Below are 62,413 nucleotides of genomic sequence, written 5' to 3' on the forward strand. Positions count from 1 at the left end.
TGGAAGAACAGTTAGAACTGAAGGGTGTGCGAGATGTAACTTGCACAATATTCTAAATTATGTAACAGGGAGGCAAAGGACAACAAATGTACCATTCACAAGATAGAAGGGTAGAAAAGTTGAGAAAATAACCAACAAGGAAAAAAAGGTCATCTCACCCTTTACAGAAAATAACATCTTCAAAAAGATCTCTCTTGCTGTGACTTTCTTTAATAGGCTCGAAACACTCATGCATTACAGCTAGTGCCACATTGAGCTTGCTGTGACACTCTATCATTGCCTCCTCATCGGATGCATTAAGACTACAACTATCATCCTTAGTGGCTTTCAGAAGTGTCCAAGTTAAGTTATCCATGCCCAAAGAAACTGATTTTCCTAACAGCTTATGAAGACCCACAAATATCTGCAAAACCAAACTGCAATATTAGAACTTCCATCTTCAGTAACTACCATAAGAAAATGACAATAATGTATAGAACTGAATGTGTTCCAGGATCTCACAATGTACTATACAAACAAGACTTAGTACCAATAAGCTACAGAAGCACATGAGTTGCGCTTCAGCCTAGCATTTGCTAAATTTTGAACAGGCCAGCTAAAGGCCTGCTCTGATATTGTTCAGATTCACCTGAACTACATCAGAGGCCAGCCTATGAACAGCTGCAACAAAGTATAAATTGATATTATCCACTGTACAGCCATAATAAGTGGAATGGAAAAACAGGATTACAAAGGCCAACCACAATCAATAGGGATGAATAAGTCCGGTTGTGTTGAGTTGAGACACAGCCACATTTTGCATGCTTTAAAAAATTTTGCATTCAATTATTCAATAATATTGCTGGTATGGTACTGGATATACCCTACTATAATAAACTACAACAGAGCCAAATAATGAAATTTGTAAGCTGCCCATGGAACCATTTCATTTTCTTAGCTCTCATATTTAATATAGATATTACCCACGATAGAGCTCTTGGTAGAAACTCAATAAACGTAGTTACACCTAAAGCGGAGTAAAACAAGAAGTTTTTTGCAATTGTTACAGCAGTCTCTTTTGGGGTTTTGACCTATGTGACACACATAAGGTGTCTTTCAGGATTGAAGTTTATGTCACTGGATAGATTTTAAGAAGTGTACATGTGGGATGTGGCTAAAACAATATACTGCAATTAGCCAGAACAGGCTCTTAGCAACTCAATAAGGTTATCACAAACCTTACATGGAGCAAAACACCTAGGAGTTTTGATACTGTTACGGCAGGTTCTTCTGGGATTTTGATCTGTTGGGACCATGTACAGTGTTCCTTTGGGTTAAATTTTAATTCACTATATGGAGTTCAATGTCTATATGCGGTCAAAAACACTTCATTACAGATCCAGCACACCGGGAGATATGTTCAAAGTGGTTGTGTTGCAGTGGCAGCATTGTAATTACTCCCTCTGTTCCTTAAAGACTGTCCACTGGGCTGTTCCAATATGTTAGACCATTTCAAGAAACCCATCATCACACTGATGCAAGCTTGGAGTCCATATTGAAAATGAGGACAAATTTAGAAAATAATTTAGTGTGTGGAAGTTGGAGTATCAATAATGATTGATTCCTTCATTTTATTAAATTATTTTTTTCTAATTGGAAAATATTTGGGGAATAGAAAAGTATAACTGGGTTTATGGATCTGATGCAGAATTAAGGCTGAACCGGGTTGACCTGTCTGGTAATCTCGACCGAGACGAACTGGGTCCGGTTGGATTTTTGGGAACGGTAGCATATTTTAGGATTTAATTTATTTAGGAAATATTGAGTTATTCTAATTGGGAAGATATGTAATCTTTCATTTTGGGTTATCTTGTGGTAGCTATTAGACAAGTAGAAATTTCCAGTTTTAGTTTTATTGTGTTTCTATTCTAATAGTCTAAGATTTAGGAATTAATTAGGAGTTGCTATTCCAGTTTTAGATTTTAGTAGGAAGTTTCAATTTCAGAGTTTATTATATAAGGGCATGTAACCCAACTTGTTAAGGATGTTTTGAAAATAGATTTCATGAACTGTTTTGGTGCCCCGGTAGGTGCAAAATAAGGACGTGTGACCTTCTTCTTCCCCCCCTTGTGCGATTTTCTCTCTCTCTCTCCCCTTCTTCTTAAACTTCTTTTCTCTTCTTCTTCTTCTTCTTTTTCTTCTTCTTCTTCCTCTTTCTCTCACATGCTCCATTCCTGAGTGCCCTAACAGTAAGAACGCATTGGCTTGTACAGCCACATGAATTCAACAAAGAAAGAAGATTTCAGTGTGAATTCACAGGCTCTATATGAAAGTGGATCGTCAAACCTTAGGCAGACTTCTATGTATTTTCTTCTCTTCTACCACCTATTTTCCCCCCATAGTATTACAGCAGCTTCTCCAAACTCACGATCAGCTCTTTCAACTGTTAAATCTCCACCAAATCATCATCAGTTTGATAGCATAGCTTGCTACCAACAACCTTAACCTTCATCCACCCATCAAATGACCCTCAGACTGTTTTCCAATACTTTCTATTTTCAATCACCTAAAAGAACCCATTCCATCAAACGTCATCATAGTCCTACTTTCCACGAACCTTTGACCCATCAAAAGCCTGACAAACCTTACTAAGAAGCCAACTTAAGAGTATAGTTGTCAAACCTCATCAAAATCCTACTGTCCACCAGCATCTGACCCATCAAAAGCCAAGATGTCCACATGCTCAAAGGTTCTATTTTGATGGATATTAAAATCATTTTCTAATATACCGCATATCAAATTTCCCAAATCACCATCAAAACAGGTGATGCAAAATTTTGGCAATTCCAGCAGAATAAATAGTAGGAAACATATCAGAATAGCATGTGGTTCCATCTGGTCCAATTTTGAACCAGTTTTCTGGTTCTTTCTGTCTTGCAAAATTTGGAGTTCTGGTTCTCCTTAAACAACAGAATAGTGGTGTTGTTTTTAGAGTTTTATCTTCTTTATTTTAATGTTATTTAACGTTTGGTGTTATGCTGGATTAGGTATCCATGCAACCAGCCCTGTTTTAAGTTGATTTCCCTTTTTAAGTCAGTTTTCGTTGCATTAGGTCACCTCCAATACTATTGAATATTGATTGGAGGAAATTTTTTTTATTATTATTTTAACTTTTACTTGAATTTTGAATCAGGACAGAACTCGCCATTACAGCCCACAATTGGAGAGTTTTTAGACAATTTAGACTTATGCTTCTCTTCCCTTTCCTGGTCAGTTTTTATACAAATCATGTAAAGGGGCTATTCCCCCAACCATAATTTTTAATGAAGAAGCAGCTTTGCTGCTACTTGGTCCGTGGATTTCAGACTTGTTTTTCTGTGGATTCAGGAGGAGCATCTGTGGATTCAGGTGTGGTGCTTCTGTGGATTCAGTAATATAGTTCTACTGTGGATTCAGTAGGTAAATCAGGTAGATTCCTGATTGGCTATCATTCTCCTGTCTTTCTATCTTCTATTCCTTCAAATTGCATATCAGGTCAGAACTTCTAGTTTCTTGCCCTGCACTTTGAGCAATTTCTAGTTTCAAATTTAGCTTTCACTTGATCTCAGTTTAGCGATTTGATTACTGAAGATCAGACAAAACATCAATTTATAAAATTGTTTATTGAATTCAGAATCTGTTCTATTCTGAGTTTTACAATCGAATTTCAGTGATGCTGATCAAAGCCTGAGAAGAAGAGGACTAAGAATCAACTTCAGGAGGGGGGGGGGAAGTTTTTTTACTGTTCATGTGAACAGTAACCAATATGGGTCCCACTGGCAGCTTGTTATGTGGAGATTGGAGAATAATCAGGGAATATTATGGCCAGTTAATTGGGGAAGTTATTAGTCATCGACCAGCTTTATATGGAGGTGGGACATTTTGAAGATCTCATGGGTCCCATGGCCAAAACGTGGAGAAGAATAAAGAAGATTTGACAGCTTGTATTACTGCTCTTTTTTCGGAAGTTTTCTTCCTTGCGAGGGGGATTTTATTAACTAGAGATTAGTTTCCAATTTTAATCAGATTTGTTTTATGTAATAGGAAGTTTCTAATTTTAGGACTCTCTATATCTTAGTTAATTAGTTTCTAAATTAGGACAAGAGGGACTTTCTTTCCACACAAGAAAAAAGCCCCAGTTGATGTAACCGATTGGCATTATAAATAAAGGAAAGGGCCGATATACAGCCGATGAATTGAGTTTGATAGTAAATTAAAAAATATATATATATGGCTGATGTTGTATTATGTTGTTGTGCTGTGGAATGCAGTTGGGTGAGAGGCCCTAGGTGAGATGCCTAGGAGTGGGTGAGAGGCCTGGGAGAGAGTGAGAGGCTCAATCCAAACCTATCCTTCTATTCCCCTTCTTCTTCTTCTTTCCTCCTCTATTTTTCTGTTTTATTCTTCTGATTTGTTCTTGAATCTGAAATTTATTAAATGTACCAAAGATCATACCTAGGATTGGGTCACTTGTGATTCAATCTTACATAATTGGTATTAGAGTCTACCATGGCTAGCAAAAACAATCTCTACAAGGAAGTAATGAAATTATCAGGCGGCGTGACTGCTCTTGAGAAAAAATTTCAAGCCAATTTCGGTCTCCTCTACCGTCCACCTCTGAAGGATGCTACCATGACAAAAGAACTTTTGAAAAGGGTAGAGCAGGAAATAAATAGTCTTCTGATGGGGACATCAAGGTGTACAGGCGCAAGAAGAAGAAGAAGAAGCAGCCATCTTTGTGGCCGGAAGAATAGAAGGAAGAAGAAGAAAAAAGGAGAAAGAAGGAAGAAGAAGAAAAAAGGAGAAAGAAGGAAAGCTCGATCCAGCCATTCCAACGCTGGATCGAGTCCCTTTCTCTTTCCAGATTTTAGAAGATCTTGTGGGCCCCATTAGTTATTAGTTTAGTAGTTTATTTGTAGTATATTCTTTTCCTTGTTAATCTTTTAATTAATTAGGAAACTACTTTATTAGTTGATTAGTTTTTAGGAAGTCTTTATTTACTAGTCAATTGACTCTTTTTATTTTTAGTAACTAAATTGATATTTATGTAATGGCTTAGGCCACGGTTGAATAATGAATGTTAATTGAAAAAAATCCAAGAACAAACCCCCACCCCTCTCACGGTTCTCTCTCTCTCTCGTTTTTCTCACTTTTCTCTCTCGCCTCTTTCTTCTCTCAGCCTCTCGGCTCTCTCTTCTCTCTTCTCTCTTCTCTCTTCTCTCGCCTCCCTCTCTTTTCTTTTCATTCTTATTTTTCTGCTGCTGTTTTTGTTGCTGCTGATCTCCCCTTTCGATGTTCACTGTTGCTGCTACACACTGCTGCCCTTACCTCACTGCTGCTGCTACACACTGCTGCCCTTACCTCACTGCTGCTGCTCCACACTGCTGCCATTACATCACTACTGCTGCTATACACTGCTGCCGCCACACATTGCTGCCATTACATCACTGCTGCTGCTACCCTCGGCTGCTGCTACTCTCGGTTGTTGTTTACTCTCCATTGGTGCTGATCTCTCTACAATCGGCTGGACTTGTCTTCATCAACTAAAGGTGGACTGCATCTCTTTATTTTGGAGGACCTTGAACTCTTCTTTTCTCCTCAGATCTGAACAGCAGTATGGTAAAACACTAAACTAAACCCTCCCCACTTCCATTAATCCCTATTATATATTGCAGCCCATTGACATTGAAGCCAGCCTTTGCCCTTTGTTTATACCTATTTTTACCGGTTGTTTTAAGTTGTTTCGTCACTGCTATATCTCCAAAGAACCCTTGCTGATTTTCTATTTTAGTTGGTTGCTAGAGGACATTGATTGTTTGCATATCTAATTTGGGTGTCTAGATTGATTTGTGCTGAACCTAACATTCGTATGTCGTTTGTTCCCTTCCCCATGTCCCCACTTGAAACTTAAGTAAGAATTTATGTGTTTTTCCGTCTAGATTATTATTGCTTTTGGCTACTTTGTTTATTAGTCTCGTTTTATCTTGCATGCTTAATCTTGTTTGCTGAGTTTCTTTGGTCCTATCTACCTAAGCCCCTTGAGTTAACCCTACCTAGTTAGTTGATCTTGTAGGAGACCTAGTCACCTAGGAACCCCCTACATCATCTTCCCAAAGAGGTCTATGTTGAAAGTATCAAAGAAGCAACAGTCACATTGACTGTAGACGACCACCAAGAAGAACCCGACGAGATCGACATTGCACCAGAGTCTGAAGAGGAGATCAATAATGTGACCAACGAAATTCCCGTGGATACAATGGTCAATGACAAATCTGATTTTAAACTTGATCACCTCAAGTTCATTATGCCGCCTGAATTTTTTGAAGAACGAGAACCACAACTCCAAGATTTTGTTCCAAACACCTGCGACCAACCAGAGTATTGTTTAGGGCTAAAACTGGATGTGCAACATGCCAAGATTGTCCTTAAGTTATACAAAACTCAAGGTCGAGTATTTTTTAAGATGAGACGAGTTGATGCAAATCAAAGCCTGAGAAGGAGACTGAGAATAAACTTCAGGAAAGGAAAAAAAAAGTTTTTTTACTGTTCATGTGAACAGCACCCCAAGTGAGTAGTAACCAATGTGGAGAGATTGGAGAATAACCAGGGAAGATTATTGCCAGTTAATTGGGGAAGTTATTAGTATTGACCAGCTTTATATGGAGGGGATATTTTGAAGATCTTAGGAAGTTTCCTTCCTTAGGTGGGGGATTTTATTAAGAAGATTTGTTTCCAATTTTAATTAGATTTGCTTTATGTAATAAGAAGTTTCTAATTTTAGGACTCTTTAATTCTTAGTTAATTAGTTTCTAAATTAGGACAAGAGGGACTTTCTTTCTACACGAGAAAGAAGCCACAATTGATGTAACCGATTGGCATTATAAATAAAGAGAAGGGCTTATATACAGCCGATAAATTGAGTTTGAATAAAAAGAAAAAAGAAAAGACAGAGAGAGAGAAGAAGATGTCTATGTTGTTGTGCTGTGGGATGCAGTTGGGTGAGAGGTAATAAGTGGGATGCCTACGGATATGCTTATTATACATGCAAACTAATTGTTTTAATCATTATACACCATAAGAAAGGTATAAATAATTATACCCAACCACTGTAAAAATCTGTCTTGACAACATCTATTTGATTCAGCTCTTCATTGGCAAGTGCAATATCAAACCTACTAATAAGTAATAAGATTAAGCAAGAAGAATTGAAAAGGAAAAATTTATTTGCATATTACATTATTAAAGTAACCCCTAAAGGTCCAAACCAAGCAAGCAATATGTGAGTATAACCAAACTACTAAGTATTAAATCACATATGAAACATATACACATTAACCACACTACTACTCTACTAGTCAAATATTAAACAAACCTAAAGTATATAACCTTTAATAATAAGTACCAAGGATTAAAGTATCGGCATCGGTCGCTGTATCGGTCAACCAAAATTAAGATACATATCGGAGGGTATCGTATCGTATCAGAGATACGCTAAAGATACGCACATAAATGGATAGGAAACACTTTTTTTATACACTTTTGCATAAAAAAATAGTTAAAAAAAAAAGCTATATATAACATGTATTATGTATAAACACTAAATTGAGGGTATCAGACTAAGAATCCAAGGTTTGTAGTTGTCCCATAAATGTAAAATCCTTATTCCCAACCTTGATTTCCACTTTAGCTAGAGAGAAAAAATGGCTGACAGCAGATTTGGAACAAAAACCCCTAAAAAAACCTTCATTATATAACTGTAGCGCACCGTATCGGTATGGTATATATCGGTCGATACATACCAAAACGTACATTTCAACTCAATTTTTTATTTTCCATAGAGTATCGGTATGCATCAGTGCGTATCGTTGTGTATCATATCATATCGGTGTATCAATACGTATCAGTATGTATCGTAGGATACATATCGATACAAAAGGATTTAAAAAATTCCATGTATCATATCAGTAGTATCGTATCGGAAATGGTCAATAAGGTACAATACGTACTAATACTTAAAACCATGATAAGTACTTAGCAACAAACATAATTATATATTATGGATCATTAATCATCCAAAATAATCAAAATCTATGCAGTTTTCCAGTTTAGATGTACTACTTGGCAAAAACAAGCAAGAAAACACCAAAATCCAAAAAGAAATTTTTATTTTTTAAACTTACTTCATCCCATTGCTTTGATGTTTGGTTCCACTTTGACAAGCTTTAGGGCAAATTTTAGTTTGTTTAGTCACTCATCCTAGGCCACTTTTTAGTGTAGATGGGATCTACTTAGGTTTTGGCCAAAAAATCAAAGTAGGAAGAAGTTTTCTTTTTTTAAGAATTGGGATCTTTGGGTTTTAGCAACCTGTGTACCGAGTGCATCTGTGTTGTATCTGTCCGTTCGATACTGTAGCAGTATATATCGGATTGTGTCAGTACCATGTTTCATTGTGTTGAAAATCTTGACCAAAATTTTGGACATTTTGGTGGTTTTGGTGGACCCTGAGACCATAGTTGTCTTGGTGCCAACGCGAACCAAGGCAGTGGAGGGCTATCTAAATGATAAGACGACAAGGTGCCTAAGTCGCCCAAGTGTTATTTTTCATTTTCCCTCTTTACTAACAGTATTTTTATTTTTGAGTATGTTAATATACCTTTATCATCAAAAATCAACATTAAGCCACATCAAGTCATCAAAAATCAACAATAAGCCACATCAAGTCATCAAAAATCTACATTAAATCATCAAAAATTAACATTTAGAGAAATGTTTTTTTATCTCTAATAGGTTTGACTAGTCAAATGATTTTATTTTTAAATGAGAATTTTTGTATTAGGTAAAGCACAAAACCAGCTTTCCAACAAGTCACAGATTACTTAAATCTGAGTCATAATGACAAAATTAAGTTCCGATGAAACTTACTTTAAAATGCGCAAATGCTATTAAAATCGCCTGAATGAAAATAACTTTATGGACATCAAAACAAAAGATTATTTTACTGCACTTTTGATTTTTAGCAATGTTTACCATGATAAGATTTATGAAATTTTCATAATTGAGAAAAAACCCAAGCATTTGAAAGTTGAAAATCGCCCCTATAACAGAAAAAACCAGTTTTCATTCCTAGACTAAAAGGGTCGACTTTTTATCATTTTGGAATTTGATTTTTAAACTATGTTTATTGGATTCAATTAGAGGGTTATTTTCCTATTTATGAATAATATCTTAAGTAAATGAAATAAAAAAATATAAAAACAATTACCTAATGATATTTGACATAAATAAGTGTTGCGTTCCAGTAAGGCGATAGTGCAATAAGGCAACAGTCACCCAGACCCCAACTAAGCCACCTGGACGCCTAGGCAATGCCTTGACAACTACACCTGAGACGAAACCTAGTATTTAGGAAATTTCTGCCCAAATTTCTAGCAATAGCCTCCCCTAAAAAAAAAAAAAACCTGGTCTCGATTAGGTTTCTGAAATTTTGACCTAAATTTTGTTTCCGACCCGAGATTCAAAACCTTGGTCAGTAATGTATCGGTACTATCTAGAATTTTTTTTGTATCAATAATATATCATATCGATATAGACAATCTTGATACGTATTGAACAAATACATCCAGTACATATCAATACATGATGGCATGAGATGAGTCGATAAATTTGGCACGTGGCCTATCAAGAGGATGCCCTATAGATATTCAACCATCTGATAGATCAAATCACCCCTCCACATGGCAGAAACATCTGACTATTAAGGGAAATTTCCATCACGAGCAGTGGACGAAACCTTTTGTCCACTTTATCTTTAGTTGACAGTTAATGATAAAAAAAATTTTAGTATCTTCAAAATTTCAAGGCCACATTGCAAGCTGCAATAACGTCTCTTTTTTTAGGGAAGATGGTAGAAGCAAGTTGTGAAGAAATTGATTTTACAATGATTAAATTAAGTTTCTGGCCTTTGTAGATAAATTTATATCTCCAAAAGGATGATGAAAAGAAACATATAATAGTTAACAGTAAACTGCTCCAGGCAACTATTGAAAAGACTAGCATGGTTGAAAAGAATAAAAATATGATATTTACAACGCTAAGAGGCATAGCATTTTTAAGAGTTTCTATTCAACTATTAGAAAACAAACAAAGGATATAAAGAATCTGTGACCTCAATAAATCTATATATATATATATATATATTATCCGCTCTGCCAACCCAACTCGGGAAGAAGAAATTTTCTTCAACCATGGTGAAGAGAATCAAGGGCCATCATTCTTTCTCTTATCGTATGAAATCCACCTCTGCCCTTAGAGTCCCATCTGATGGCAATAAAATCAAGAAATCTCTTCACATGGATGAAGAAAAAATCTATCCAATCAAAAATGTAGGGTTCGATTTTTACATTTGGTCCTAATTTATGAGTTAAAGGTAATAGCTTAGAGTGTGCTGCCCAAACTTTGGGTAGGTTGGGCAAGGTAGAGTTATGGGGAGTTGGGAAAAGTTGTAAACAGTCAAGAACAACCTGATGAACGAATTAGTCCCAAATATAACCCCCCTACAAACCCATAAAATGAATTTGTCCTAAGCATAACCTAAGTGATGTAGATTCACACCCATGGACTGATCCAAATCCATTTGGGTATCTAGACAGAGTTGAACCGGATCCAATTTGGGTCTTTGACTAGTAGGATCTTTTAGGATTTCATCTCTATTTTCATGCAGTCTTTTTATTTGGTAGCTTAAGTAGGAGATAGTTATTAGGATTTAGTTACCAATGAATTTGAGTTTCCAAATTAGAGTAGGTTTCATTTTAATGTTGGTTTTCTTTTACTATTTAAATGCATGTAATTGTTCAATTAGAAGAGAGGTTGAAGAATAGAAGAATTAGTTAAATTTAGTGTTTGAGTGCCTGCGAGCAGTGTGCGATTCTTCCCCCCCCCCCTTCTTGTGTGAATCTTCTCTCTCTCCTGCAACTACGAGTTCATCTAAGGGATTCTTCTTTACCCCCACCGGCCTTCCATCAACTTGGTATCAGAGTCGAAGGATCCAATTTCTTCTTCCACTCAACCTCCCTTCTTATTCCCCCTGAGTTCTCTAATCGCAATAGAGAGAGCAACTCAACTCCTCCCTACCTTCAACCAAACCCCCTCCACCCTCTTTCTTTCCCTGCTGTAACAACAAAGACCAAAAAGAAAAAAAAAATCACATTCTCCTTGGTTTCCTACCGAAACCCAATCCCACCCTGTAACTATCAATCGAACCCTTCCCCTTCTTCTAGGGTTCCATCAGCAGCAAAAGAGAAAGAAAAAAGAATTCCATTCCCCTTTCGTAACCCCTTCAATAGAACCCTACACTCCCTTCGTCTCTGCCCCACTAAAACCCCTGCTGCCTTTCATTTTTTCCTTCTTTGCCTCATTCAAAACCCCTCCCTGCTAGAGTTCAAGTAACCCAAAAAAAAAAAAAAGGGGGCAGAAGAAGAAGACGAGAAGATGAGATGAGAAGAGATCGAGAGGCAAGGACAAAAGAAAAATGAAGAGGAAGAAAGCATACCTGGTTTCAAAGCTCCCACCATCGAAGTCACAAGGCTCCTTTCCTCCTTGTATCACAGCACCACGATCTCCCAACTTTGCTGGTTTCTCTGGTTTGACTCCAAGTAGGAGACGGTAGTCACAGTACCACCCCACCCCACCCCCGATCCTCCCTTTTGTCCTTTCTTTTAATAACTTTCCTATTTATTTCCAGAACTGCCCCTACCTTTCTCCTTTATTCCATTTAATTTCCTTTTTTACATCTGTTTTCAAGTTTACCCCTTCCTTCATCCGTTATATAACCTTGTGTTTCTGATCAAATTTCTGAAATTACATTACTGCCACTCACTTGGAAATCTCATCTAATTACCATTCTGGCATCCTCCCTTACACTTTCATATAACTACTTTTTGCCATTCACCATTTGTTTCAAGTGTTCTTTTGCCATGGTGGGTCCATAGTGGTTTTGAATAGCAAACCTAGCCGATGGATCTCGACCTTTTATTGGGTATCCATCAACAAATGCAATTGATAAGAGAGAAGCTCGATGAGATACAATGACATTGCACGGACATCAAAGGCCAAGTACGCTCTACCTTCAACTACGTGATCTCAGCCACTAAGCAATAGGTAGACGAGCCAGAAGATAAGTCACCAATGGTGGAAGATGAGATGATAGCATCGGAAGTTAAAAATCAACTTGTGAAAATTTTTAAATCGGTTGATCTCTTCAATGAACCGACCAATTTTATTTTTTCGAGTCACTCTACACCAATGAACTTCGCATCGTGGATTTTATAGCATTTGATCGTGGTTTCCATGGTGACTTCATATAGGCAAGGATGGATACTGATTGATTGGTGTCGATTCTCCCGCTCTACAAAACTCATGAATGAGTTTTTCTCAACACCGGGGGAATTGATGTAGATTCGCACCCATGGACCGATCCAAACCCATCTGGGTATCCAGACAGAGTTGAATCGGATCCAATTTGGGTCTTTGACTAATAGGATCTTTTAGGATTTTATCTCTATTTTCATGCAGTCTTTTATTTGGTAGCTAAAGTAGGAGATAGTTATTAGGATATAGTTACCAATTAATTTTGAGTTTCCAAATTAGAGTAGGTTTCCATTTAATGTTAGTTTTCTTTTACTATTTAAATGCATTTAATTGTTCAATTAGAAAAGAGATTGAAGAATAGAAGAACGAGTTGAATATAGCGTTTGAGTGCCTGCGGGCAGTGTGCGATTCTCTTCCCCCCCCCCCTTCTTGTGTGAATCTTCTCTCCCTCTCCTGCAACTCTGAGTTCATCTCAGGGATTCTTCTTTACCCCTACCGGCCCTCCATCACTAAGTACCAGCAGGCATTGGCTAGTTTTGGAATTGACTACATATTTCTTTCTATTTGGGCTACAGAGAACTTCAAGAACACCAAATATCCAAGGAAAAGCAGAACATAGAAAAATAAACAAAATGAATATATCAGCCGATGGTCAAATACCAAATAGGCAAATACAACTGAAATCATAGAGAAGAGTTGTAAAGTAACGCAGACATATATGAAATACCTTTTCACATTTTTTACTGCAAAACCAATTCCCTTTCGGACAACTTTCCAGTTGAACCCGTCGTCTTTTCTTCAAGCAACCAACGTGATCTACAGAAAATCATGTATACATATAGTTTAAACATTTTAACCGCAGTGTAGACAGCATAAAAAAACTTTACAACAAATAAGAGATAAACCTACATTCACGCTCGCATTGATCACAGTACAAAACAGTCTTCTCCGTAAATTGCTCAACATTTTCATTAAATTCACTCTGCCCACATATGCAACAAGAACAAGATGGGCAGTACCATTTTCCTTCTGGCAAATCCTACATAATCATGAAGAATATTCACTTGAATCTCAAACCCAGCAGATCCTCAATCAAAATTCAGAGTGCTCAGAAAGGCCCAACATTAAAACTTAAACTATCATTAACAAATTTCAAAACAAAAAATCTTGATCATCTGTATGACAATAAAGCAAATTAAGGGACTCACCTCTAAACCAAGACAACCCAAATGGAATGAGGATGGGCATTGATCACACAATATTAATGTACCCCCATAGTGACAGACAGAGCATATAATGTCATTCACATAGCAAGGTCGATTGCTTTTGATTCTTTCACGTGGTTCTGTTAAGAAGCTCTTCATCTTATTATGTTTTAACATTTCTGTCTGGCAATCTAATAGAGACCTTCCATCTTCCAAAAGGATACAGGTGGCTGGATGGCCATAAGTGCTGCCAGCATGAGTTTCAAAGCCACTAAGAGTGAACACCCTTTGGCAACAACTGCATTTGATACCATCACGAGTTATTCGCCCTTCTGCTTTTGGACAGGAATCCTTTCTGCACATATACTGTACCTTTGCCCTTGGCAACACCACATCATTATCTATCAACCAAGAAAGGACAGTACGTGGAGTGTGGGATGGGGGACTCTTTACTAAAACATGCCGTGCCCTTTTACTTGATCGCAGTACACGAGTCGGATAGCCATTGTCCAAGTTATTTCCTCGTCTGATTATAACAGATGTATTTCCTTTCTTCAATTTCTGAGTAAAAAAAGGGCGGCCCCGTTTTCTTTTGCCCAAAACAGAAACCTCCTGTCCATCTTTTCTACACTGTCTATTATGCGAACCAGCTTTTGCTCGACTTTGAAACAAACCAGATTCAAGATGAAATGAGCCATTCTCCCTCATCTTCCAATGATTTCTAATTTCTCTGTCCAGTGTTTCCCCACACTGAACAAAATTTTGTGACTGCAATAAACCAGAGGAATCTAACTGTCCATTAGGTGGCACAATATCCTCAAACTCCATACGTATTACTGGAGATGAGGACTTCTCAAGAGCTAAGGAGCCCATGGGATTCCCAGTTGTACCCATGTTTCTTGTCAACTGCTCAGTTGTAGAAATATTTTCAAAAATCTCACCTTCTTCCACACATGCCATACAGGCTGTTCGAAGAGAGTAATACCACTTTCCATTAGGTGCCTTGTAACGCATCTCACGGTATAATGTCCCATCAATCCTTTTCCGGGTAAAATAATGAAACTTCCACCCGATAGCTGAGAGATGGCTCCTTGCTTTTAAGCGCAAATCATCTTTCGATATGCCAATATTCCGGAGGAATTTTTGCTTCTCCTCTGCCAATGAAATCTCAGAATAACTTTTCACAGCCTGAGGGCAGAATTCGGGTTCAAAAACTACGAAATTGGAATTGAGGTCCATGGGAACGTCCCTTCTAGAGGAAAGATCTAACGTCGAAGTGTGTATTTTAGCTGGCACAGGTAACCGTTGAGCTTTCCTTCTTAATTTCAAAGATGTATGCTTACAGTTTGGCTGACCACATGGACCCTTTTTGCTTCCACAATCTTCTGTAGTACTCAGAACAACTCCCTCTTGAGCCGTGCTTTCTAGACTTGATTCAATAGACAAAGCTCGAGGTTGTATAGTTATTTGTTCCCTATAGAACGACCCATTCATGTCAACAGAAAGATTCACACCAAACCTATCATCCTCCATCTGATGAATAAAATTTCCTGCATCCACGCTACCTTCTTCACTGGGTTCAACCATAGCAAAGTATGGATTGGTAGGCAGAGTCTCAGTAGACAAGCCATATTCACATACAGAAAATGCTGAAGCATTGTTTTTCCTCTTCAAGGTAATAAATTCAGGATGTTCAGGTAAAGATAATGCCGGTTCAGCTTCCCCTTCCAGGGCTTCTGGAACAACTCTGTGCAGAGAAAAGTCAGTATCCCAGGTATTATTTCTTTTACTTGACACCTCAGCCAACTTCAATGTTTCCTCCAGGTTGGTAACATCAAGAACCTTGTCCAAAGTAAGCTCCATGTTTTCGACAATGGTGTCCAACACCAAATGAGCCCATGCTGATTCCTCCCAAAAGGTCCACTCACATATTTCCTTCTGAAATTCCTCCTTGGTCCTCACATCATACCATAGCTGCCTCACTGAAACAAGCAAAGGATATTTCTCTTCGTACCTCTCAATCAATTGAAGAAATAACCAGTCTCCACGACATTTCCACTCTTCTGACATCTCATACCAATCTTGGGTAATCCGCAAATTATTAATTCCCACGCTCATTTCATCACCCAAGTCAGGGAACAAGATCAGCCTCTTACCTGTGCCATCCTCATGATCAAAGACAACACCTTCCCACCAAGCATCATTGTGCAACGCATCAACACAGAGTCCATAATGAAGTGTCCATTTAGTAATTTGAAGTGGAGGAGGTGTTGGCCTTATCCGGCCACGGTTATGGGTGGGGGTACCTCTTATTTTGAGGCAGTTACTTTCCATTTTAGAAGGAAAATCGATATCTTCACTGAGTTTTTCAGAGCAATTGTCCACCAGCATGTTGTCATACTCGACGGAACGCGAATAACCAGAGTTTTTAGTGATAACTCCTGAGTGCCACGACCCTTCGAATCCCGATTCCAGACTCCTTACCTGCATTGTCGCATTGAGAAATCCAACTATTTGAAAAACAAAAAGATTAATAGCTCATGATCAGAACTGACGAACAGAGAAGAATAAACTCACAACCCATTCCATTCACCAAACTAAATCCCCGGAACAAGCATTTTACATGAAAAACCAAATAACTTAATAAAAGTAAGTAACGACGCAGCTTGAATCAAAAGAGCAGAAGATAAAGAAAACAGAAAAACCCAAAGACAGAAACGACACACTAGCAACCATGACGACACGAAACCATACAACTGACCATTAAAAAAGCGAACAAAACAAGGAGAGAGAAACGAAAACAACAAAAAAAATATATAAAGCTTTTTCCCCTTTCTGATATAAAGATCAAAACTAAGAAGTCACGCACAACTACTGAGTCAAAAGGAAGAAAGAAGCAGCACTACCTCAACTCTCTCTCCAGGAAGAAACATCGATTCTGGTCTCCTCTTGCGTTTCTTCTTCTTCTCGGAACCATCTCCAAGTAGAACCGCCATTAATAGACAAGAAGCACAAAGAAATCAGTAACGTAGAAGTAACCAATGCAAGAGCAAACGATAAAACAACTCTCTCTCTCTCTCTCTCTCTCTCACAGTCTGAGAAGCAAAACCTGTTACCCTACCGAACAGAAATCAAAAAGGAAGAAGTCCCTCCTCTGAGCCATATAGGATTCCCCTGCCCCACAATCCCCACAGTTCCTTTCTGAAAATTAAAATAAATTATTTACTTCAGTTTCGGATTAGTTATCGAATTCTAAAAGTACCCTCAAGATTCTAATCGAACCGTTCAGATCTCGACCGCGCTTGTTTACCCTTTTCCGGAAATCCCAATCACAATTTCTATTCTTTTTTTAATTTTTATTTTTATAATATTCTGCCTTTTTGGTCGTACTTTGTTAGGTTTTATTACAGTATCGACCTAGTGTTTCCCAGAAACTATTCGGAAAATGAAATGGCGGCAGCCCATAAGTTGATTCACTATATATTCCAATCCTACGGTTGTGAGACGAGGTCCCACATCAACCACATCATAAATTATTATATTAAATTGCTATAACATTGGAGGAATGTTTGGCTTTTTCCCATAATTTATTAAAAAAATGTGAAACTTGGAGAGGAAGAAACGGAGAGGAGGAAGACCTTCAAAAAGCTGGAAACTTTCCAAAGAAAACTGAAAGAAAGCGAGACTCTTTTAGAATTCTCACACCTGTCATTTTCACTCTTTTAGAAAGGAGATCGTCTAATTAGAGAGTGCCACCTGTGCATATGGTCCAAGTAGCGTTTCCGAGTAGTCGCATTGCACTTATCTCTGTTTGCGGCGTTCACCGTTATATTGGATTGGATCGGATCGGATCGGATCGGATCCAATCGAGCCTAGGCCTTTATGGTAGGAAAATGGATCGGATTCGTTTTTGAATCTGATCAATCACCCATTCTTCTTGACAGTGGTACTGCATAGCGGTCTTGAAGCGCAGTTCCTCTTTTTTTGGATGTTCATAATTTTATGTTTATACCAATCTTCATGATCAAGTCTATGAACGAAGTAGTCCTACTCATGGACTTTTTTCAATCAATAGCACTAACAAACTCTTTCACATAGAATAATTAATATGGACATTGATGTACTCACTTACTTATATACTTAAAAGATAAATAAAAAAAAAAACTCTAGGTCCTTCATGCCACTTCAACCTATTATATGAATTAAACTAATTTTGCAACCGTTCGAGTCACCATGTCCTATTATTGCTCATTGATCTTTGGTCTGGTGAAAATGTTACTTGTCGTGTGGGGTTTCCATGAAGCACTCTTTTTTCTGTTGCTACAAAAATAAAATAAAATAAAACTTTGCAGTGCGAAATTCCAATCAATGAATTTCGTTCTTACTTAACAAAGAAACTTTTACTTTGTAACCAAATATATTGAATTTACAAGGGGAAGTAAAGATTATATCTTAAGAGTATAATTACTAAATATGCTGGCATTGGATGTGTTGCTAGAGACAATGTGAGCCATGTCATCTTCGCTTCATCAGGTTGTTGTCCCTTCAATCGCTACTATTAACCACGAATTGGAAGCTATTTTGATTGGTTTGGATGAATTATACTCTTGAGAGGCATATTTATAGAGAGTCAATCATGTGGCTGATCATTTGTTTGTATTGTAGACCTCTCTTGGTAGGGTAGAATTTTCTTGAGTCTTTGCCTTCATAGGTCTAAGCATGTGTAATTAAGTAGATCTCAAATGATGTAGAAATGCTCATCTCAAGAGTTAATAGGGTGTCTACTTTTATTTGGGATTTTGTGAGGACCTGATCTTTCTAGCCTTCACTTCTCTCTTTATTTTCATATTGTAGTCATTTTTTTAGTTAATCAATAGCTTTGTTCTTCTTAAAAAAAAAACGAAAAAATGCATATAGATATAAGAGTTTTAAGTAATTTTCTCTTTTAGAAATTTTCAAGTAAAGTTACACAAGTATAATTATAAAGGTTTCATTTTCTTTATGAAAAAGAAACAAAAAAAAAAAAAAAAAATGGTAAACATTTTCTTTTTTAAACCAACTTCCCTTTCTTTTACTTACAACGAAGCCTTAATTTTTTATAACTTTCTTTCATCCTCAATTCGTTTTGCCCATGTTGTCCCTTAATTAGTTTCTTTAATATATCATGGTTGTATTTCAATTTACCTCACATGTTGCATTCTTGAGAATAATGATATTGAAAAGGCAAGGATAAAAGAAAACCAAAAGCTCAATGAAATTGACATATATTTAATAGCAAAGGACAAATGCTTGTTTTAGGATTAAGGGAAAGTTCTATCTTTAGATTTAGGAGATTCCCCATAGTATGCATGTCATTGAGGATCATATGGGTGAAATGACTAAATACCCCTAAAGGTTAAACACGGTTAAGAAATGATAAATTGGCCTTAAATTCCACCCCAAATAATACGATTTTCATATATTATTTCAGTGAACTAAAATTTTGCATGAAAATAAGCTTGTTTATCCCTTAACTAAGAGAAGTTTCTATTTCATACACGTGGGACCCACACTGAGACATAAGAATTTATAGTGGTTCAGCAACCTTGCCTAAATATGCACTCATTGTGTTTCAACTAACTCAATTGCTTTACCAGGTAGCAATGAAATCATTATAAGGTAGTTTGTATGATTCACTATGCAAGCAGTAACTGTTTTATGAGCTCACAACTAACCCAATGTTTTTTTCAGGTTCACCATTAAACTTGGTGTTTCTCACCGGTTGACATTGATCGAGAGTGTTTTAAGGATTATACTTAACATTTGGAACTACCTTATAAAAGGATAGTGTTGAGTTATTCAACTTAACCAATACAATACCTCTAGAAGGTAGATATACAAAACAAAGTCCAATACAAAAACCTCTAAGTAGGGAGATATTAAGTGCAAACCAAATATCTCTCTAAAGTAGATATACAAATACAAGCTCAAGATAAATAATTTACCTTTTGCATGCTACTCTTCCATTTAAAGCTCATATGTGACTTGGCTCTTCTATTCATGTTACCAAACATAGCCTAAGTCTTACAATGAGCAAACATGGATCTAGAGGCATATTGGAAAGAGAACATCAATTAATTTTGAACTCCGTGACCATGCCCCAATGCTAAAATATTGGAGGATCATAGAATCTACTTTGAATTTGTACTTTCAAGTAAAATAAACCTAGGTCAAGATATTTTTGCCTGTTTGTATGGCCCCTAAATAAGTGTGGGGCCAAAGAGAACATGAGTAGGGGTATCAATATGTATGAGATTTTTTATTTCACATGGGTGGAGTGAAATCAACAGCGTCCTTCTTTTCATAAACCCGATAATTTCAGATCATTATAGTTGTCATTCAAAAGAATTAATCATTAATCTCCCTTTTCACACCACCCCCCCCCCCAAAAAAAACCCAATCATGGGAATATGTTGAAGTTATAGCATGAAAAAATAAATCTCATCAAGCTAATTCAAAATATTGAAGAGGAAAAAGAAAGCAGAACCCTATAGAACCAAGAACCAAAAACAATTCTAATCGAACAAACTGAAACCCATATCATCATCCTCAGACTCCTCGGCAGCTTCTTCCTTCTTCTCTTCCACCTTGGCAGCACCTTCTGGAGCAGCACTAGACCCTTGAGCTGCAACTGGTGCCATGGCCACTGCGAACTTGCTAGGATCCTGCAAATATAAAGAAAAGAAAATACAAGAATTGAAGAGAAAAACTACATTTTGGGAGAAAGAAAGAAAGGAGTTTCAGTAGAAAAAGCAAACCTTCAAGTATTCTTTCACTTTCTCAGCCTGAGGGAAAGAGTATTCAGTTGCAACTGCAATAGCCAGAACATTCTTGTAGCCATTGATGAACATATGGGGTGCAGCAGCCAAGGATGGATATGAGATTGCCAAGGACAGAGAGGTGACCATGGATACACCATTAGCAAATTTCATAACCAGGTCATCCTCTGTGAGATCAAGTACCTCTGGGCTGAAGACTGAGCCAGTGTCATATACAGACATCACAACTAGACCATAAGAAAATGGTCTTATTCCCAGCTTTGAGAGCAGAGCAGACTCTGAAGAGCCCACCTTATCACCTTTCTTTATAAGCTCTACATGGGTGATGATTTCAACTGTTCCCTTGTTAATCTTGGTTGGAATATTGAGCACCTGTAACATGGAAGGATTAAAACCAGTAAGTGATTTATTCTGTTTACCGAGAGAGAGAGAGAGAGAGAATCAACCTGAAAAAATGAAGTTTGGGAAGGGTCCAATCCTGTGTTGCCAGGTGGCACAATGACATCAACAGGTGCAACAAGTCCTACACGGGCAGGAGCTCCAACCTGTCCACATACAAACAATGCTTGAGCTCAAGTGTTCAGTAATTCCTTTTGCTTTGATAAAAAAAAATATATATCAAAGAACATTCATAACCGATCCAAAATAGGTTATGAGAATCAACATTTATCGAAAGTGGTCTGCCCATTCCATTGATTCTGATCAGAATCTTTAAACCATTCATCCGGATATTTAAACCATTAAGTCTCTAGATATTGGAAGTTAGGTAGTTTTTAAAGAAGAGGAGTTGTAAGTCAGCATTTTACCTTTGTCTTATTCCCAAAAGTTATTTAATGTAACTGTAAAAAGGGGTTTTCAAAAAGTTGAAAGTCATTTAAAATAATTTTTATGTGAAATGTTAGGATTTACCGTCATTCAAAAAAAAAATATATATATATATATATATGTTATACTAAAAAGACAAAAACAAAGGTTACAACCTTATTGTAACAGAAACCTTTATCACAACAAGATTTCCTATTAAAAAGAATTGGGTAAACCTTTTAAATAAAGAAGTTTGAATTAAAGTTAGATGGACTACCAAAGTTGAAGATGTGCCACTTTTATCAAAATGGGATGCCCCAAATCACTTACCATTACCAAACGCAATCGAATATAAACATAGGAAGAAACCCACATTTAAGTGATGGTAGGTTTGATCAGACTTCTACGTAATTGTAAATGAGAAGTGACATTTGCAGATCTCACCAAAAAAAATGTGACATTTACAGAATATAGTATTCATTCATATCTTAAATGTGATAGGTAAAACTATAACATATATTCAGAAGATAATAATAACGGGAGTTTCTGGATGACCCCTCTATAGGTGTATTTAGAAGTTGACCTTTTCTTTTAATTGTCATTTGTCTTTATTTACAAAAGTCATTTAAGATATAGTATAAAAGGGTTTGTAAAAATAATTTGAAAGTGACATATTATCTTGTTATTATAAGGCTAAAATATTTTTTAGTATACATGTGAAATGATGTTATTATCCTCATCAGAATAAAAAAATATATATCAATTCCAATACCCGAAGCTCAAAACCATCACAATCCTTAACCTAACACTTACACAGATGTTAATGGCAAAGCAATTGAAAATTTATGTGCAACTTAAGAGAGAGAGTTATCAATATAACACCACAATCGCATGGACCTAGTTATATCAGGGGTTGAACGAGAATCATTCAACTTTCACTGTGAAAAACATTGAACAACCCGTGTGAGTGGCCCCAATAAGATAAGAGGTGTCGAACTCAGAATCACATACTTCGTGAGACGAAGACCCCTTGTCAACTGACCTATCCATGGGTCAATTGATTGAGCCTACTCACATTGCATCGAAGCATTAATTCAACCTCATCTATCCAAAACCTAACTTCTTATATGCAAAAGACAAAAACTATTAAGGGCTCAAAAATGCACAGGGCTCAAAAATGAAGACACTGAGTTCTATAAAATTACATGACCTTACCTTGTATTTGGCCACCTCTTCCCTTACTTCCTTCAAATCTCCCTTTGTGAAAATCAAACCAACATTCCCCTAAATTCCATCAAAACAAAATGAATCAACAATATCCAAATTCCAAGAACACAACAGCAGAGAAAGAAATCTGAATTAATATTATCCATACCACAAGGAGAGGAATGAGATTAAGATAATCATCGTTCCCAGTCTTCTCGGCATGAAGCCTAATGGATCTCTTCATCATAGTGTTCTTTCCCATCAAAATTATTGAATCTCCACGCAAACCCTGTCGAATGCTCTGCAACTGATTCGATCCCACATTGTCGGCGGCAACCACTAGGATCTGACCATACTGATCAAGAAGATCGCATAGCTTCTTATCATAAGCAGTCTTCTTTTGAGCTTTCGTTGGCTTCACCGCCATTGTTATCAGATTTCGAGCTTCAGAAAAAACAAACTAGAAGAAGGAGAAGCGAAAATGATCGGAGCAGAGCTTTCAGAAGCTAAGTCGAACCAAAAGACCTCCGTCTTTCTCTCTCCATAACCGTCACTTCACTGATTCACTCCTACTACTCTGGTTGGGTTTCGTTAAACTGTTGCTCATTTTCAAGGAGCGTACCTGACGGACGGGATCGTAGCCGTTGAATAGGTGGGGTCCATCATTTAGTGATGCAGGCAGGAGTAGAACTGAATCCTCACCTGCTACGCATCTCCACCTAGTATTCCCCTCGCAAGTAATAAATTTGTTGGAAGTTGAAACTAACCCTAAAATATATGCTTTCCCTATGGCCGAGTTGTCATTGGAACAATAATTTATGGGCGATTATTTATTAAAAAAAAAAAATCCGCAAAATATTAATAATAATAAATTGGAAAAGAGAGGGAGAAATGAGAATTACTTCTTTTTTTCTTTTTTTTATGGTAATAATGAGAATCACTAGGCTTCACAAATTGCTTGGATAATTCTTTTACAATTTTTTTTGGGTAAAACAGTCTTGTATTTATATCACACTCATGCCTTTCATTTGGATGTAATGTAAATTTTCTAAAATATCTCTTACCAAATATATATATATTTTTTGCCCTTTCTTTTTTCTTTTTTATTTTATTTTATTTTTTGTTTTAACTGTTAAATTTTTTTATTTTTCCAATTTATCGGTACCCTTATTATTTTGTATCTAATTTTTAATAATTTAATACTCTTCCAAACGCAATCATATTCGCGAGCTCTCTTTCCCTTTCCGTGAATCGTTGCGTCCTTAATGCCCTAGCACTTTGTGAAACGACTTTCTCCTCTCCTTCAACTTTTGAAACAATCAACTGCCTCCTCTCCTCAGATTCTCTCTGCAATCCTCTCCCCATATACGCCCCACCTCATTCTTTGTGCAACCCTCACCCATCCAACCCCTTTATTTAAACCCCTTTCCTGAATCCCATTCCTTGCAGTGTTTTTAATTATCTTTAATGTGTAAGCCCTGGAAAACTTTGTTGATTCCTAAGTTCTAAGATTTGCAAACTCTCCATGCATTGTAGCGATAGAAGAAGCGGTGGTGTCTCAACTGTAAGCAAAACAATAACCAAGCAATAGGAATAAGACTTTAACAAACTATTATATTAATGAAAATATAAATAAAAGTAAAATATGACTTACTTGTTCAAGCAATCCTTTTGAAATAGTACCAGAAATCGTCTGTAGAGTTGAGTCATATAGTATGTATACTCTCCTTAAGATATTTGAACGTCCTGTATAATTATATGCAACTGGGTTGACCCTATGTCCTCACCTCCAAGATGAAGCAACTCTCCAATTGCTTAAGGTGCACTCCAATTAGCAATTCCCACAGGTATGTCCGAAGGTAATACTCAGAAATTCAAAGTGAAAACAGTAACAGAGAGCAAAACAGAAAACAGAAGCACTTGTAGTAAACATAGAGTAAAAAAACTTTCACAGTATTCCAGTACCCGAATACAGACAGAATACTTGTATTGAATGTAGGCCTCTGTATACGAATGGGTACACCTGTATAGGTACCCATATGTATACATGTATCTCTTTGTATGGGAATGGTACATTCACTTATGGGAAAGGGTACATGATTCTACGTACAGGTGCATGTACATACTTATGTACATTATTCATTAATATGTATATATCATTTAAGGAAAAGTATGGAGCCAAGCCAAAAAATTACATGTAGCAAAAAGTAGGTTCTTTGAAACACCCACACCCATACTCGACCTCGGGCACGGCCCGACTCGACGCGCGCGGGATTCAAAAGCACCTTAGGAATCCCCACATACACACACATGACAAAGGAGAGTGCTTCTCTAAAGGGCTTGCACCCTTAACAAACATTCATATATATATATATGTCCAAGTTTTCTTTCATCTCTAACTAATGTGGGACTAAACTTTGTGAGAAGTTTCAGCTCCTTTCTACTTCACAAGTGCTAAAGACAAAATGGAAAAAACACTTTTGGGAGGGAAAACTGAGATTTAAAAGGAAACCTTTTGTTACAAAAGACTAAAAGCTAAATTTCAAAATGACCATTTGAAAAGACAAATTTGACCATAGTTTGAAACTTAAATTCCAACAATTCCCCCACAAGTTTCAAAATATCGATAAAATCGAAAAATAGAATAACTGAGTATATTAAATATAGGACACATCGTTGCAGGTGTCTTCAGGACTTGAACCTACATTAGGTCTGATAAACTACGCTACAGAGTACGGGTGAAGTTAGACTTCTTGAACCTTTCCTCATCTGTGTAGCCGGCTAGATCACCATCCATATCCTATCAGTCAACGTTTGAGACAACCTTTAACATGATAATATTGGACATTTTTTACCGGCTGTGTCCCCTATCTTGGTCTCATGGATGTTTAGAGAATTCACCTTTAAAATTCTCATTGATTGGCGGCCACACCCCTACATCCATTTAAGTCAGCTCATAATGTGCACCACAGTTAACACACCCCCACACTTCGTGAGATTCGGCTTATTTAAGAGTTTATAACTCATCATCTTTTCTTTGTGGTGGTACTACTTTACCATCTAGCCAGATAAAGCAATTGAGTAGTAGTACTAAGTAGGTCATCCAGTGACTTCGTTTGTTCCTTTTGAGCCTAATTCAAGATTTAACCTCTTCACATAGGTTGGGTGTCCATCACATGACCTATGACACATGCCTTAAGCTCATTCCTTTAGATGAATCATGTATAACCTTAGTAGGCATTGGTTTTGTGAACATATCGGCTAAATTATTTTCTAATTTCACAAAATCAATAGCTATTATCCATTCATTTATGTACTGCCTTACTAGATTATGTCTTAGACGAATATGTCTCATTTTTCCATTGTATACCATGCTTTTTGCTTTAGCTATGGCTGCCTGACTATCACAATGAAGTGATATAGAAGGCACTAGTTTTGATCACAATGGAAAATCTGCCACTAGATTTCTAAGCCACTCGGCATTAGTTCTAGCCTTTTCTAAAGCTATAAATTCCACTTCCATGGTGGATCCTGTACCAAAGGATTGTTTAACTGATTTTCATGAAACCACTCCACCACCTAGTGTGAACATGTATCCACTAGTTGCTAAAGATTCATTTGTATCTGATATCCAATTAGCATCATAATAGCTTTCCAAAACAATAGGATTACCACTGTAATGAAGACCATAATTTGTAATACCCTTTAGATATCTCATTAGTCTGTCTAGGGCAATGCTCTTTATTTGGATTGTGAGTGGGTTGACTCAACTTTCCAACTGCTAATGCTATATCTGACCTGGTGCAATTCATCAAATATGAAACAGAACCAATAACTTGTGAGTATTTCTTTTGATTTATTGGTTCACCCAAATAATTTTGTAAATGGCATCTCATCTCTAAAGGTGTCTTGATCTTTGGTGAGTCATAATAATTATACTTTTTAAGCATACTTTCCACATAATATGCTTGAGATAAGATTATCTCCATTTCTTTCCTGATTAACTTGATACCAAGAATAACATCAGCATCACCCAAACATTTTGTATCAAAATTAGACATCAATAGACTTTTAGCTTGCATAACAATATCCAAATTTGTACCAATGATTAACATGTCATCCACATAAAGAAGTATAGATACACATTTACCTTGATGAAATTTACTATATAAACATATTTCAGCATCATTTACAATAAAGCCATTTGATATTAATACTATATCAAGTTTAGCATACCATTGTTTTGATGTTTGTTTCAGTCCATATAGTGATTTTACTAGTTTACAAATTTTGTTCCTTTCCAGATACCGTATACCCTTCAGGTTGTTTAATGTATATTTCTTCTCCTAAGTCTTCATTTAAAAATGTTGTCTTCACATCCATTTGGTGTATTACTAAATTATAGATAGAAGCCATTGCTATTATTACTCGTATTGTAGTAATTCTAGCAACTGGAGTAAAAGTGTCAAAATAATCTATATTTTTCTTTTGTCTAAAACATTTAACAACAAGTCTAGCTTTAAACTTATCAAGTGATCCATCCGATTTTAATTTCTTTCGAAATATCCACTTAGTGTCTAACACTTTATACCCTAGTGGCAAATCAATTAGTTCCCAAGTATAATTGGATAAAATGGAATCTATTTCACTTTTTATAGTTTCTTTCCAGAATACCGCATTTTGAGATGTTATTGCTTCTTTATATGTAAGAGGATCATTGTCTATAAGCCAATCAAGTAGACTTTTTTTTGTCTCTTCTTATTAATTGACTTGCTTCATTTTCATTTGATGTAGGATTACTTCCTTTTGACATTTCTTCTTCTAAAATTAAGTCTTTTCCTATGCTTAAGTCATCAACATTTTCTTTACATAATTATAAGTTTGACTTAAAAGGAAAAATATTATCAAAAAATTCAACATTCCTGGATTTTACAATATCATTTTCTTCACACACATCATCTATGGTTTTGAGAACCATATAACGATATGCAGAACTATGCTTTGCATATCCAATAGATACATAATCAAAAGTTTTAGGCCTTAGTTTTCTTTTCTTTGGTCCAGTAATTACCACCTTTGATAAACAGTCTCATACTTCTAAATGATTTATACTATCTTTTCTACCATACCATAATTCAATTGGTAGCATACTAATCTTCTTGTGGGGTACCCTATTTAAAATATAGCAAGCAAATAGAATTGCTTCACCCCCACATATCAAGCAATAAATCTGAACTAATTAATATAGAATTCATCATCTCTTTTAATGTTCAGTTTTTTCTTTCTGCTATATCATTTGATTCAAGTTGATAAGGGATTGAAATTTCATGAATTATACCATGATTTTCACAAAATTCATTTATGCCAAAATATTATGTACCTCTATCACTCCTAAGCCTTTTAATTTTCTTTCCAAGTTGATTTTCAACTTCAGTTTTGTATGATATAAAAGTATTTCTTGCTTCATCTTTTGAATTAAGTAAATACAACATGGTGAATCTTGAATAATCATCAATAAAAGTCACAATATATTTTTTACCACCCCTTGATTCATATGACTTAAAATCAATTAAATCACTATGTATTAAGTTTAGTAAACCACTTTGCCTAACAATAGATTTATGAGTTTTTTTGGTAAACTTGGCCTATATACAAGTGGGACACTTGTCTAGAGAAGGCTTAATTTTATTTTTAAGCAATCCTAATTTACACATTTTATTAATATAAGGAGCACTACAATGTCCTAATCTACCATGTCATAAATCATAGAAGTCAACAAAGTAAACAGAAGAACTTGACATTTCATTAAAAATTCTAGATACACTTAATACAAATAAATCATCACTCAAATAGCCTTTCCCCATAAATACATCATTTTCAACAATACAATTTTATCTGGCTCAAAAGATAGCTTAAACCCGGTCATGTTTAGAAGTGGCCCTAAAATCAGATTTCTCCTTATATCCGGAACATGGAGTACATTTTTCAAAACAAGTGTCTTTCCAGAAATAAGTTTGATTGTCACTTGACCTTTTCCAACCACACTTGAAGATTGTAAATTTCCCATGAAGAACTTGTCATCAATTTTTATAGCAGAGTACTTAGAAAAGGAACTTCGATCTCCACTGATGTGCCTTGTAACACTAGTATCAAGTACCCAATCCGTTGGTTTTTCAACCATATTAACCTCTATTATCGTTGCAGTAAAAATCTCACTTTCAATGAGATTAATCTTAGCAGTTTCAGGCCATTTATTTTTGCTCCTGCAATCCTTCTTGAAATGACCTGGTTTTTCACAAAAGAAGCAAATACCTTTATTTTTCTTGAAAGATTTGTCATTCTTAACATGAAGGCCCTTCTCAGAATTTCCTTGCTTCTCTATTTCAACCAAATTTGCTTTGAGATTGGGAGTCTCAATAGCCTTGTCTTTTGCATGGTTCATTTCTTCAATTTTTATCTGGACTACAACTTGTTCAAAGGTCCACTCCTTTCTCTTGTGCTTCATGCTTAACTTAAATGGGTTTCAAGAAGAAAGGAGTTTATCAATCAATAAACCAGTGACAAATGCATCCGGTAGAATGATATTCTCCTTTGCTAGCTTTCCAACAAGTACCTAAAATTTGTCAATCTAAGAGGAGATGTCCTCTCCATCAAACATAACAAAATTAAGAAAGTTGGTCACCACATACTTGATACTCATTTCATCCTCAAGAGTGTACTTCTTGGATAGAGCATCCCATATCATGTATGCACTTTCAAAAGAATTATGAACATTATATAACTCAAGTGAAAGTGCATTCAAAATTCGATTCTTGCATTCAAAATCGGCCTCCACCCAAGCAAGTATTTTTGCTTCAAGTTCAAAATCCTCACTTTATTGCGGCTTGGATTCAGTCAATGCAAAAGCAACCCCAATATGAGACAAAGCTAATAGAAGCATTTGCTTCCACCTTTTGAAATTTTGACCACTGAATTAGTCAATTTTTTCAAATTCAGAAACAATCATCATCTTCTCCATGATAGGTTGAAGTGATCCAACTGTAGGCACAACATTGGTGGGTGTTGAAAAGTAAGTAGGTAGTAATGGTGGAGCAAAGTTGATAATAGGAATTGGTATATCAGCATTGGTAGGTAAAGTTGGTGTGGCTCCACTTCCATTAATTTCAGCATTTGCATTAGGTGTATCAGAATCCGTATCATTTTCCATAGCCATATACCTAGTTTCAAATACCTTAAGATTGTAACGAAAACAATAACCAGGCAATAGGTATAAGACTTTGATAAACTATTATATTAATAAAAATATATATACAAGTAAAAGATGACTTATTTGTTCAAGCAATCCTTTTGAAACAGCAGCAGAAATTGTCTATAGAGTTGAATCGTATAGTATGTATACTCTCCTTAAGGTATTTGAATGCCCCGTATAATTATATGCAAGCGAGTTGACCCTACGTTCTCACCTCCAAGATGAAGCAACTCTCCAATTGCTTAAGGTGCACTCCAATAAGCAATTCTCACAGGTATGCCGAAGGTAATACTCATAAATTCAAAGTGAAAATAGTAACAACGAGCAAAACAGAAAACAGAAGCACTTGTAGTAAACAGAGAGTAAAAAACTTTCATAGTATTCCCGTACCCGAATACAGATAGAATACTTGTATATATTGAATGTAGGCCTCTATACGAATGGGTACACCTGTACAAGTACTGGAAGGATACATTCACTTATGGGAAAGAGTACATGATTCTACGTACAGGTGCATGTACATTGAAGTCTTGTCCCTACGCGATTCAAAAGCACCTTAGGTGCCCCCACACACACATATGACAAGGAAGAGTGCTTCTCTAAAGGGCTTGCACCCTTAACAAACATTCCTATATATATCTCCAAGTTTTCTTTCATCTCTAACCATTGTGAGACTAAACCTTGTGAGAAGTTTTAATTCCTTTCTACTTCACTAGTGCTAAAAGACAAAATGGAAAAAACACTTTTGGGAGGAAAAAAATGTAATTTTAAAAAAGACATTTTGTTACAAAAGACTAAACACTAAATTTCAAAATGACCAATTGAAAATACAAATTTGACCATAGTTTGAAACTATTGAGGCAACGACATCGTCTCTGCAAAACTGCGGCATACTCCCTTCTCCTTCGATACAAGGTTTTTTTGCAAGTCAAACAACCAGACCAGAAAAGTAAAGGGTAAGAAATCTGACTTCCCCCATTAATTCGACTCCTTCGATTCTAATGTAGCGAAACTTATCATGGTAGTTCTTAGGCTTTTATTTGCTTGATTATTTTCTTTTATTTTCATTATGAAAGAGAGATATTAGGGCACATAGAGATGGATGAAGTTCTCTTCTCCTTGGGAGGATGATAGTGGGTTGCAGGGGCCATAGATACTTATGCAAACAGGGGTTTTTCATATCGTATTGGTTTTGTTTTGAGATTAAAAGAGAGAGAGACCCCTCGTGATCGGAGAAGGAAGATCCCTGGAAGACTGTTCCTCTACCCTCATCTACGCCTCCCCAAGTCACATGGGGGTCTTTTGACTACCCAATGACCAAACCCATTCGCCTCTCTGAACCTCGCATTGTTTGCTATAAATCTCTGCAAATAGAAAATAATAGTGCCTTAGTGTATTGCACTAATTTCACTTTGGTTTTGCCTTTTGAGTTTTGATTCTTTGAATAGGAACTCCTGCGGATTGTGTCTCCTTAGCTTTGTCGAGTGAATTGTTTTCTTGGTTGAAGCCTGCATTGGTATGTTTTTTTCCCCTCTTCATATGACTTTGTTTTTTTGCAATCAATTTTAAAATATAAAATTTTGAGCTTGATTTTCAGGTCATTAGCGGAACTAACAGGGATTAAATTATGGGCATCAAACGTAAGTTGCATGCTGGCCCTTCATATTATTCACATATTCAAGTTTGATTCTCTAATTGGCATGTTGATTTAAAACTGAACAAGGTAGTTGGAACATGTTCTTAGATGATCCCTTATAAATCTTTGTTAGGTTCTTGGTTTTGGATTATCAGGAACCAATATGTCAATATTAAGCTCAGGGGGAGTGTTGGAAACCAACTTGTCCGGCAATGTCCCATTCCCCCTTGCTTTAAAAATCTATCATCTCCACTTGGCATTTGAATGTTCTTCTTAGCTCCTATGTCCAAAGTCCTAAGTCCTAGCCTCAAGATCCTTGCTTTTTTTCTTATCTTCTTATCAATTCTTCAATTTGGATTGTTCCCTTTTTTGAAGTAAAAATTAAAAATCAAAGGTAGATTGTGCAATTAGACAAACCCAATAACTCTAGCTGAGTAGGTGTGTCTTTTAATTTGGTTAGGTACACCATATTCAAAGTTCCACAATTTATCTACTTCTTTCATTGAATAATATTTGAAGAAAAGGGCACTCTGTGATACTCTGAAACTTTTGGGGACTTAGAACTGGTCCTTAGTCCCTGACATATGTTTGTAATCTAGGGGAAGCATTAATAGAAAATATTGAGCATTGAACGTCTCCATTTCCCATTTATAGGCTTCACATTCTAAAGTGCCTCAAAGGAGGAAAGCAATGTCAATTTCACTTTCATGGATAGGAGGTTGCAAAATGAATACTTCCTCAATTCCTATTGTTCGGCGTGGACCAAGGTATTTAGTTTTTAATTTTCAATGGTAGACAAATCGGCCCTACAAAGTGAGTTTGTCTTTAATTATCTTTAGCTTTTATATATATATATTTTTACTTATCTTCTTTGCTACTAACCTTTTTTTTGTGCCATAAACTTGAAGAAAATTGCATTCAAAATAATATTCTCTTCAATTTCATTTATTTGTATCATTTGAGGCATGGATTAAGCTTTTAATGGATTTAATAGTTTATTATCTTCAATGTGTATAATCACTCCTGTCCTCTTAGAAGCAAAATATGCTCATGTCTTCTTAAGTGCACTTCAATTTTTTATTGATCTTTGACTTTGGATTTATCTTCATCTTCATCTATCGTTCAGATTCAATTGAAGTGCTTTGTTTTGGGGTGATTGCTTTTCCCTCCCCTAAACATAAGTGCCATATATTAGGATCATTTTTCAAGTCTTCTATATTTTGGCCAAACCACACATTATCATGATGTATTTAGTTTAGATCCTGATGAGAGACACTTTGATAGATTTGGGGAAGCATTGGGTAGATACAAAGAAATATTCCCCAACTACTATTGCAACTTTATAATTTTTCCATTGCTTTGCTTTATTTATTTATTTATTTATTTTATTTATTTTATTTTATGAAGAAGATATTGACCTGGTTCATGGTTCCTTCTATCAAGACTAGCACCATTTTCTCCTATTATTGAAAGAGTTATGACTATGGTTGAGCATAGCGATGCCAAAATATCATGTTTCAGTACTCCATTACTTTTGAGAAAATAGTGAAAATGCATGCAGACTGTGATATGATCAATGGATTCTCGAAAGGGAATTTCATTTCAAAGTTGAAGATCATTTAAGCAATTCATATGAGAACCATTTCTTGAAATATCACTACAATTGTCTATGTGTGAGTCTTATTCCAAACGAGTATGGGAAAATTACTATGCCCATATGTGTGCATAATTAGACTATGCCTAATTAGGCATATACAAATGTAAGCCACAACAAACCCTATCTTTGTTGTTTTTTTAAGCTTGCGGCGTCAATTACTAGAATCAAAGATATATTCAAATGTGGTACGGTAATGATTTCATGATATTTTTCTAAATTTTAGTATTTTTCTCATGTACTTTGTTATGACACTTTGTTATCTAGAATGAGATTTTTCCCATACTATTTTCACCTTTCTACCTCCTAGACCCTGTGGTCGCAAGAGCCTCATGAACTAGGTTGCTATTTATATCATTTGGTTAAGAAAATTAGGCTTTATTCTGAAGTAATCCCATGTTAGGTCCTGGATAGCTAATAAATTATGACCTTAGCAATTATGCATTCCTATGGTCTTTGTTTCTACCAATTAACAATTTAGTCATTATACCAATTTAAAATGTTTTTATTCTGCAGGGAATTCTATTGACAGGAGCACACAAAACAGGGAAGGGTCTGCTTGCCAAAGTAAGTTTTTATCTGTTTCTATATTTTTGCTTTTGCTGCCTAAGTTAAGACCATTTTAGTTTGGGATGGCAACTTTTAGTTTATATCAAGATTCTAATATTATCTGATATAAAATCCATTGTGCTCACTCTCTTTGGGTACAAACTATGGGCCATTCTCTGTTCTATGTACAACCTATTGTAAAGTGTATTGCATCTCCTTAGATTTCAGCCATAGTTGGGACCTGTTAGGATTTCTACAATATCCCCATATAAATTCTGGTTTTGAAGTGATTAAATTTCTCCATTATGAGCTTAAAATGCCCTATTTTCAAATTTTTTTGGGTTTTTTTTTTCAATATGTCCTACATAATACTGTTCCTGGCTTGGTTTTTCATAGGGAACCCCTTATGATATTCTATGAATCATTTTCAAAACAGGTACTTTCAAATAAAATGGCTTAATTATGGTGCGTTACTATTTTGTATTAAATTTTGTCTTTTTTTTCTTTAATACCTCTGGATTTTATCAACTAATGTATCTTGAACTTGTATAGGCATGGAGTTGAGATAGATAGCTGATATATTCAAGGAAACTTTAACTAGATGGTTTAAAAAAATTTCGTAGTACATCTTCCGTGGCACTAATGCTACTATTGGAGAGAAAAAATTATAGTTTTTGAGTTGGATTTAGTATTTAGGCTCATCAATTAAAAATGGAAAGCATTATTGTTTATTGACAAACTACCGGATCTAGAAAGCCTAAAAATTATGGATCAATTCTATACTTTTAAATGGCTATTTAGAATTTGGGTTCTAGACTTCTCATTAGTACCATTTTTCTCATGTGGATATACATATTCCAACTTGAGTTTTTCATATTTTTGTTTTCCATTTTGTTATATCATTGTTAGCATTATTACTATTTCAGCTTTATCCCAACTTAATAAGGTCGGCCACTCGGATCTGATTAAAGACGGCAAAAGGAAGAGTAGAAGTATGTCGAACCATATGAATAAATAAGTAGTCATTATTAAGGTCTATATTACAAAAGTTCCCTAACACCACAACATTTTGGCTAAGGAGTCATATTGCACTTTGTACAAAATTGTAATTATTATCCTTATCTCGATTCCTTACTCTTTGAATGCCTCTTATCACAGGTACTATCGAATTCTGGACCAACTCTTATCTATTTCTCCTTCTTGTTGGATGGGAAGAGCTGGCATTGCATCTATCCCTTGTTTAATGAGGTTATTTCTTCTATTTTATTTCATAAGGTTTTAAAAGTGATGGTCTAAATATTTAATTCCCTACAACTTCTACTGAAAATATCTTTTCAATAGGTTCCTTTCCTCATTCTTTGATCACGGATTTTATAATTTAAAAATCGGTCTTTAGTTCAATTGGTAGAGTACTTGTGGTATAAGAAATGACTCCATGCCTCAAGAGGATGGTGGTTCAAATCCACCAAGTCCCTTATTTATGTTTTCATTTTAACCTCAATGGTAGTGTCATGGGAATAGTTAGCTTTAGATAGGATAATCATAATAGTTTTCGAAACGAATTTTATAGGAAGTGGTTATGACTTTTTGTAATTATTTCACGATATTAACTGAAAAATTAGAGTTCAAAGCCCCATTTTGTTTGTTTTTTAATTTTCATCTTTATTTGGGATAATTTGATTTAATAAATATTAAGTTAAAGATTCAATAAATTAAAATCCATTTTTAAGTAGTATAATTTTCTTTAATGTGAATCTCAGTCATATTTCAATCCTACCAATATAAATAGTGGTTGTGATCCAGGAGACTCATGTGGTGGACTTACCAGGGAGAGCCAAAGTAGTCTTGCTATAGTTGGGATTTGGGAAGGACTTTGGAGTGTGTGTTGGATTTGTTTTACTTCTCTTAGTATGCAATGTCACCAGAAGCTCATTCTACTCGTAAGTGGATTTAGAGTAGAATGTGCAAGATAAATATGTGCATTATTTGAGTGACCATGTCAAGGTTCTCATGAGCTTTTCCCTATTTGTTTCTATGGTCTGGCGTTATCAAGGAATTATGCTTTCTACAGACATCGTCTGCTTGTGTTGTTGAATCCAAAAATGTTCACTCAAATATTAATGAGGTTTTAAAAACTTTACCTTCAAAGTATTGCTTTTCCAACTAGGTGTTCTTTCTTGAGAAATGTATTTTGAATGAGGTTAGGGGATTGAGTTGGAATCCACTTTTACAAAGTGGTACTTTTTGTTGAACAATTAGCTTGGATCTCGGTAGCCAAACACTCCTATCTCATATGTACTAACCCGAGCATAGATATTCTATCTTTAATATGAATTTTCTTTTTCTATAAAAAAAAAAAAAAAAAGTGAAGATTTGGGTACCATAAATTACAAGAAATAATTTAATTTTTTTTTTATGAATTCTTGGTGAAGTTCTCATTGATGTGATGAGGGAAGATGGGTGGATATAGACTTCACATGAAGTAAATTTCCCAAATAAGAATTAACAACGACAACTAATTTTTCCATGATCCCTCATGCTATATAATTTTGATTATATGAAATGAGAAACCCACAGTTTCAATATGAAAGTTGGAGAAAGGAAGTTGATGCTAAGGAGAACCATTTAATTTTCCTTAATTTGATCAAATTACCAAGATACCCATGGTGATTCACTACAATATCTCTTTCACCCTTACGACTGATCGGAATTTTTAGGTACCAAATCCTTGCACGCCAAGATTAAGACCCAATTTTAAGGTGCTTGCTATCATATACATATTTTGCTTTTGACACTTAAAATCAATCTTTTTACAAATCCTATAAATATTGTTTTCAATATGTCAAAACGTCACCTTCTATAAGTAGAGAATTATTTTATAAATTTACTTTCAGTTCGACTCATATGTCAGAACTAAACCAACAACAACGAAGATTAATTTGGTGATCTTCAAATTGATGGCACATATACTTCTTTTTTTGTGCTAAAGATCAGCAAAGAATATCATTAATAATCAAAGAACGGAGAAACAATAGAAAAAAAACCATTGAACTAAAAATCCACCTTCGGCATGGCCATCAACAGATTTTTAGCCCATTCACAATGACTTTGTAAACCGAAAGTTGGGTCTTCTCTGAAATTCCCAGCTTACATCACATAAAACAAATGAAGGAACTGTTAACCATGAGGCAAAAATTTTTGATTTTGCTCCATGCTTTGCCAGCTTATCTGCAGCGACATTAACTTCTTTGTAACAGTGTGAAATTTCTCAATTTATTCCATTCAGAAAATTCTTGTAAAATAACCATTTTTGCTTGAAAACACCATCGAATCTCTCTCTCTCTCTCTCTCTCTCTCTCTCTCTCTCTCACACACACACACACACACACACACACACACACACACACACACACACACCAAATAAAGCCACTCAAACATTTGCACGTGTGTATTTACTAGTATGTGTGTGTATATATATATATATATATATATTCTAAATTTTCTATTCTACCCATAGCTGGAAAATAGGTTTTGGCTCAAGCTAGTTATCCAAATTGAGTCCAAATTATGACAAGACTCATTCAGGAATTGTCCCAATTTAATATAACTAGGGGCCCATTTGATTTTGTTTCTAAAAACGTGTTTTTCCATTTTTCCTATGCTCAAGAACAAAAAAACACCACAAAATCGTTTGATTTTTCTATTTCGTTTCACTTGTTTTCGAAACAAAAATAGAAATTTATGTCTATTTATGTCTAGAAACAGGAATGGAGGAACAAATGGGAGGGACAAAAATTGTGAAAAAACAGATACTTCACTTGACCTACCCTAATCTTCCCAATCCATTGTTGAAATTTCTCTCTATCCAGAAGCGGCGACTCCAACCTGGTTGTGCGAACCTCACAGTTCTGAACTGCCTTCATCCTTCTGAAGCTAATCTCCACGAAGCATACCTGCAACTTCAACATCGTGCCTTCACTCATGTCTTGAACCTGACTACACTATTATAAACGTTTCAGGAAATAATAAAAAAACCTTTTTGCAATTCCAAAAAATAATTTCTTGGCACAAAAACGAAAAAAATCCTTTTATGTTGTTTCTAAACACAGAAAAAGCAGAAACAAAATCAAATGGGCCCTAGGTCTCTTTATGCGAGTTACCATAAACTCAAGGAGTCTAGTCGTTTTCAAAAATACTATCAACCCGGTTCAATATTTCAGTGGTTCACTTGTATTATTGAATATGTTTGCAATGGTATAAGTTCAAAATTCAATGATATACGATTCGCTCATTTTCTTTTTCTATGTATAATTTATTTATTTTTATTGATTTTTTCATATTTCTAGTAAAAAAAACCCCATGACTCACCTTGACTAAGTTTGACCTAATCACCAGCTTTTCCTGCAAGGCAAGTTGAATCGTAAAACCTGATTTTCCAATTATGATTTTTTTTTTTTTGGGTGTTGGCGTGCATCTCCTTTACATGTAAATATCTTCCAGTTTAAGGTTAGTCGTTTAAAGAAAGCAACAGTAATAAGCTTAGGAAGATCAATATAGTTGGCAGCATTTGGTAAAAACATCAAAATGATTGAAATCATTTCGAGGAGATAGAGAAAGGGGTTGAAGGTCACTAAAAGGTGACAATCTAAGATCTCAGAACCATTTAGAAGTGTTCTCCATGATCAAATAAGGATTAAGTTTACTACAAATGTGAGAATCCAGTTTCATTCCATTATCCTCAGGGGAAGAGATCGTTTCAAAACTATTGGTTTATTGATAAATGGGGTGAATGCTCTTCTGTTTGGTCTGGTTGTTTGTTAGGTTTTGGTTTTTGTTGCCTTGTAGTCCTATTCTTTTGAGGTCCTGGGATTTTTTGAGCCATTTTTTACTTTCATATTCGTTCTTTTTCTTTCTATAAATTTGATTTACAATAATTAAAAAAAATAATTACTTGACAAAATAAAAATAATTTTTGTGGTTCCAAATAAAATAAAAGGTAATAGCTATTACTCCAAAGACTCAATGGCAGTCCAATTGAACACTAGGGTCATGGTCAACGAGGAATAAACAAAAATCAAGGATCGGGGCAGCAGAAATAGCTTTAGTCTTGAGCCAAAAAAGCACTCCAATCCATAATACATATTCGTTTAGAAAAATCACAAGAAAAGAACAAATGCCAATTTTTTTTTTCTTTTTCTTTTTTTCTGATAAATTGATACATTTTTTTGATGGAAAAAAGAACGACTCTTATAAATGTTAATCAATTTAATGAGAACAACATTGAAAATGATGCCATCAAGTAAAACCCTCCATAAAAATATCTTAAATTTGGGATGAATTCTGTTTCTCTAAAAATTCAATTGTTAAGTCTTCTGTCATTAGCACCACTTTGCTGGTTAGTCAAATAATTTGCAACAGTCGTGGTTGATAACACCCCAGCCATCATATTAGCAAATAAACTTATTCCTGAGCTTAATGCACGAAAGATTTTAAGTGGGTCCGCTTGGACTATGCTATGTATGAATGATATTTTATATTTCATAGGAGATCCTGGTCCTTTATTTATAGTTCTTGCATTAACCGGTCCGGAATTAGGTGTAGCTATAACACAAGCTCATGTTTCTACGATCTCAATCTGTATTTACTTGAATGATGCTACAAATCTCCATCAACGTGGTTAAAAATTTATAATTGAACAAAAGCGAGGGTGATCTACGATCAGCTAGTGCTCAGGCACGTGCTAACGTGCACTGAGGAAGTGGATTTTTTGTTTCCATGCCTTTCAAACAGCAAGTGGGAGATGAGATGATGGGAGTCGGAGGGACTGAAAGGAGTTGGCACGGCGACCTAGATCCAATTAGGGTGTCGAGCATAGGTCGAAATAGGGAGTGAATGGGTTAAGAGGGTAAAAATTATTCTTCTTTTATTATGACTATGGATTCATTTCATCCCCGTGCCGCAGACCCAGGCCTCTATGGGCACTCTATGGGCAATGCACTCTATGGAGAGGATTCGGATCCCAACTAGCTACCCTCTCTGCAGTCTGCACGGATATTAATGGTGGTTCTTGACAATAACTTTACCGTATAGGCCACACCAGTAAGGTAGCTGACCACATTGAAGAGAGACATCTACCGATTTTTTTTTTTTAGTTAGAATTGACCGATATATCACAGTACCATTTTACCTATGTGCATGGTGTCAAAATAGGTATCGGTAATTTCCAAATTCATTACGATATTGGATCACCTATATTAGACAGAAATATCTCTGCTTTTCCAAGAAAAATGGAAAAAGAAAAATGATTTTTTAAATTTTCTTATCCCTAATTTGTACTATTCAACCGATAAAGTATCAGTCAAATTTTAAGATTGGAGTCTTGTCAAATCGATGCAAATCACCCGGATACTGATACTTAGAACCATGATCCCAAAATGGTTTGAGGAATCAATATAGGAAACATCGTGTATTAGGCGATCCAAATCGATATCATTAATTAACCAATGATTCTGATATTGTACAAGGGGTGAAACACTAAATCATATATATATATATATATATATATATGTTAAAGCAAACACAAACTAATATGAAAACAAACAAAGACAAATCCGCACAATGCATAGAGATTTAACAAGGTTCACACACCGATGTGATTTGCTATGTTCTTAGGCGAAGAAGAAGATGTTTCAATATGTGGAAGAGAGATTACACCCAAGCAGCGGCGCGAAAACTCGCTCTGAAACCTTAGTTCAAAAAACTCCCAAAATTACAATGACTTGCTCAACAAGACGATAGTACATTATATACTCCTCCAAGTTGCGGGTCAATCTATCAAGTCGCGATCGATTGGGTCGAACCATAGCCCACGCACCCCCATACGAGATCAGTGCTGGGCTCAACAATCGAGTTAGAGCTGTAGCTATGAGAGCTATAGATGGCCTGATGAGGGGAATGGAAGTGATTGACACGGGGGCTCCTCTAAGTGTTTTAGTCGGTGGAGTGACTCAAACGAATTTTCTATGTTCTTGGAGAATCAGTTGATAATTTAGGTCTTGTAGATACATTTCATACAAAGTACAATACATCTGATTCATCCAATATCATACTGGTATCCTGTTGGTTTAGAAGATGATTTGATACCCAATCTAAAACTGTGCACTAAAATCATGGTACCAATGTATGCTTTTCGGTTGCAAAATCTTATACTAGTTCGTGGCCATGGAATGCTATCCCATTATTTTTTTATGTATATAATATATTTTTGGCTCTGGCCCACAAACGAACTAGTACTATTGACAAAAAATTTGTTATCAAAGGACAAAAATAAGGATCTGACTCTTCCATTGCGCAATAGAGGTGAGAACACAGATTTAATGCCCTCGAGTGTCCTAGCACGGAACCCAACACCCATGCACGCGCCTCAAGACACTCCAGAGTGTTGGATCTGCCTTGCCACCTCTATTACACAATAGAAGAACCCAACCCCAAAACTAACACCCAACCCTCACTTAGGGAGCATTGATGCTACAAATTTAAGTCCCATTTTCTTTCTTTATTTGTCAAAAAAAAAAAAAATGTTGTTCCCACTATTAAAAATCCATAGAGGATACAGGATAGCCCCCCCAAAAAAAAAAAAAAAAATCCAATGGTGAAAGTGTCATGAATCATGATCACACAACAAGCTTAACATCTTTTACTAATATCTGAGCTCTTCAGTTTTTAATCTCGTCAGTTGTCAAAAGGTTATAAAACTCAAGATCTATTTTTTCTTTTTTTTTTAGATGGAATTGCCGACAGTTACATATAAGAATTAGCCGACGATTAATTATTAAAATTCAAGTTATTATTTAGATGGAATTGCTGAAATAATTATATGATTTCGTGAGGTATAAAAATCTAATTTTATAATTCAAGATATTATTAATAGGGAGTGTATTGAGAATTAGACATATACATTGATGGTTACTAGTACTAGTACTATTTTATGTAAAACAGTTTTATCACAATTAATTAATAAGGTTGCCTATTATTATAGTAAGTGTACCATGAGTCCATGACCTACATTCCTCTTTCACCAATTTCAACAGATATATCAATCACGAAGCAATTAATTTTCCTCCATACCCTTCCGAATATTCATTTAAACATTGCTTTTATTTAAGGCTATCTTTGATAGTTAAAAAAAAAAATAAAAAATAAAAAATAAATATTGGAAAAAAAAAGATAAACATATAAAAAAATCATTATGTGATCTTACTTTTTTTGTCTTATTATGTCTTCTCTTTCTTAGTTATCAAACATATCCTTAGACCTTAATACAGTTCAAAGTCTTACACACTGCAAGGAGTAAGGATACAGGCGGAGCATGGGTTAAGGCTCAAGGTATTTATAATCTTTGTATCGAAACCTAATAATTTTGGAGTAGCTTACGTGAACATTTGGGGCTGGAGAACCAGTTGGCGAGCGGTGAAATTTTTGAAAAATATTGTAGTTAATAGGGTGCCCAATTAGGCTGGGAGGTCTTGGGGAATAAGTGCCATATATTGTGATACATGTCCAAAACCTTCCAACCTTTGGATCAATAATTGAGCGATTGGAGAGGAGTTGAAGGTAATGGAAGTTTTCTAGTGATAAACGTCTCTTTTCAGTTGCGGCTTTACCATAGTAAAGGGGCTTCTCTAATAGTAAATTCTTTACTATCAATGTACCATGGTTTTTATTTTTTAGGTAGTTGTGCAGGCAAGCAAGAAATGGCAGCTCACGGTCTATGACTATTGCATATACCTTTGTAATTTGTATTGCCAGAAATTTGCAAGGTTATTTTCATTAATTCATCAAAAGAGGAGCCTCCTTCGAAGCCAGAAAAGATTTGGCTTGATATCTGACTTTGTGATCTACCAATTTAAAGAGTAAGTCGATCTTGGTTGGTCTTGTGTCAAGTTCGATTAGATTTCGGATTTTAATCGGGCTTCTCTTAATCAGACTAATTAGGTTATAATTGAACTTTAGACGGGGTAATGTACCAATAAAACCTTAAACGGGTTTTAAACGGCCTTTAATTGTCTTGAATTTAAAAAAAAAAATGAATATATTATACTAAATAATCAATCTTTTAGAAAAGATATTACACTTAATTATATTCGATAATTAATAAAAATATCAATATAATCCTATTCTATTAAGAAAATATAATATCAATAAATCCTATTCTATTAAAAAAATATAATATCAATATAATCCTATTCTATTAAAAAAATATAATATCAATATAATCCTATTCTATTAAAAAAATACATATACATATAAATGTTTAGGTCGAGCCAGGCTTATAAACAGGCTGGGCATGTCGGGCTTTGTTGGGCTTACCCCTTTGCATTGTGTACTAGTTTATTAACGTGTTGTGACCATATTTAATAATTGGTGCAAGCCAAGCCAGTCTTTAAATGGTCGAACCCAACCGGTCAAATCGGTGTGGGCTTGGGATTGACAACCCTTGTTTGGAGACCCAAGTCCCAACCGGCTGCCTTTTTTACCTTTTAGTATAAAGTAACATGAACTGGTAAAATTTTAACGGGTCAGATTTTATGTGTCATGATCAACGGCTCACAACATTCATGGTGGGATTAAGGGTTGCAACTAAAGATGAAATACGGCCATGTTTCTTACAACCTCAACCCAACCTAGGCCTCCAAAACTAAACCCAAGCCCAAGCCAAGCCAACCCAGCCCTAATTGGCTCTAATTTTTTTCCAAGGTCACACTAACCCCAATTGACATTATTTCTATTATTTGTGTCTTATCCATTTATTAAAATAAATAAATAAAGCACCAATATATCAAATGATCAATGCACAATCAAAATTATGGATTGCAATACAATAATAGATGTCACGACACTTGACCATAAGAATCAATAACTTAGATTTCATTATTTTAAATAAATGGATAGGTTGCACCAAAAAAATAAATAAATAGATGGCTGACAATCCTAAATTATATCATATAAATCAATGTTAACATCAAGGCCGAGTTGGGCCTCAGGTCAGAAATCTTAACCTTGTTTGGACCATCAAGGCCAAACTTAAACCCTCTTGTAACTTTATTTATTATTATTATTATTATTTTTTTTTTTGGGGGTGGGGGATTGTTGTAACCTTTTATTTAATTGAACACGTGTACTCCAAACACAAAAGGTGTGAAATGACCATCACACCTCTTGGTCGATGGTGTTAAGAGCCAAGGAAGGTCCTTCTGGGAAGATGGACCCTAGCTATATATTGGGGTGCATGCCAAGTCCATCCAACAAACAGGACCCTCACTGGCCTCTCCAGCCACCGAGGAGCCGGATGATGATCCCCGCCCCCATATACTCTCTAATTGACTGGGGTAGGGGCCACGCTCCCAGAAGAACACATCCAAATAAAAAAAAAATAAGGGTAATTTACAATGCCACCCCTTGGAGAATGCCAATATTATAGGAACACTCCTTCTCTTTCACCAAATTAGACTCAGACCCCTTGACGTCAGTCACTGTTAAGTGAAGAGTTGAAATGACTGTTGTACCCTTCTGACTAAAATAGGTTCATTCTCTTCAGAGCTTCCGTCTTCACCTTCACCTTCGTCCAACGATTCAATTCCAATTTGTTCAAATTTAGGAAATGAACACAAGAATCTTACCATAAGGCTTGGGAAAAGATGAAGATTCGCAGGTTCTGGGTCGCTACAAGTCTACAACACCAAATCCACCGAGAACTGACAGGGAATCAATCAGAGATTCAGAATCCTGGAGAACTTGGTAGAATCATTCACCCAATGAAGTTAACACAAGGAAACAGGAATAATTCAAAATTCGAAAGGGGAAAACAAAAAGATTGATTTGAAAGAAGAAAAAAATATGAAATTTTACACTTTCCTTGAGCCGGGGGAATCTACAATTGGGATAATCCTTTGCAAAAGAACATAGAAACATAAGAAGATGGAAATAATTCCAATATCTTTTCCAACAGAAAACAGGAAGAAACAGAACAAAAGAAACGACAACCTTTAGGAATAAATTGCTTTTGAATTTCTTAACTCTTTCCTTCCTTCTTTTCTCTTTTTGCAGATTAAAAAAAAAAAAAAGAGAGTTGGGAAATGGGATACAGGAGAGGTCATGTGTTCTATAATTTCACCGGGGCTGATTTTCCAACAGATTTAAGCTTAGAAGCATTCTCACCAGCGTATTTAGCACCGGAATATTCGAAACTGAGGCCAAGGATTATATCTCCGGAGTCGCAAATGATGATAAGCATTCTTCGCGGCTCTCTTTAGTCTCTGTTACTTAAATAAATCCCAAATTGATCAAAAGAAGTTTTAGTGTTGAAGGTTAAGATAGGTTGGGGATGGGGATGGGGATGGGGATGGAGATGGGGAGTTATTAGATGGGTATATTAGGTACTTCATCTTTAATAAGGGCATTTTGGTATTTAAAAAAATATATAATAGCTGACATCAATAAATAAGGTGTATTTCTTAACAGTGACTGACGACAGGGGGTCTGAGTCTAATTTAGTGAAAGAGAGGGGTGTTCCTATAATACTAGCATTCTCTAGGGGATGGCATTGTAAATTACCCAAAAAATAATCGATCGCATTTGTGTTGATCACTGTTTATACAGTTGCAAGCTTTGTTTGTGTTCTATGTAATTTATGTTAAGTGGTTTTCTTATGGGCAAAGGTAGCAAGTAATAATCACCTATTTTAATCTCGACCTTTAATCTACTTCTAAGACTAATCTTAAAGTGTTCATTGTTTTACTATGCATTAAACGATCAAAGCCATCTACTTTGACATTTCTTCCAAACTCAGAACACTTCGTCAGAGTTTGATTTTTAACACCCCAAGGAATAGGTTCATTGTTGTATCTTGGGGTCTCTCTTGTACTATCACCCCCCCCCTAATGTGGTTCCCATAGTTTGATTTTTCTAGAGGCTTCGGCCTTCCCCTCTTGGAGGGGTTTGTTCCCTTTTGGCCCTCCTTCCTCTTTCCCCTTGTAAATTCTTTCTCGTCTTGGTAATGAATTATTTATTCATCCAAAAAACAAAAAAAGATCAGAGTTCACAGGGGTAGAATTTTTCCCATCCTCACCATCATGGTCTAAACATATCATGAATAAGCAAACCACAGAGATTTTCTGAGCATCCTAATTCTGTGAAGCACCAACCCGTAATATGGAAGTCCATTGGCCAGGTTGTTTTCATCTTAGCACCTGGCAAGAACAGGTAATGCTATTTTCAGTACAATACATTTGACATTGTTTCTGGAGTTCTCACCGTTTTTTGGAGGTTATGGCTGGTTAAGTGTCATCCCCTCGAAAAACTAAGCCTTTAGCATTCGTTATTACTGGTTTTGCATATTTGTTTATGATTGGAGTGATGACTCATAACACCATCTTAACTTGAATATGAACTGTCAATGGGATTTGTAGTCTAGTGGTGAAAATGCCCTCAACCCATCACCGCTTGAGTCAGCTGGTTATAGATTCAAGTCTTGGCACTCGTCAAATTAATAAATAGACTCTAATCAGGTTCAGCCCACTAGTTTGGTTGTTAAATGGGCCGGATTCAGGTTTACAGTATTAGGTTTGACAGGATGTTGCACCTCTCCCAACCTGCCCCAACCAACCTAAATTTGCACCCAACCTGTCAAATGCAACCTCATTAAACCTAAGCACATATTGAACAAGTTATTTTTTACCTATTTAAAAAGCAATATTAATTTAAAGAGAACAAACATCATGAAAGCACATAATTATACATGGGCTGGTTAGGCAAAGGAAATTCCAGGCCAGCCTGGAAGCCCGAAGCCCTAAAAAACCATTATTGCTAAACCAGCCATAGCCCAGTCTGAACCCGACCATCTAAACCTTTAAAAACAGTGGAAAATGTGTACAGTTGAGAGTTGTCCAGTTCTGAAAGTAAAACTCAACATCTCTTCTTGATGTTGTTGCTGTAACTGCTTCTGATCAAGAGCCTGATCGTTTCCTGAGCTTCTGTGTCCTGAGCATCTGCAATCTGAGCAGATGTTGATGAACTTCCCTGAAAAAAAAACCTCATTAGCATTACGGTTCCCAAACAGCCCAAATTAACACACTCTTTGCCCTTTGTGTCCTTGTTTTTGTGCTCTCTTATAAGCACCTCTACACACAACCTAAATCAAGCACTATTGTTCACAAACAGCCCAAAATGGAACAGTTTGCCCTTTGTCTTCTTCTTCTTGTGCTCTTTTATAAGCAACTCTTCACTTACCATCTCTACATCTTCTTGTTGCTACAGCTGCTTCAGATCAAGAGCTTGATCAAGAGCCTGATCTGTTGCCTCATCATCGGTGTTATGAGCAGATGTTGATGAACTTCTATGAAACGGAAATAAAAAACCCATTAGTACCTCTCTCTCTCTCTCCCTCCAAGGTAAAGACTTGTGCATGCTAGTGGGGAGTAGTGAATACAAAGGAGTATAGAAGTAGTAACAAAGCCTAAGTAAACCCGACAAATTAATAAATGGGCTTTAATCGAGTTCAACCCACTAGCCTGATTGTTAAATGGGTCGAATTCAGGTGTAGAGTATTAGGTTTGACCAGATGTTGCACCTCTCCTAACCTGCCCCAAGCCACCTAAATTTGCCCAGAACCTGTCCAATGCAACCTCATTAAAACATAAGCACACATTGAACTAGATAATTTTTTAACTATTTAAAAAAGAATAATGATTTAAAGGGAACAAACATCCTGAAACCATATAAATATGCAGGGGCTGGGTTAGGCAAAGGTATTTTCAAGCCTGCCTTAAAGCCCCAAAAATGATTATTTCTGAACCTGCCACAGCCCAGTCTGAACTCGGCCATCTAAACCTATAAAAATAGTGGAAATTGTGCGTAGTTGAGAGTTGTCGAGTTTTGAAGATATAACTTACCATCTCTTCTTGATGTTGATGCTGTAGCTGCTTCTGATCAAGAGCCTGATCTGTTGCCTGGGTATCTCTGTCCTAATATCTGCAATCTAAGCAGATGTTGATGAACTTATCTGAAACGAAAATGAAAAAACTAATTAGCCCTATGGTTCCCAAACATCCCAACTTAACATTCTTTGACCTTTGTATCCTTGCTCTTGTGCCCTCTTATAAGCATCTCTTCACAACATCCCAAATCAAGCACTATTGTTCCCAAACAGCCCAAAATAACACACTTTGCCCTTAAGGTGCGGATATATGTTCATCTTTTATTTGACATGGTGAGGGACTGTTGACAAGTTGTTCACTAAATGGCCTAGAAATACCTTTCTTTGAAAAAGAATCTTATGGGCCCGTTCCCTCATATGATTCTTTGGAGTCTCTGGAAGGAGAGAAAAGAATAATTTTTTAAAGACAATCCTTGAGTTTTCTCTAGAATCTCTAATGCAAGAGTAGATTACAAGTAACTAACTCCGCAGTTTATAACCCCAAACAATACAAATAGGAGCAAGAAACAAAGAAATAATAGAATCAAATAAACCCCCAAGGATACAATACCCATATAGGAGCAAAACCAGCCCAAAACCCAACCCGATAGGAGAGAGAAAGGTGCGGCCAAGTCGGCGGGAGACTGATTGAGCTGCACTTTTGGGTGTAGATAGTCCTTAGGGAGGGTACAAAAACCCCCAAATATGAAGGGCTTCTGATGGCTGGTTATGTAGTTATGCGCTTTCTTAATTTTCAGACCTAGGAGAGAAAATATAAAAAATTCTGCAGGAACAACAACTTGTCTTCTTCAGATAACCTTCAAGAGAGGATCGATTGATCTTCTCAGAGTATAGAACCAGTCCTCCAAAGGATCTACAGATTAGATCTCAAACTTGGGCAGCAATAAAGGTCGATTGGCTTCAAGAACAAGAATTCTTTGGCTGGCTAATTCTGATTTTGTATGCTTTAACAGGTTTGAACTTCTAATAATAATAAACAGAAAATAAAAATAGAAAAAAGAAGAGTCGATGGAGGGTTGAGAAGGGTGAAAGAGAATAAAGGAATGGGTATCTCACCCCTCAGGTTTTGGGTATCACACCCCTCAAAGGTTTAGGCATCTCACCTCTCAATAACAGTTTTTTAGCTAAAGAGTAATCACTCAATAATTCATTCATTCAAATCTGAAATTATAAGTACATAGGCTCCTCTATTTATAGAGGGCAGAATAGCAATCAAACTACTACTATTAGGAGCTAGTTTCCCAATAGGACTAGACACTCCTATTACAACTAGGAGCTAGTTTTCCAATAGGACTAGACACTCCTATTACAACTAGGAGCTAGTTTTCCAATAGGACTAGACACTCCTACTACAACTAGGAATTCAAAATAGGACTAGGACTTGACTTTATGACTCCAACATGGCGTAGGACTAACTAACTAATAGTCCATATAGGACTTTACAACCGACCAATGGCCTAATGGGCCTTTATTGAATTAAATAGCTACTAACTAAACTAATAAATTAAATCCCATTTTTCTACCTTTTACCCATATTTTAGGCCCATTAAAGTGGCTCATTTCAAAGAAAGCCCATAGGATCAAAGGCCCAACACATACATAACACAACCAAGGGTTTATTTGCAATAAAATAAGCTAAAGTGGCTAATCTACATCAATCTCTGCCAATATTGTCAGGCATTTACTTGATTGTGCAATGGCATGTAAAGAATTTGTTGGTGTACACAGAAAAAGTTTCTCTTCCAGATGGAATTTCTTGCTTTCTGAATAATATATTTAGGATTTTCTGGAGATGCTTCTGGAGCCCACTTTTTGCATATGTTATATAGAATTTTGGGCGGACATGGTTTTACTTAACTTGCACTTATGTACTTCTTGAGAAATTAAAGTGCAATCTTTAATCGGTGCTGATCCAAAAACAGGGAGAAAAAAAGAGGAAAATATGAACGGTAGGTTAAAACTGGAACTCCACACAAGAAACTAACAGAAACAAACCTAGTCTCAGATGATCATGATAAGCATTTGATATGGTAACCTGATGAAACCATAGGATGGCATATTGCATCCAAAAAATACCTTGTGTGGTATGATTGTAGCAACAAAAAGAATATTGACAACATTGAAATTGCAATCATAATAACTAATAAATTACCTGAATCAATTCCTTTTCTTTGTGTAGACCATTTTCCATGACACCAAAGGTGACTTCATCTGGCTTTATGCCCTTTGCCACCATCTCCTCAAATAATTCCGTTGCCTTTGATGAGTTACCTTGCCTCGTGTAACTGTCTATTAGTGATGTGTATGTTACAGCATTCGGTATCAGATTCTTTTCCTGCATCTCCAAGAGGAGCCGGTTTGCATCCTCCATCATTCCCAACTTGCAGTAGCAGTCAATCACAATAGTGTATGTCACGTGATCAGGTATGACCTGCTTATCAGTCATCTCTTCCAACAATTTGTTGATTTCATGCAGCTCTCCAATCTTTGCGAACCCATGAATTAAAGTGTTGAAAGCACGCGTAGTAGCAAAGCCCTTCTTCAACATTTCATGAAACAATTCCATAGCCTTCGTCATGTTACCTTCCTTGCAGCAACCATCAACCAGGGCACTGTAAAGAAAACTGTCTGGAGGGATCCCCTTTATCAGCATCTCATTGAATAATTTAAATGCCTCGGTAACACTTCCTGATTTACAGTAGCCATCTATCATTGTGGTGTAAGTCACAGTGTTGGGCACTAAACCTAATACTGAGATGCTGTCAAACAATTCTCTAGCTCTCTCAAGATCATCTGACTTGCTTAAGCCATTGATCAATGAATTGTAAGTAATTATGCTTGGTTCAATACCCCTCCTACGCATCTCATCACAAAGTTGGAAAGCTTTTTGAATTTCACCTTGCTTACAGAACCCAAAGATAAGTGAATTGTAAATGAAAGCATCGGGAGACAAACCCCGCTCTTGAAGTTCCAAGAGGACCCCTATAGCCTCATGAACTTTTCCATTCTCTGAGAGACCATGAATGAGAACACTATAAGTTTTCAGGTCTGGGAGAATCCCTCGTCCAAGCATATTTCGATATGTTGACAATGCCTCCTCTCCCTTCCCTACTCTACAGTGCCCACTAATTAAGATTGTATAAATAGCATCATTTGGCATCAGACCACGTTCTAGCATCTCAGAAAAATACCTGCCAGCCTCCAGCATTTCACCTGAGTTACTATGGCCTTCAATGAAAGCCCCATAAGTAAAAGCATTTGGATTCAATCCACTCTCCACCATTTCTTCTAAGTAGATTCTTGCTTCTTTCATCTTCTTGGCTTTGCAGAGGCCAATTAGAAGAGAATTGTAGCAAAATACATCTGGTTCCACCCCTTTCTCACTCATTTCCTTGAAGACCCTCCTTGCCTCTTCAATTTTACCTACACGACAGTATCCTGTAATAAGATTTGTGTATACAATAGCATTAGGCTTGAAACCCCTGGAAACCATCTCTGCCAAAACACCATTAACTCGAGGGAAATCCCCACATTGGCATAGCCCATTAATTATTACACTGTAAGTCCGCATTGAGGGTGATAAATTCTGCCTCTTCATCTCATCAAGTAGCTGAAAGGCCTGGCCTGTATTCTGCACACGGCAATAGCCTTCAATCAACAAAGTATACGTCCTGGAATCAGGTAACCATCCCATTTCAATCATCTCATTCAGAAGTTCATGTCCCTTTTCAATTTTACGAGCTTTACAGACTCCATGAATAAGTATGTTATATGTGTCAAGATTGAGTTGAACACCCTGTGCCATCATCTCATCCTTAATTTTGAAAGCCTCTTCTATGTGACCATCTCTCATGAACCCATCCATCAAAGCCATGTAGGGATAATGACCAGGATTCAGACCCTTTTCAGACATCTCTGCTAACATCAGTTTTGCTTCTTCAAACCTCTTCTTATTGCAAAAGCCATTAATAAGCGTGGTGTACGTATAGCTATCTGGGACCAAACGTTTCTCTACCATGGATTTCTTCAACTCAAAAGCATCATCAAGATCCCCAGCCCTACATAAGCCTCCAATAACCACATTGTAAGTAACCGAGCTGGGACTGCAACCCTTCTCCCCCATTTCAAACAGAACCCTCTTTGCCTCCTTGATGTTCCCTGCCTTACATAAAGCTCCAATCACACTGGTATATGTGTAAACATCGGGAGATATTTTGGCCTCCAACATTCCATCGTAGACCTTCCAAAACATCCCAATCATATTATCCTTCAACAGATCTTTCAAGAGAGAATTACAGCACCGTAAACTAGGCAAAACATTGCCATTTTTAGCAGCTAAAAAAGCATCAGCAGCTTCGCCGAACATACCCATCTTCTTATAAGTGTCAATTAATATATCAAACACCTTAGCTCCATCACCTTCACAGTTTCTATAGTTGCAAAGAATAGAAGCCACAATAGCTGAAGGGGCCCGATGGGTTTTTATCATTCGTTCCAGTAAACGATTGGCAGGTCCAAAAGAGTTAGTCTTACAGAGATTCACGGCCAGAATCGAATATAAAGTCAAATTTTGAGGAACACCCATTTGAGTTTCAGACCAGTTGAAGAAATCGAGGATGCGTTTTGGGTTACCCACCTGGTTATGCTGAAGAACATTAGAAACAACTTCTGGGTTCAGCTTCTTCGGTATATCCGATGTTTGCATCAGCATCTGCCAATTGTCAAATTTAAGAAGATTGCATATCTCGCGAGAATACTCCTCGTTATCTTTGGTGGGTCCTGAGCTGCAGAACCTAGCGGATTTGAGAGAAGCCGGCCTTGTTCTATTGAACTCATTTCGAACTATGGAAAGAAAAGGCCTTTTGTGTGAGAACTTCCACATTTTTTTGGGCTCTTACCTCTACATTCAAAATAGAAAATGGAGAAACTGCTCTGGATCAGATTTGATATGCTTCTTCACAACTAGAACTAGTATCAGTAGCTTTTTCCTGTAGAAGACCTACCACGGGAAGAATTCTGATCTGCTTCCTTCGAGCTTGTTGTGTGCGTGGAGCAGATGCAATCAGAAATAAGAGCCTGAAAATGTAAAACAAATTAGAGGCATTCCAGTTAGGAATAAAATAACTAGGATTCGGCTCGTCTTCAATGCTCGCCCCTTCAATTCTTGTCCTATTCCCTCCCTCTGAGTGACATGTGTACAATAGTCAATCCAATGGCTATAAATCTTTAGGGTTATCCAAATCCATCTTAACCTTTTAACCCCTCAAAACCATATGGCCGAATACCCTATCCGGATCAATTCCGATCAATCCCCAATTGATTCTCAACCTGAAAAAGAAGGTAGAAGTTAGGGTTTCAAAATTCCAACCTGAAAAAGGGGATTTTGAAACTCCAACCTTAGGGTTTCGAAAGTCATTCCAAATAACTCAGCCGAAGGTTCTCTACCATACGAAACCCTACAAATCCTCTTGGGTTGTTATGAGCTCAAAGTTGAATCTCCTCTTTGGCTGTTAGTGAGTTCTGATCTCAAGGAGTAGGATGGTGCAACAATCGTAGATATCTATGCTTGATATGTGTTTTAAGTTCAGATGGGTAATAAACTTGAATTCTTCCTTATTTTTTTTCTGCCTGCGATTATCACACCATTAAAGATGAAGATTGTAATGAGTTTCCTTAGTTGAAATCATATTTTTCGTCACTTACAGATCTCAAGTAAAAATTTTACAAGAGGATTCCACAGTCAAGGGGCAATTCAGGGGAAGCTCTGCTCGACAGTAAAAGGATAGAAATATTACTTGTAGATCTTAAACTCAAGTTGCAGACGGCGTAGTTGAAGATAGAGACAAGTTTTTGAAAACTCTTCATTCACTAAGGATGAGATCCATGGTGCTCAAGAAGGGTTTGAAAATGCTAGAGGCTTAGAGTGCGTGACTTGTCTCTGCCCTTGTCTCCGCCCGGCAAGCTATCGACTTCTTCGCTTCAGGATGGACTAGGGGCTTCTGGTGGTTCAGATCTGGATCCAAGTGGTTTTTGAGGGTAAATGGGGTTAAAAATAACCCTAGCATCCACAATCGTTGGATTAACCAGTGTACACGTGTCATGCAGAAAAAGAATTGAACAAGAATTGGAAGATCAAGAATTAGAGACAAGCGAAGTCCTTCGAGTTATGAGTTATGAGTTATGAGTTATGAGTTATGACTCCCTGGTCAATTTCACCAAAATAGTGAATTAGTGATCCTCTCCAACGAGTCCCTTTCTCAACCAACGACCTACCAACCACTCATCCTAACCCTCCATGTGTAATTTTTACATCTAACGGTCAATAATAAAATGCCCTAAAAACCTTCTTCCCATCCTATCCGGGTTACCCGATATCAAAAAACCCAACCCCTTACCCGCGTGAGAAGCTATCCAACTCCCTTCCTCCCAACAGGTCCAACACTCAAAATTAGGGGTGCCAATTCTATCAATTCAAGCTCGCACCAATAGGCCTTATCGAGCTCAACATGTTTACAGCCCGACCTAGACCGACCCTATTAATAAACGTGTCGATTGATTTATGAAATGAACGTTCACGATGCAAGTAGCTAGCTCGTCAGGCGTTCGACTGAACCGACACATTTATATGCCTGGCTTGAACTGACTCGTTGCAGCCCGACCCCCTTTAATACTATATAAAATTTCTATTTTTCCACTGATAGTAATAAACAAATTAAGTTGTCTTACCCTTTGCTTTGTAATAGGATTTACTTTAATTAAGCTTTATTTTGTAAGTTGTAAATGTCATAATCTCTTCTTTTTCTTTGTAAGAACAACCATAATCTCATATCATTTCTCTTTTTTACTAAAGATTTGTTTCACATATTTTTGGACATTCAATCAACTTAAGAAAATAATTTTAGGATAGGCACATTTAAAGCTTGTTTATACTTAAATAGATCCGTAGTCCAGTTAAGGCCTGATTAAGACCCATACAAGGAAGTCCGATTAAAGCCCGACACTGACCAGCCCGATTATAAACCGTATCATACCCCCTAAAGCTAGGCCCATTTACTTAAACGGCCATTCACGATGCAAGACTTTCAAGTGGTCAAGCCCAATTAAACCCGACCGAAAGGAGCCCGACCTGACCGGTTGACACCCCTACTCAAAATCCAAATGGTCAACATCAACTTCTCTCACGCCCCCCCCCCCCCCTTTCCATCCATGTGCACCAAGAGCTCCATTGGTTCTATGCTATTACTTTTATTTTATATGACTCATTGGAATCAGATATTAGATATTGTTTATTGCAATGTTAAAAACCTGTTTTGGTTCTTAAAAAATATTAATTAGCGAATAAATGATTTGCCCTTGTCTCCTTTCCCATCGTTTAACTCCTCTTTGATGTTTGTCACAGATGAGCTTTCCGAATCCTCTTTTTGTTTACCAACTCTGCTCACTTTGACTCATCCTATCCGTAGTTAGCAAATTCGGATTCCGGAATTATTCGGGCGGAGAATTATTCGGAATAATTCGATTGATTAATTTAAGGATTCGGTCAAAAACGCTTATTGGGTTTTTTTTTTTTTTAATACTGTTTAAGTGGACAGAATAATTCGGTTTAATCCCGTTCGATCCGAATTATTCGCGTTTTATATTCACTTTTGAAAAAATCACGAATTTTACCGAATTTCATTTTTAATTCGAATTCGGTCAGAATTTTTGATAAAATATGAAAAAATTCGATTCGGCCGAATTGATAACACTGAATCCTATCTGGATGTGCATAGAAGTTTTTAATAATCTCGCGAATTATTCAAGATTGAAAGATGGCATCATTTACCGAGGTCTTCATTAGGGACTCAATGTGCCAGCTGGGTTCCAAAATGATTATTATGTCTTCTTTATTTTTTGCCATTTTTAACAACACATTAGGTAATACTTTTTCTATTTTTTTTTTCACCATGGTGGTTTCATCTACTCTAATTTTGTACCCAAAAAAGAAAAGAAAAAAAAAATCAAGTTTTCAATCAATAGAATATCAACTGGAGATGTTGGATGGTATAAATATAAGTTGTTAGGCGACGTAAGCTTAAATATCTCCTAACAGCTTTAAAAGTGGCTTGTGTATCAAAATCTTCATATATGTTACCACACAACATTACAAATTGCCTTAATGGATATATATTTTTCTCCTTCGAATAAAATGAATGAAAAAAATCATGTTTTGAGAAGGTGTAGGAAATGTTGTAAGTTTAGAGAACACTTTTCCATTTTTCTGTTTTTTCTTTATTTTCTCCAGCCTTCAAACATATCTGTCTCCCATAAAATGGTCAATTCCTTAATTTATCCATCCACACAATTTTTAACAATATCTCTACCAAGTCCGGGTCCTCTAAACAATAGACAAAAAAATTATCTTCATCGTTTGACGCTTAAAAAAAAAGGGTTTCTACACTTTTAAATATCTAACTTAAAGCCACAGTCATGAGAAATACCCTAGAAAAGAACTATGTAGAAGTACCTAGTCAAGGGGTGTCAATTGATCGTCCAGTCTAGTTGGGTCTAATTGGTCCCTACTATTTAAGGTTTCACATAGTTTTCGCCTATCCGAGTAATTGTGCCTTGTTTGCTGGAGCATGAACATGTTTATTATTTGGTCGATTGATAATTGATCCATAATCAAGCTCATGGCATTTGGGCTTTAAACATGCTAATAAAATAATTGGGCTATAAATGGTTTTTAAATGGGCTAGAGTCGGGCTAAATATACTTGAATGAGCTAATTATGCTATAAACGGAGATCATTGGTCGGCCACAATATTCGGTCAGTCCCAACCAACCATTAACTTACTTCGAGACCACTTGATTAATAATCGTGTATTGGTCAGGCCTATCTTAGTCTTCAACCAATCAGTTAAAGTTAGTCTACCAATGCGAGCCAACTTTTGACACCCCTAATCTATTTTGCACACATTTTTCACCACACTTTCAGTTAGATGGAGTCGAAAATTTGTTGATAGATAGGCCAAAAGTTATTTGCTCACATATCAAAATTTTTTCCCAACTAGATTTGAACAAGTGGTAGAATTCAGATATGAAAATCCACAAATATGGAACAATACGAAAAATCTATTAGTAGGAATTAACATGTCATTGTTTCTCACGGCATAAATATGTGTGTAGAGCACGTAAATTTTATACTATTGACGAAAGGAAAATGAAAAATCTTCATGCATCACATGGGGTATCAAAAGGTCACGTAATAGACCAATGGAAAAATGCACTTGCAACCCGAACCCTACATACCCAAAAAAAAAAAAAAAACTTTGATTTCCTACATGTTCTACCTATGACGGCCTTCTTAGGTTGTTCGAATATTTGCCAAGACAAGGTTTGTTAATTGCGAAATAAAGTTCTAAATATCTATTGAAAAGTGGTTAAAAAAGTCCATTTTGAAATTTGGTTCAAGATAAATGAATAAATATGACTAGAAGAAAAAAATGCCATAATGTATATCATTTAATTTAATTTTGAATTTCGACAAGCAGAAAATTAACAGTTTGAACAGTCACATCACCACATAAAAAAAAATAGTAGATAATAGAAAAAGACCTTTCCGCTAAGTTATACTGGTACAAACTTTTGGCCTGAAAGAAAATTCCTAAATAAAATACCCAATAGATATATTATTGAGAATATTTTGTTCATCTTTTATATTTTACAGACCAAAGTGATGTGAAAATGAGAATGAGTGGCAAATTGCACTTTTTTAAATTTAATTTTCAAGATTTTCTATATAAAAAGTCTTCAATTTGATTGAACCATAACATAGTGTATTTCTTTTGGTATCAATGCCATAGTGTGTCATATCCTCTTGTTCGAGACATACGACAAATAATTGGAGGCCCTAATGGAAAGGAAACAAAATTATAGTTTAAATTATTAAGAGTGGCAACAAAAATAAGAGAAACAAAGAAAAAAAAAGATAAAGGAAAAGAGTATAGACATTACTGGTATTTATAGTCCTCTCACACGCTCTTTTCTTCCGACACTATCGTGATACATGAATCTAGCAATGCTTGCATCCAGATATAGAAGGAAGCGAAATGACACTACACCCCCATGAAATGCTCAAATTCCATCCTTCTTAATCACTTGTGTTCCCTCTCATTGGCCCTCGTGCATGTGCAAGGGCCACACTCCCATATTGAACGTGTTTGACTTTGAGGTGCTATGGTCATGTTCAACAAAGGGTCGAAGACTTGGGACGCTCCTATAAGGATGAGTGATCTGAATCTGATTGAAGGAGCTAAAAGAGATATGTACACACCTAAAATAACAATAAGAATTAGTGAAAAATGGCATGCATAATCTAAGTTTTGTCCTAAGTATAACCTCATATTGAGTTGACTAGAGGGCAAGATCCATGTAACCAACCCCATTTAGTTGAGATTTTCCTGACTTGCCGATGTTGGGTTTTTGTTCCTTTTACTTTCATTTCTTTTACTCTCATTTATTTTACTTTAATTTTTTTTTCTTTATTTTTGCACGCATATATGTAACTAGGTGTGTTAAGCGGTCAGGCTGGGCCGGGTTGGTCTCGATTGGGCCTAGTCGGGCTCGGCCAATTTCTAGGGTTGCACCGTGAACGCCCATTTAGCTGAACAGGCTTAGCTAGCGCAAGCATGGTACGGTTAATAATCGGGTCGGTCAGTCTCGAGCTTTAATCGGGCTACCATAAATGGGCCTTAACCGGGTTATAGACCTATTTAACTTTAAACGGACATTAAACGGGTCCTCTTTAAAATTGATCTCTTAAATGTGCTTGAAGAGGAATACCAATAAAATGAGGCAAAGATTATGCATGTGGCCAATGATCTGAGGATTTGAGGGTTGAAAATCTCATGCATATGAGATCCTTTTTTTTTCAAATCACTCGTAAGAATTTTCTGTTCAGGAGTGTGACACCACCAATGGAAAAGTCTATACAAGCATCAATAAAAATGAGGACTTTTAACTTTCATAGTGAGTGGGTGGGTGGGCCAATCATTTTATAGGGGTATGTGTCCAGGCACAAGAGCCATGCTCTATCCCCAAATATAAAATGGGAGAACGAATGCTACTGCTTGATAGAGGTGGATTGTGAAAATACATCCTTACCTTCACCTCCACTTCCCTATGTGTCTTAACGTGGGATACACAAGCGGATAGCATTCTCTTTCCTATATAAAATATGGTTTTACCAATCAAGATATGTTTCCCATCAAAACTGTTTTGGCCTTGATTGATCCTACAACTGTTCCAGTGTTTTATAACCTTGCATCCCATAGAAGGGAGTTTCTTAATCAGTGCCTGTGGCTAATGAACTAAGGGCTGAAAATCTAATTCATATGAGATTTTTTTTCCCGACCACTACTAAGAATTTTCTGGTAAGGAATGTGGCTCCTCCACCAGTACAGGTTGTTAGGATTCAAAATGTAACCACAAGCGTAAGGATCAGTGTAGCTACGGATCGAACACAGGGAGAGCAGTCACTTTATTTTTTACTTCTTTTAATAATGCGAATGTAAACCAATTAATGGTTGTGATCTAATTCTAACTACCGTCCTAAATATATGTACCTAAAATAACATCCTAACCATTCGTCATTTAAGAAATTAAATACGCAAGCCACGCAGTTAAAATTAAATGAATAAATAACTGAAAATAAACAATCCAAGCAATTAAAAAGCAATAAAGGAAAAAAATGCTGAAATAAAAATAAAGTAAAAGAAAGGGGATAAAGCTAGAGAGAGGCTCATAAGTAGGTTTCTTTACTTAGCCCGAGAGATGCATCATAATATGAACTTCCCTACTTGACCAGAGAATCACTCTTACAAGGGTTACTCTACTTGGCTTTAGGGGAAGGGAGGCAATTAAAATAAAAATAATAAAATGATATTTCTATAGCTATGAAAGGCAAAGCCAACACATACACTAGCCATGAACCTTAGGGGAAAGGAAAAGTAATAATGTAACGACTGAAATTAAAATCCTAAATTAAGAAAGAAAGGGTAGTCAGAAGAGGGAATGAGAGGGGGTGAGAAGACTTATGAAGAAGCCTACCTACCTAAATCTTCAATACTTGAACTTGAAAACTTGATCGAGATTTGAAATACTACCAGTACTAAAAACTAGATCTAGAATAAACTGAATCTAAAATTGCTAGTACTAGAGAAGACAAATCTGAAAAGAAAAATTGAACTTGAAAGACTTGCTCCACAGCTTGTTCTTGTCACCTAGAACTAGAAATTAAAATTATTACACATTTGAATAACTTGAATTGCATAAACAAATAAACATAAAAGACTTTGCATTAATTAATGAAACCAAATTACAAAAGTATTTAAAGTGACAAAAACTAAGAAGAACTAGAACTAGAAGGAGAGCACAACTAAAAATTAGAGAAAAAGAAAGCAAGAGAGGGACAAAAAAAAACCTTTAAGAAGAGAAGTACCTCCTCCCCTTGTGTTGATTCGATTATATAGAGAATGGGGGAGGGAATGGCAGCCAAGAGGTTCGAACTCGAGGCCTACTAATAAGGAAGGGATTTTGCACACCACAACTCACCAACTACACTAGGTAGTTGTTATTAAAAAAATGAATATTCAATCACCTAATGATGTGGTCCATTGATCCTTGTTGGAATTTAGAATATTCTTTTGTACCCCTAAGACAACTGCAAATGGGCTAGTTCTGCATCTCGATTCAGTTCTAGTCCATTATTTTTTTTCTAGCCGAAAAAAAATAATCACTTGTACGGTTATCCAAACAAATGTGTAATTTTAATTAAACACGTCCATCTTGCTCAGAATTTCATCCTCTTCGTAACCATGAAAAGAAACAGGATCTCTTTACGTGTAAAATTGGAGAGATAGCGTCTGATAGTCCTTAAGGCCTTAAAAATATAAAACTTGCAAAAAGAGAGTAAAACCCAAGGTAAATCCATTCTAAATATGTAAAATGCATGTTTTACTACCCTAGATTTTACACATAAATGTGATCATCACGGGTTAATGAGAGCTTCCATTCAAGCATCAACAAAAAATAAGACTTTTATCTTTCATAGGGGGTGGGTGGGCCAATCATTTCATAGGAACATGTATCTCCACACAAGAACCATACTCTATTCTCAAATATAAAATGGGAGAAAGAGTGTTACCCTGCTTGATGGAGGTGAACTGTGAAAAGACACCCCTACCCAAGGATTTAGGGGATGGATCGGTATCAGATTATTTTACCCTTGCTTTTTTTAAAAAGTACTATTTTTTACCATTTTACCTATGCAACGATATGAAACATCAATCTGGATCAGTTAGGGATCGGGCATCGATCTCAGTCGATACCAGTCCGACACTTGAAACCATGCCCCTACCCCCACCTCCACTTCCCCATATGTCTGACCGTAGGGTACACAAGCGGGTAGCTTTGTCCCTTCCCATATAAAAAATGGTTTTACCTATTGATGAGGGTATTTCTTCCCAACCACGGCATGGGCAGGGATCATCCTGACAAAGGCTGCACCTCGGCCCTCCATCAGGCTGTGTCGCCACCTCGGTCCTCCATCAGGCCATGCTGCCACCTCGGCATCTCATCAGGGTGAGCTACTATCTCGGCCCTCAATCAGGCTGTGCTGCCACCGAGGCCCTCAATCAGGCCATGCCGCCACTGGAGCCCTCCATCAAGTTGTGCTGCCACCTCGGCCCTCAATCAGGCCGTGCTGCCACCTTGGCCCTCCATCAGGCCGTGCTACCACCTCGGCCCTCCATCAAGCCGTGCTACCACCTCGGCATCTCATCAGGCCGTGCTACTGCCTCGGCCCTCCATCAGGGCGAGCTACCACCTTGGCCCTCAATCAGGCCGTGCTACCACCTGGGCCCTCCATCAGGCCGTGCTACCACCTGGGCCCTCCATCAGGCCATGCTACCAGTCACCTTGGCTGACCTATCACCACGGCTCGGCATAGTAAAGTAAGGCACCCAGAAACGTGCTCTCGTCCACTCCTACATTCAAGGAACATAATCCCTAATCATGGGGGCAGGACTCTAACCACTACACGTCATCAGAGGCGACCACCCCTCTCACGACTTGCACTTCCGAGATCAATAGAGAATATTCTCAGAATATTTCTGGAACCTAGAATATTCCTAGAATCACAGAGCCACTCCCCTCAAGGACTCTACGCCTGAACCAAACTCTGCACAAACTCCCCTCCTTCTCTCTTCATCAATAACATATAAATACCAAGGTAAGCCTCCATCATGGAGGGGGATCAATCACTTCTTTTACTGAAAAAGCTCTCTTGAGCATCTGCTGTGGAAAGATTTGACTTAGGCATCGGAGAGTCCCCCATCGGGTTAGCCCGGCTCTCCCCTATCATCTCTTCTGTGCAGGTCGGCCAAAGCACCAGGAACTGTAAGGAAGATCATCCGATCAATTTTTACCGCATCAGATTGGCACCGTCTGTGGGAACCAGTTACAAAAAGTCACCTTGGACCAATGCAATTAAGGAGTGAGAAGGTCGTTTCTTCTACAACAACATGAGTAAGATCCACCCTTGAGTTACCACTTGGACGTTCCCATTCACCACCAATGGCAGAGCAGGAGAATGTCCCAGCAGACACCCCTCCACAAGGACCCCAGCAAACCAGGCTTGATGCGCAAGTTTCCCAGGGAGAGGGTGTCACACCCCGTTCACCCTGAACCGGAGCGGTGACCGAGTTAACACCGGTTAACCCAAACCTGCCAGGATCATCAGATACTGTATTCCACCACAGCATACACACACTAACATCAATTCATCATATCAGCGGAAGACTAAGTTTTACCTGTAAATAATTCCCATATACTTGATACCCAATTGGTAATACAATAAATATATACATTTGGGC

General features: G+C 36.6%; 3 protein-coding genes and 2 long non-coding RNA genes across 14 annotated transcripts in view; 2 read left to right on the forward strand and 3 right to left on the reverse strand.

The window, feature by feature from the left end:
- The window catches only part of LOC122086021, a 30,474-nt gene extending 13,773 nt beyond the window's left edge, over positions 1–16,701 (reverse strand). For 3 of the 4 annotated variants that reach the window (XR_006142311.1, XR_006142312.1, XM_042654691.1), the window contains exons 1-5: positions 16,496–16,701; positions 13,593–16,073; positions 13,294–13,423; positions 13,112–13,200; positions 159–403 (exon numbers count right to left, since the gene is read on the reverse strand). Coding sequence is in view for 2 of the 4 variants with exons in the window: in XM_042654691.1 (XP_042510625.1) it covers positions 159–403; positions 13,112–13,200; positions 13,294–13,423; positions 13,593–16,073; positions 16,496–16,585 (3,035 nt within the window). In the remaining 2 variants the exon portion in view is untranslated. Of the gene's footprint in view, positions 1–158; positions 404–13,111; positions 13,201–13,293; positions 13,424–13,592; positions 16,100–16,495 lie in introns of all 4 variants that reach the window. The other variant, XM_042654693.1, reaches the window with a different exon arrangement.
- A 3,159-nt stretch (positions 16,702–19,860) lies between these two features.
- Positions 19,861–22,953, reverse strand: LOC122087526 (60S acidic ribosomal protein P0-like). The gene is made up of 5 exons (XM_042656683.1): positions 22,587–22,953; positions 22,427–22,495; positions 20,854–20,952; positions 20,387–20,779; positions 19,861–20,293 (listed from the first exon to the last, which is right to left on the reverse strand). The coding sequence occupies exons 1-5, from the start codon at positions 22,842–22,844 to the stop codon at positions 20,144–20,146; spliced, it is 969 nt and encodes a 322-aa protein (XP_042512617.1). The 5' UTR covers positions 22,845–22,953; the 3' UTR covers positions 19,861–20,143.
- A 7,536-nt stretch (positions 22,954–30,489) lies between these two features.
- On the forward strand, positions 30,490–35,653 carry LOC122086125. The gene is made up of 7 exons (XR_006142334.1): positions 30,490–30,622; positions 31,115–31,182; positions 31,264–31,306; positions 31,957–32,069; positions 33,473–33,523; positions 34,664–34,753; positions 35,309–35,653. It is a non-coding gene; the product is annotated as an uncharacterized LOC122086125 (long non-coding RNA).
- Positions 35,654–46,259: 10,606 nt separating this feature from the next.
- Positions 46,260–53,209, reverse strand: LOC122087091 (pentatricopeptide repeat-containing protein At5g61990, mitochondrial-like). 7 transcript variants are annotated; one of them, XR_006142656.1, is made up of 5 exons: positions 49,651–53,209; positions 47,455–47,564; positions 47,133–47,173; positions 46,793–46,898; positions 46,260–46,582 (listed from the first exon to the last, which is right to left on the reverse strand). XR_006142656.1 is itself a non-coding variant. In XM_042656080.1 (3 exons), the coding sequence occupies exons 2-3, from the start codon at positions 52,378–52,380 to the stop codon at positions 46,469–46,471; spliced, it is 2,844 nt and encodes a 947-aa protein (XP_042512014.1). In that variant the 5' UTR covers positions 52,381–52,398; positions 52,502–53,209; the 3' UTR covers positions 46,260–46,468. The 7 variants fall into 7 exon arrangements, 3 of the variants coding, with proteins under 3 accessions (XP_042512014.1, XP_042512013.1, XP_042512015.1); XR_006142655.1 differs by lacking the exon at positions 47,133–47,173; XR_006142654.1 differs by having other exon boundaries at positions 46,793–47,173.
- Positions 52,961–53,647, forward strand: LOC122087093. The gene is made up of 2 exons (XR_006142659.1): positions 52,961–53,090; positions 53,204–53,647. It is a non-coding gene; the product is annotated as an uncharacterized LOC122087093 (long non-coding RNA).
- Positions 53,648–62,413: the final 8,766 nt, after the last annotated feature.

Source organism: Macadamia integrifolia, chromosome 8 (genome assembly GCF_013358625.1).
Source record: "Macadamia integrifolia cultivar HAES 741 chromosome 8, SCU_Mint_v3, whole genome shotgun sequence".
Classification (NCBI taxonomy): Eukaryota; Viridiplantae; Streptophyta; class Magnoliopsida; order Proteales; family Proteaceae; genus Macadamia; species Macadamia integrifolia.

Bases quoted from the DNA above. Each gene is read 5' to 3' on its own strand.
- LOC122087091 (XM_042656080.1), bottom strand. From the start codon at position 52,380: ATGTGGAAGTTCTCACACAAAAGGCCTTTTCTTTCCATAGTTCGAAAT. The intron at 46,583-49,650 runs GTAATTTATTAG...TTTTTTTTTCAG, and splicing joins AAGAAAAGGAATTGATTCAG to GGAAGTTCATCAACATCTGC.
- LOC122087526 (XM_042656683.1), bottom strand. From the start codon at position 22,844: ATGGCGGTGAAGCCAACGAAAGCTCAAAAGAAGACTGCTTATGATAAG. The intron at 22,496-22,586 runs GTATGGATAATA...GATGGAATTTAG, and splicing joins ATCTCATTCCTCTCCTTGTG to GGGAATGTTGGTTTGATTTT. The intron at 20,953-22,426 runs GTAAGGTCATGT...GTATGTGGACAG, and splicing joins AAGAGGTGGCCAAATACAAG to GTTGGAGCTCCTGCCCGTGT.